The sequence below is a fragment of the Molothrus aeneus genome, chromosome 1, assembly GCF_037042795.1.
Source record: "Molothrus aeneus isolate 106 chromosome 1, BPBGC_Maene_1.0, whole genome shotgun sequence".
Taxonomy (NCBI): Eukaryota; Metazoa; Chordata; class Aves; order Passeriformes; family Icteridae; genus Molothrus; species Molothrus aeneus.
Window position 1 is genome coordinate 58,848,042 of NC_089646.1, and position 58,797 is coordinate 58,906,838.

Below are 58,797 nucleotides of genomic sequence, written 5' to 3' on the forward strand. Positions count from 1 at the left end.
CGCGGGGAAGGAGCCGCCGCTGCCCCTGTGCCGCGGCCCCGCAGCGACCGGCCCGGGGCTCCGCACGCTCCGCCTACCCACCCGTAGCGCCGCCCGAGAGGAGCAATTCCTCCGCTACCGCTCCTCTCCTCCACTCCGGAGACAACTCGAGGGCTGCCCACAGGCACCCTCCCTCCACCTGCCCTCCAGCGGGGCCGGTGCCCCCGGGGCTCCGCAAGGCAGTGCTGCCAGCGGGTCCCTTCCCGCTGCTCCCTGCGCCTCAGCCGCTCGCCCGAGCGCTCTCGGAACGCCCAGAGACAGGGCAGCTCCAAGCCCGCCATCCGAGTCCCTTCGGGATCCGCGCCGAGGGGACGGAGCGGCCACTCTCCCACCGGGACGCCCCCGGCCCCGGCCCCGGCCCCGGCCCCGGCCCCGGCCCACCCCGCCCCTCCCCGCCCCGCCCCGCCGGGAGGGGGCGCCACCGCCCCGCCCCGCGGCCGCACGGGTCGCGCCCGACTCGCGCCGCCTGTTGTTGTCGGGGCTGCCCACGGCCGCCGGGGGGCGGGGCCGGGGCGCGGCGACCAATCAGGCGGCGCCGCCGCCGCGTCGGCGGCATTCGCGGCCGGAGCGGGCCGGGAGGGCGCACGCAGCGCGAGCGCCGTGCCGGTCCCTAGGCGGGCGGGCGGAGCGAGCGCGCGTCGCGAGGCGGATCCCGGCTCTGGGAGTCGCGGCCGGGACATGGCGGCGGCCGCTTGGCGGACGCGGCAGCGTCCCTGGGCCCTGCTGTGCCTGGCTGTGGCCGCGCTGCTCTGCCCCACGGCGGGCGGTGAGTGCGCGGGAGCGGAGGGAGGTAGTGGGCGCGGCGGTGGCGCCCGAGGTGGGGTGTGGGGGTGCGTGAGGAGAGCGGCGGGGGGCGGCGGGTCCCCGCCGGTTCCTTTCAACAACATGGCGGAGGGGCCGGCTGGGGCGGAGCCACCTCCCCCCCACCCCCGGTGTCCGAGCCCGGCGGGGACCGGTCGGCCCTTTGTTGGCCGAGAGCGGCGGCGGCTCCGCGGGAGGGGCGGCGGGGAGGGCTCCCTCGGCCCCTGCCGCTACTTCTTCGCCCTCGCTGAGCAGCGCTTCGGGCGGTGTCTTGCCCTGGGTAACTTTCTATCCCGATATCTGCCCTGGTGGGTGCGTGTGGCCTTGGCCCGTGAAGGCAACTTAGGTACCTGGAGCTGGTGGAGCTCCCCCGTCTATCTGTCCGCCAGCCCCTGAGAGGCCCCGGCTCCCGGGCGAGGTGTAGCGGCAGGAGCGGCAAGCCCCGGGCCGCCGCAGGGCGCTCGCAGCCGTGCCCGGGAGGAGCGGCCGGCGCAAAGACGTGTTGAGTGTCCCACGTCGCGGAGGAGGTGACAAGGGGCTGCCTCCGCTGTGCTGCACGCCGCAGCACCGTGTGCCGCTGTCGCGGTAGTGGGGGGGGGACAGGTGAACTTTTGGTCCAGCACGCCCTTGCCTGTGTGCTCGGCGAGGATCGAGCCGTGTGGAAATTAAATCCTTGGGTGAATATTGACAGCGAAACGGTTGTGTTCCTGTAGTCTCCTGTACATGTGTTTTTTTGCGAGATTTGATATCAGAGCTGTGCTGTTACAGAGCTAATGCATGAAACATTGGAGTGCTTAACAGCATTCATAAATGCAAGATTTGGGTAGTTTTCTTTTTTCGTTGTGGTTTTTTTAAATGTGCAGGTTATTCTGCACATTTAAAAATTATTCTGCGGTTAGCAGTTTAGGACATATGGCCTAATGGATTGTATATTGCTTTGGGTTTTAAAGAGGAAGTGGAGAAGCACCACAACTTTTTCAGTTACAGCTTTGAGACACCCCTCAGTCTGGATCTATACCATGCTGTACATAATTCAATCTAAAATGGTACTCATGCTGGAAAAAAAAGTTACTTAAAGCATCACTTGCTATACTAAGATGTAGTGTTAATCACCCATATTCTTACTGAAGGCAGTGCAAGTTCTCTGATGTGGAAAGAGTGAAATAAGCTTAAGTTACCCATGGGTTGCTCTTGTATTCTTGAAAAGGTGCGGCAGGCTTTAATAATTTAAAGCTTTCTTACATAACACATTCAGTTTAGATGTTGAAGGAAATTTTAGCTCAATTTGAGCTTTGAACTTCTTCCCTTTTAATGCCTCCCATCAATCAACAGTTTTCCCTTAATCTGAGGCATGAAATTAAGGTGTAAAAGCTTTGTGTGAAAACAAGGCAACAGACTTCCATACAAAACCTTATGGGTGGAAGTGATTGCGTACTACCTTTTGTTTAAAAAAAAGAGAAATCCTCTATGTTCAATGGAATTGGGAGAAATCCAGGGTTCCTGATCCATAACTCATCCAGAGGCCCTGGTATGGGTAAGGCAGTTAATTTGCCTGGACATTGCGGTCTAAGTTGATAAAGTAATTCAGGGTATGATTTGGCTACTGGTACTTCTTATTGTGGGTTGACAGAAGTTGGGCATTTTCTGATTGCCTCTGCTGGGGCTGTTCTGCAATGTGCTGATGTTACTGTGTGGATGAGTCGACTTGCGAAACGGTTTATACAGAGGTCAGGCACGTAATGAATCGCAGCAGCTAGCTGAACAGTAGAGCAGCCTTCATTTTTAAGAGAGTCTGAAAATAAGCTTTCTGGTTTTCACTGTGTAGGCCATAGTCTTTAGTCATCTGAAGTTCTGGGAAGTCACCACTTGGAAACTCTTGTATTCAGACAATTGCTTCTATCTGCAAACAAAGATAGCAATCTGATTGATATGGTAGAATAAATTTAAAAGTACAAGTAAAGATCTTTCTGTTTTCATAATGCTTGTGAAATTATTATCTGGGCTTTTAATTTTAGCTTTCTCCAGTTAGTTTGTTGGGTTTTTTTAAGTGTATTCTTCTACCAAAGAAGAAACAAATTGTTACTGTATCATGCTCTAAGGGGGATGAACATATCTCTGGGTAATATTTTGGAGAGAAGGCAAGAAAACTGAAAGTGCCATTTGGCACCTACATTTTTGCGGGGAATAAAATACCACTTTTTTGAAGTTGGGATTTTACACAAGGTTCTATCATTACTTGAGAGTTGTGGGTACTTAATAGTAGTTTATCTGTTTTCTTGAGTGCATCACTTTGTTTGACAAGACCTGCTGTTTGCAGGAAGGAAGTTTTGTTTAAAACATGGATGAAATCTATGTGAAAGTTTTCCTGAAAACTTGGTACCCAGTGCTGTTACTTTACAACAGTGAAACTTAATTAGTGCCTTTGTGAGAAGAATGTGTTAGTGAAGGTCATGAATTATTGTGGTTTTGAAAACTGTACCTATGTCTCAGATATTTTAAGAACCAAACCTTTTTGTATCTTGAGCTAAAAGAGTTCACAGATGAGTCAGGTGTATTGTTTGATGGGATTATCTGAATTACAGACTCAGAAGCTGACTGTCGCACTGTTATGTATTATGCTTTTTTTCCTTTGGCAAGTTTTATTGGACAGGGAAAGAACTACCAGTGAGCATTACAGCCCTCTTGCTCATATCCCCAAAAATCTGGTTTTGTCTCTTGCACATCCTAGCCTTGCTCCTTTATCCCTTGAGCCTCTGCATCTTGTGGAACCAAGAAATGTGATTGCTCCTCTGATGAAGTTCTACTTTCTGGTGAAATTTTTGCTTCAAAATTTGTATTTTCCATTGAGGAACATTTATAATATCCCAAGAGAAGTGTCTTTTCAGCAAAATGTTGCTTTTGCTTGTTGCAACTATTTGTCTTTTTTTAATTTGTAAAGCAAAGATATATATTATTAAAATATTAACTATGAAATTGTTAATTTTTTGCAATAAGATGTGTGTTTGAGGGTTTTTAGAGCACCTCACAAGTTTTAACTTCTGTACTGCTCCATGTTAGCATCCTTTGGAAGATAATGTCTCAACTTAAAATTTCCAACTAAAAATTCTTTGGCTGAAGGTACTGTTCCATGCTAAACTGTCTGGTTGAAGTAGTGCTGCAGGATGTAAACAAGTGTTGCATAGGGATTCATAGTGTTTTATGTAACTAAAAAAGTCTTTCTGCAATTTTCTGGCTTCAGAAAGGCAGCAGATACAAAAAAAAAAGACTGTTTCAGTAGGTAACAGTCTGGTTTTGATACAGATTTGTAAAAGTTAAGTGGTTAGAGTGTACTTAATTCTATGTTCACATTTTGTATATAGTATTAATACCTGAGCTCCTGGGAGCCAGCTGACTTTAAGTCTTGTCAAGCTGCATAATTTCAGGGTTTCATTTATGCAGCCAGCTTGCTTTACCCTCGCTGGGGGCTTTCCAGACTGCAACATTCATGTAAGAGAGACTTGGTAAAGGAAAGGCAAAACTGTCAAACTCAGAGTCTGAGCAACTACACAGGTAATGGTATTCAACACAAGATAATAATCTTGTGGTATGAGATATGAGAAATATGCTGTTGATAACTTGCATGACATGATAATGTCATAATGTCACACCCTCACTTTCAGAACAGTGTTGTCTCGCTGTTTCTTTTAGGGTAGTCAGTCTCAAAAAGCAGACATTACTATGTAGAGTGTTAATGGTGCAGTGACAAAATGCAATGCACAAGGAACTACATTGCTGTGTTGACCCAATTTCTGCTCTTGGTTATGTCCCTGATTGTCTGTATGACTTCCAGTGCATTTGTTTAGCTGTTTGTACTGTCATTTCCCTAACCTTGTATCATTTAAACAAACATGAACTTTCACTGGTTGGTAGTGGAGTTTCATGCTAGTAGTTCCATCCAAAACCTGTTATAATAATTAAAAAAAGAAATAATTCTCTGCTGAGGACAGGCTTGATTGAAAACTTTTTTATGCTTCTTCAGTAGTTGTGAAAGTGCTCTTTGTGGTAGTAGATTTAAACGGTGTTTACCAAATGCATTGAAATGTATTTTACCTGAGAGATGACTGGCTCTGGAAGATCAGCTTATATCCGAGTTCTCAGTTTCTCATCCCTTTCTGTTATCATTCCATACTAGAAATGTATGTATTCATTGAAGTGAGCGTGGAGATCTGACTGGTTTCTATCTAAGTTTTCAAAGTTACAGTAACATTTCTTTAAGAATAACAGAGACTACTTGGACAAAAAGCAAAAAATTCTATCTCCAAGAGGACAACAATATGGGATTCTTTTTTCTTTTATATCAGTTATAAGTGAAAACACTTCTTTATAGGAATTAAGTGATTTAACTATAGTCGATCATTGACTCCTCATGCTGATGTTTAATAACATCTATGATGTGTTCATGTAGTTGTAGTTTATGTTCTTTAACTGGAGAATGAGACATGGGCAAGGATATTCCAACTCCTTATTTTTGCCTCCTGGTATGGATTGTTGTGAAGATGCTGAATTAGTCTACCTTTTACTATAACATGGAAATTCTACTGTTACTTGCTCTGCAGTTACTGTTACTTGAGTTGGAAGGCATGAAGAACTGTTAAGTGGCCAGAGTAGGAAGGGGCCTGAAGCATTTTTAATGAGTTGGTTTTTTGGGTTTTTTTAAGAGTGTGTCCACTAGAGAGCAGCAAAAACCTGTGTTCCTAGGAGCTTTGCTATTCAGCTGATTAGGCGTTGGGTTGTTTTCCCCTCTTTTGGAAGGGGGAGAGTAGCTTCATAAGGGAGTACTGATTTATTTATGCCGAGGAAATAATTCCGATGTGTGTGACAGTGAATTGTGTCTTGTCAGGAGACGATAAGATGGTGGCATCAAACCAGAAAATAAGGTGTAAATTTTATCAAATTGCACTAAGTGGGAATTCTATAGCAAGAGAGAGGTGGGAACAAAGTGAATGAGGAAGATAGGGCACAAAATGCTTTCTTTAGTCATGGTTGGAACAGTGTGTCTCTACAGCTTCACAAGATTAGGAAGATGAATAAGTGTAACAAAGGCAACCCAAATGTAATTTTTCACTTCAAGTAACTTAGCCTCTGCACAGTGTCTCAATGTAAATACATCTGACCAAATATATGTCTCTTGCTGTAGGCCTTCAGATGCATGTGCTGTTGTGATGAGCGACAATTACTGTTTAAGTAGAAAAAAGTCATGGATTAAGCAAGTGAGATAAAGGTGTGCTCACTTTAAAAGTTGAAAGAAATAGTGCGTGTAAACATTTTAGGAAATTTTTAAAGGTTTGGGTAGATTGAAAAACATTTGTTCAGGCAAAAATTACCAAAGGGCCAGCAACATGAAAATGTTAAATTGTCTTGTGTTAAACTCTGAATAATAAGACTTTCCTTACTTCCCTGATGAGGCAGGGAAAGATGTGCAAAAAGTGGTGCTGTTAAGCTTTACTTTCCTGAATGCCAGTTTAATCTACCTTCTAATTATTTGTTTCAATAGTCTTCATAGTAAAAAAAAAAAAAAAATTCTACTCCCATTTGTAGGGTTTTCTTCCTCCCTTTTTCTCACTGGTCTGTGTGCTGGTGAACCTCTCTGAAACAGGGTCATCTTTCTATAGTGGGTACTAAGAATTTGATCAAATCTCTTCAGTAATAGTAGAAGATGATTAGCAGTGATATGGTTTGATTCAAAATCTTGGGGGAAGGGGGTGTTTTAAGAGAATATTTCTCAGGATTCAAACTTTGAGATTACATACATATGTATTTGAGATCAGACTGCCATTTATTTAAATCCATGATAACCAGTGACAGAGAGGGCTGTAAAATCTAAGGCAATCCATGTGATTATATTAAACTCTTGAATTTAGGTGAAATGCCAGATTTCAGATTTGGGGGACCTTTTGATTGACACCTGCTAATCCTCATTCTTTTGGTGTGAGTTTTTGTATGTAGCCTTGAAAGAGTCTATTTTTATGGCTCAGGACATTTTTTGGTTTTTGATCATAAATGTTGAAGATTTTAAATTTGTCGTAAGTTCTCTATTTTAATGTTTCTGTGTGCAGGTACACAAGTTCTAGGCCAGCTTTTGTTCTTCACAGTTGAACAGGTGGACTCAAGATGTATTGATACTTTTTCATTGTTGCTCCAGCACTATTTTCTGCATGGCTTTGGTGCTGTAAATGCAGGAAGGAGTGGAGAAAGAGCTTAGAAGTAGTAGTCTTCCTTCTCCAAGAACTTCTGCAATGTGAAGAATGAAACCTGATCATCATAGGGTGATTAGCCTGTCATTCCTGCTTCCTTCCCCGTGCCCTCTCCTTTACTAGTGCAATTGATAGCTTTAGTAAATCACCACCTTCAGTAATGTAAGAGAGTGTTTTCCTGTGGCTTCATAAATAACAAATCTAAACCACACTCTGCTTCTGTGAAAGGATCATGCAGGGTTTTGTTTTTAATGAGGGTTAAGCTGGTATTTGCCCTTTTGGCACAAAATGGAAACCATCAAGTAATGCATAATATACTAATCCTGGGTAACTAGCAGCATCCGATTTGTCGCTTACTTGAGCTGTACCTGTGGTTACTGTTGAAAAAAATGGCATCATTTGTATTTGGTTTGCGAATGGCAGACTTTCATGCAGTGTTGTTTTAAAAGTCTAGAATTTTTGTAGGAAGAATTGTAGTGGTGCTTCTTTACCTGGAGGAACAGTTAGGATTTTAGCCTTTGTCTTTTAATACATTACTATGTAAAGAGAGATGACTTCAGATCTAAATTTTACTTTCTTCCACTCATCTCCCAATTTTATTGTCCCACAAAAAGGCCTTGTAGCGTTGTTGTATTTTTAGTGTTGTTGTTCTGCATTTATGTAACCAAAAGAGCCTCCTAGCACTCTGAATTTGTATTTCTTTAGTCATTCAAATTGCTTCTCAGCTCAGAACATGTACCAATACTAACATTAATGCTTTTTTCTCAATACAGAATTGGAGTGTTACTGCCAGCTATGTACAAAAGACAACTTTACGTGTATGACAGATGGAGTATGTTTTGCCTCAGTAACACGAACTGCAGACAAAATAATGCGCAACAGTATGTGTATAGCAGAAATTGATCTGATTCCCCGAGACAGGCCATTTGTTTGCTCCCCCTCCACCAGAGATGGAGTCCATACTGTGTCTCATTGCTGTAACACACCTCTCTGCAATAAAGTAGAACTTCCAATTCCAACACCAGGTAAGGGATTTGGGATTTTTGCTCTTTTGTTTTTTGATTTTTTTTTTTAATTTTTTCAAACAAAATTCTGTAAGAGTGGAAGTGTAGGTAAATTTGAAGGCCCAAAGTTCACCTTAGATTCTGTAAAGACAATTTCATGATATTTGAAAAGAGTTGTTATCTTCTGGATACGGATGTTAGGGACAGTTTTGAAGACTTAAATAAAAAGTGTAAATAAGCACATTGCTTTTGTCCTTTTTAGTACTTTGATTCTGAAAAAAGTTACTGTGCAAAAGCTTTAACAAATGCATTAAAATAATTTGAGTATCACTGTGGGATACTATAAGTTTAGTAGAAAAAACGGACATTAATGGGTTTTATCATTTTCTTTTATTTTAACTTTCAGGCCCTACTCCAGAAAAACCAGCTTCTAACCTAGGACCTGTGGAACTGGCTGCTGTCATTGCTGGACCTGTCTGTTTTGTCTGCATTTCACTGATGTTGATTCTATACCTTTGTCATAATCGTACTGTAATTCATCATCGTGTGCCAAGTGAAGAAGACCCTTCTTTGGATCGTCCCTTTATATCAGAAGGAACCACTTTAAAGGATTTAATTTATGATATGACAACTTCAGGTTCTGGGTCAGGTAATGTGACACTTCTAGTAATAATTACTTTGTGCTTAAGAGCCTTGTAAGACATCTAGTTTTTAATATTATCGAATCTACTTGAACTTTTAATTAACTGGAGAAAATACTAGAAAAGCAACTTCCTGTACATTCAGTCAACATCAGTGAAGATTCAATGTATGAAAATAAGTGAAGGAAAAGAAACACTGAATTGTTGCTGCCCTTCCTTATTCTCAAAGTAGGCTGGTTTATATAAATTATATAATTCATATAATTTATATAATTATATAAATTATATCACAATATATATTGCAGTCATCTATCATAAATGTTTTATGTTGTGTAAGGCTGTCACTTACCTTTTTTGTTTTGTACAGCCTATCTACACAACCATTTTCTGTGGTTTTTAGATAATTTTCTGAAGGGTATTTTTTAGCTTTAAATTGAAAACAAAAAATTGTAGCTATTGCTGTATGAAGAATATTCTGAGTTAATATTTTAGCCAGTTCTTTCCTTACAAAAGATATTTTTCAATTGCAAATAGCATTTCTGTGTATAGAATGGATGCAGTATGCAGACCATGTCTAATGAATGTCTGTCCCTTTATTTTGCGTTTTTTTTGTTTTAATTCTGACTTGAAGAGGTGTTGCTCTGGGAAGATGAAGCATTAATCTGTTCACTGCATACAGTTTCAGCTATTGTAACTCTGACCATTAATTGCTTATAGGATTATGCTGGTCTCTGACATGAAAATGTCAGTTTAATAGGTGGTGTTAGGGAATGATATGCCAGGTAAATCATTGCATAAATTAATGGATCTTTGGTCCATGTTAGGGAGAGAGACATCAGTTTGTGTACTGCAACCTTTTACCAACCTTCTACTATATAAAATTTAAGTAACTTAATACTGAAAATATTTCCTACTACTTTCAAACCTACGTGTTGAAACAACGATGCCCTTTCAGAACACTTTCTACAAAGAAAGACTCTGATTCTCAATTGCTGCATCTTTTTTTTTTTCTCAGAACTGGAAAAAATTTAAACAACAAAACCCAAGTATCTAGGTTGTTTTTCTTTTCCAAGGACAGTAACTGGTAAAACTGTTTAGAGTCTGTTGCTTTCTCAAATAAAATTATTGTAACTTCCTGAACATGTTTAAAATCTAGATCAAAAGTTCATTTAGTCATATCTTTTCTAAAGAAGGTGAGTTTGCACTAGGTGTGTAAGTCACTATGTTTCAGCTGAGGAAGCTTTTGTGTGTTCAATAAGATTTGATCCTGGTGAGGGTAAGTTGTTTTCTGGTTAGAACTAGAGTTTTAGTAATTTGTGTTCATATCAATTTTCTCATTTACTTGCAGAAGTAGCTAAGTCAGATAATGAAAGTGGTTAATAGAACTTGCAATATATTGGGCTAGAGCTTGATAAATGCAAATGCTGGACTTAGGTCTCCAGTTTTGTTTGTTCTAGGAAGGATAGACAGTAGTCAGAGATAGAGATAATATAGAGGAGTCAGAGATTTACATATCGTGGAATCCAGAAAGATGTGATATATATATATAATTGTTACACTATTACAAGTGTCTCACTCTTACTTAATGTCTGCAGATCTAGACTTTTCCTAAGGAAGGCTAAAAACAATTTCTAATTAAAATTCAAACTTAGTTGTTAATTGGTCTCTTCATTCATTATCAGGAATAATCCTCTGTTTTTTCTTCTGGCCTTCTTACCTGTGGTGATTCTGAACCTCTCTTTTTGTTTGAGAACTCCTTCAGAATAAGCTCTTGAAAAGCAGAGAATCCAAGTTAGAAGAAACTTATGATTATTCCTCTGGAGGACATGGCTAGAAACTACTGACCCTTCCCTTGCCTATGTTCAAATTACTCTTTAAGTAAAAGGAGCATGCTAGGGAATTGCTAAGCATTCACAGCTGAATTCAGGGCACTCAGGCTGGTCTAGATTCCCAGAGCATCTGACCTACTATGGTATTTGAGCATTGGCTACTGGTGAATGCATCCAAGGAGCAAAACCAGCAAATGTGGTTGAATTTGACTTATCCCTAAGGGAGCCTCTTCACTAATTTGCTTTTATGCTTGAAAGGCTGTAAAACAAGGCTGAATGTTTCCTTAAAAGGAATCTTTTAACTTCAGCTGCAGTGAGTTCCATGTTGTTGAGCTGTTTTTAAGACCAGTATAGCCTTATTTAGTGTTCTCTACTTCACTTTGATTATGACAGTGAAATAGGAGATGCTTCAGGTACTTATTTTCTGTACTGTTTGTTGACATTGTGTGTATTTGCAATGACTTGTGTCACTTTGTCTCAGAATTAGTCAATCAATGACTATACAAATTCATAGTGCCCTAGTACTTGAATTGATAACTTTTGTGTGTCCTGAAGTATGCCTACAGCATTTGAATCTCATTTAAATGTGTATTTTAATCCAGACTTTGGGTATAGCACATTTAAAGTTGAGAAGACTGTACCTTTATGGAATAAACTGGGGGTAGAGAAAAGGGTCTCCAAAGGGAGAAGAGTCAGAACTGCTGGTTAAAACAGTGCTTAGCCCTGTCAGAAACTGAACTGTCTGAAAGGGATGGTGTTGGGACAAGAGGTTGCCAAAACACAATAGAAATGTACAAAACAGGCAAAATAATCCAGACCCAAGAGGAACAGCTAAGAAAGTGTTTTGTTTGGTGACGCAAAAGCCACATTCTACTCTTAAATTCATGCTGAGAGACCAGAAGAGCTCATAGTAAAATAAAAAAGTTCTGCCAATTTTGTTAATTCAGTATTCTCTGATGAGAAGTGTATAAAAGAGAGAAATAATCAGAGCTCTAAAAATGAGCTTCCTAGTTAGACCGAAAGGGAGCAGGATTCATTTGTAGCAATGATGAATAGTAAGCTGCTATTAATTATTCGGTCTTGACTTAATATTAGTGTTGCCATGCTGTTCCATGACAAACAAGACCTGAAATAAGGAGATACTCCATGAAAGGCATTAATGAAACATCTAAAATAGACCCTTCTGGCAAAGCTACAGCTTCTAAGAGAAGGATTTCAAAGCCTCTTGGAGCTGAGAATGATTTTCAGATCATGATGCAGATCTCTAAATATCAACTACATATTGTATAGACAGATGGGGACGCCCATCTGTTACTGTCTTAACTCACAAATGATGAAGTCACTTAGTTACAAGGGAGTAGGAAGAATTGCCTACAACGAGGGGAAGCTTTGGATAGTATTGGTAGGCGACTTCCAGCACGAACTTAAGCTATTTAGAAATCTTAAGGGTCACAGAAATCAATGCAAAGTTGAGTCAGCTGAAGTGACTATAAAGCTTCTTAAAAACTATTTTGCAATTCATACAAACTTGAAGGGAATAAGATTTTTCACAGTTCATGGAATGTTGTTTTTTTTATTACTCATCAGAGGAAGTCTTATGTGTAGAGACTTACGAACAAGAACAAAATTCTAGCTGCTGCTTTTGTTGGCTACCTGTAGTGCTCTAGAACTTACTTCCTGAATTATCCAATTTAGTTACAAACTCCTTATGCATTAGAAAGTCACTAAACTAATCAGAATACACTTAATATATGAAAATTAACTTTCTTTTTTTGTTAGCTTTCAAGAAGGATTGAGAATACTGTATGATATAAGAAAATTTTGATGAAGGTTTCAGGAATAAGTCAGGTGACCATGGTGTCAAGGATGACCTAAATACAAGGTGTCAGACACTGAGCTGCTGTTTAATTTAATATGGGCTCAAATTTTCTTGTTCTCCTGATCGGCAAACTGGCTATCATCTTTCTTCATGCACAGTTAAAAGGAGGTGTATCTGAGAGCATGGAGTACAGTTGTGCCCAATGTGTATGTGAAAGGCTGAGGCTGTAGCTGTCTCCTGTGAGATGCTTTTCAGGCAGTATGGTTCACGGTACAGCAGTTGATCAAGTTCCTGGTGATACAGAGTTGTGTGTCTTCTATAGCAAAATGAGGAAATTGCTCAGTTCCAACAGGAAGTCTGTAATGAGTTGCTATGAATGCAAGATAAATACAGATTCCAATCTTCTAGAAGAAGCAGTAGTAAGGGAGAGATTAGTTTGACGTACAGAAGCAAGTTGGATCTTGTAAATATTGTAAAAATAAATATAGGAGTAAGTGGATAGATCACAGTAAGGTTTTTATCCTACAGTGACATGTTAATTTGCTGAATGGGAGTTTGTAATGTGAATTTGAAAGGCATTCTGTCTAGAAGGTTTAGAGGTTAGTATATGTTTAGCTGATATCCCTGGGCATATATGTTAAATAAGGAGAGATGTCTATATAAGGTGCAGCAAGTCAAGAGCAGTGCATCTGAAAGTGGGAATATACAGACAGTTTTCTGATACAACTCTATGGCCTAGCACCCATTTCAGGTACACAAAATCAGCTTGTACTTGACATATGCTTATAGATTTTGCAGTAGTGCATATATTCTAAGGAAGAAACTTTCTCTGGCCAATCAAGTAAAATTTTACATTATCAGGGTTCAGTTTGGTCCTGTGTTGTTTTCGTCTGGCCTCTTCTGCATTTCAAAGGTCTGTCCATAAGGAATGAAGGTTAGGCTTCTCAGAAGAGCCTCTATAGTTTGGGCATGCAGCACAATTCACCTGAGGACTATTACAGCAAAAGTTTTAACTTTCTCAATAGACATTATTACAACACCGTGATTAATGATTAAATTGCTGGTATAGTGTACATTTTTTTTCCCGTCCTGTCTTCATGTAGATATGTTGTCAGCATAGACTATGCAGAGAATTCCTGTAGGTCTAGAATTTTTGAGGAGCTGTTCTAAACACTGCAGTGTTTTAATTTGCTCTTCTCAGACTGAGACACAAGTGTGGCAATGCTTCCAACCAGATCAGATGTTCTTGTAGTGCTGCTGTTAGCAAAGACTGTCCAAAGGTGGACAAGAATTAATTATCTGAGCTATTAGTTGGGATTTGTTTTCAATAACATAAGGAAATGCAGGTGTTCTGTCAGATATTGGAACAGCAATTATGGAATAACAGATTACTTTGTAAAGTGTTTGGTTAAAGTGAAATAATCCTGTACCAAAAGAGCTTAGCATAAGCAGATAACCTGGCTGATGTTTTCATCCTGCAGTGTGGTGTCAGTGTGGAATCCAGTGACAAGCCCTGAAGTAACAACAGGAAAGACTTAAAATAAACAAAAACCCAGCCTGGTTGAGGGATGCCAGTGCTGCTTGTTGTGCAAAATTACTGAAATGTACTGAGGAGGTACTCTGTGTTGAAAGCATGTAAATGTTCCAAAGCTATAAAACCTTGGTGAATGTAAACATTTTGCTCAATTATAATTATGGTGAGATGCACAAGAATGGCCTGTAAAGCAGGAAGCTTGCATTACAAGGATGTTTTCCTATTTTACAGTGACTCGGGATTAGTAAGATGCTATTGGCACACCAAAATCCAAATGAGTGTGGATTTTCAGCAGTCGGTGTTGCTGATACGTGTGGTTTAACTAACTTAGAAATGGACTATCTAGTGATAAGCCAGGTAAATTAACCAGTAGCAAGAGTGCTCTTAAATTGCTTTTCCAGGAGAGTTATGGGCAGGTCCTTTTTCCAAAAAATAAAGAAAAAACTCACTTTCATCACTAACAAATAACCCAAAAAAAAAAGCCTAAACCTGGTCCTGACTGCCTCATCATTGCTTCTTTTTTGCATTTAAATAAAACTTTATGGCTCAGCAAGTGACAGCATTCCTAACTGAAAGGAAGTTTGTGTTGTGGTTTTGACAACCATAGTAGTTTGTAGCATAATCTCCATGAGTATTTATTGTTAGCTGGCCTTTTAAGGGTGAAGGCAGAATCTTACCTATGTGCTTGCTAGCAGTCCTCAACAAGCAGTTAGAATGAACATACTCTCTAAGATTTTAAGAGAAATACCCTATTAGAAATAAGATCTCATATTCAGTGTGTGGGATAAGTACTAATTCTGTAGAGTCATATTTAAAGCAAATGTAAAATCTTCTTTTTAGGTTTACCTTTACTTGTGCAAAGAACAATTGCAAGAACTATAGTACTTCAAGAAAGCATTGGTAAGGGTCGCTTTGGAGAAGTCTGGCGGGGGAAGTGGAGAGGAGAAGAAGTTGCTGTGAAGATCTTCTCTTCAAGAGAGGAACGGTCATGGTTTCGAGAAGCAGAAATTTATCAGACAGTTATGCTACGCCATGAAAACATTCTTGGATTTATAGCTGCAGACAACAAAGGTTGGTGACACTATGAATTTGTTTTGCTGATTCTGCATCTGGTCAGAATAGGCAGTGCATGAAGGAAAAAAATGTGAGGATCCATTTAACAGTAGCAAAAAATAGTTTTGTTACTGCAGGAGTTCAGGGTTTGGCACATTTTTCATAGGTTTAATGAAGGAAAAAGTACATTGTCTCTTTTTTTGGAAGAATATGCTTTGTTTAAATTTGTTTAAAATGCTTTGGTATCAAAAAGGGGATGCCTTATCATGTGAGCCCACACATCTGCTGAATACTTGTACCTGTCATTACCTCACAGCCTAATAATATAGATGTTTGGGACTGAAAGAGATCATGTCTCATCCTGTTGTCCTCATATAAAGTAGGAGGTAGAAGATTTATTCTTAAGAAGTCCAATTAGAAAATCTATTGCAAAAATGGAATTATTTGTTTCTAATAGTAAAAAACTATACCTGCTTCCTGAAGCTCTCCTGATAAGCCTTTAATCATCCAGTTAGAGGAACCATTTTTTCAACTTTGATTTGCTGTGATTTTTGGACAGATTAAAGTTTCTTGGATTTTCCTGCAATTCCAGTAAAGAGCCAAGAATCTGACAAAACCAAGTTTTGGGTTTCTTTCGTTAAGGGGAGCTAAAATATTAAGATGCTGTTTCATTCAGTTATTTTCATCTGAAATTACATATTGCCAATCTGAAATTACATATTGCCACTACAAATGGCATTTGACTTCTTTGTGGAGAAAGCAGTAACAGAAAATTCTGTCACATTAGGGAGGAGTCAATAATTCACACACATCCTGGATTTTTAAAAGGCTCTCAGTTTTGTGGGAAATTCCTAAATGCTTTTAGTGAGGGTCAAGTATATGTGTAAAGTTCTTTTTAATTACCATTAGATGAATTTCAAGTTTCTATATAAATCTGTAGAATAGGAAGAGAATCCAAGAGATTGTGCAGAGCACTTCTCCAGGAAAGGGTTGTGTAAGTTAACTTGCTCCTAACAGATGTTTGTGCAACTTCTTATCTTTCAAGAGCTTGCAGATCAACACAATACCAGGCAACTTTTTCCTGCAGCTTACTATGCTTACTATGAGAAACTGTCTTATTTTCATGCCTAGAATTGTATTTGGTGTTACCAGCACCTGCAAGAGCTGGAGTTGGCTCTGATTGGCCTAGGGGAGTGAGTATCTGGAGCCTGGGTTTAAAATTAGATCAGCTGCATTAAAGCCATAAATGAAGAGCTATCTCTGCAGAAGCTTTAGCTTCTATTTCTCATTTAAAAGCATAAAGGATATATTGCAATACCTTAGATGTAACTTTTCACAAAATCATCTCTAAGTATACCAGTGTCTCATTTTGCCTGAAACCTCCAGGTAGTTTGTCCCAAAAATACATTTGACTGCTGTGAAGAGGAAGTATGAGAAAGGTTTCCTAAATGGGTGGGTTTTTTGGATAATTTCTTGCTTGCTGTTTTGTGTTGCAGATGCTATAGCATTTGACTTGGTCATCTTTAGTTTCCTTGTAATATAATGTGATATGAATTTTTTTTCTGCTAATATGCTTTATGTACAAAGAAGAAATCCTTAACTGATAGGTCATGGCACTATTTGAGGTTTTGGGTCTTCAGAGTAAGGCTCTTGTACTTTAATGAGAACTAGTTGGTGTCTGGTTTTTAAAGTAGATAAAAATGTGTTTTGAAAAGACCACTATTCTTGACTGTTTTCTAACAGTATTGCTGTCTGAGCAGAAATCTGTGTTGTTGTTTTTAACCCATCAGTGCAGAATTAATTCATAGTATAACCTTCTATATTCTCTCAGTGAGGAAATATGTACACACAATTGCTCCCTGGACTAAGAATTCAGTCCTGAATATTGAAGGAGTTAAAACTTCAATTCTTGTTTAGAATACTTCAGGCCACCTGTATCCCATTAAATGAGAGAACATAGAGGGACCATTATGGGGGTAGTTCTCCCAGTTTAGCAGATGCACTCCAAAAGGAGAAGGTGTATCACAGCATGGCTTAAGAGAACAATGGCTTAAGAACACCAAGTGTTCCAGTTGCTTAAGGAACAGTCCTCCATTGTAGATGCTGGTGCTAACTGATGAATATTCATATGGTGCCAGGTGCAAGATTATGTATTCGTTCACAGCAGCAATCTCTGTGGAGGGTTTGCATTCATTTCTCTGTAGGGCTGACTTTTGAATGTATTCAGGAGTTACTGCAGTCTGTCTGGAATGCACAAAGTCATTAGACTGCAAGAATCTGTGTGTCTGAGGTACTGCAAAGATGACTGCCGAGATACAGGAGTACTAGTAATTTTAAAATTAGCAAAGGACTAGTAAAAGAGCTGTAGAACCAAGGCATGCTTCAGTTCTTGCTGCTGCTGAAGGCATTAATAAGGTCTTTCCTCTTACCTCAACTGCAGTTTTTCACAACTGCTGAGGAACATCTGGCTGTCTATTTAGTGTAAAATTGGTGGAATGGGTTCCTTTGGGTGGGAGGGTGTGTTGGGATTAGAGCTTGTGACTGAGCTGCAGTTTTCACTCCTTTTTCCACTACACTCTTTAGACTGTCCATATGCCTTAATGACACATTCTTATTTCTGCTTCCCCAAACCTGTGTTATGTTCAGAGGCTACAGGAGCTGGTCCAATCTGTCTGCTTCCCATCCTGTAATCCACTGGGAAACAGGTGCTACAGTTAAGGCAGCTTGAGGGCTGAGAAGCAATGAATGATTTTGATTGCAGTTGTGGTCTGCCTGACAACTTCTGTGTTCTGGGTAGCTCTTTGTATAGCAAGTGTTTGCTGACTTCCAAATTCTGCTGGGTTAGGGAAGTTATTTTCAGGGCCATGTGTTGTCTTGTTTTGTGCCATCTAAACTTAGCACAGTTTTTGTGCATGGTTTTTTGTATTGTTCTTTCTAACCCAGTTACTGCAAGGTAAAGTGTATCAGGAACTACTTCACTGTACTATTCTAGTAGCAAAAGAGTAGTGTCAAGAGCCGCAGTTCACAGTACTAAAGATTTCTCTGCATTAGCTGGCTGTAATCTTAACTGTCTGTAGGCAGATTAAAATAAGGTGAAGTCTTGCACTGCACACGTCCAGATAACTTTATGCACTAAAATACCTTGACTTCTCTATTCCTTCCCCTTAACCAAAAGCACACTCCCCAGTATGAGAGCTTGGTTCAGTTAGAACGTCTTTCATGGTAAGTAGATCCCCAAAAGTGATGTTAAACAATATGCTGCAAAGAAATGAGCAGAATTCCTGACTCTGGAGAAGTAATATTTCAGCCATTTATTCTTTTTGAAGCTCTGGCTTTAGCCTGAGGAGAGGGAATCTGCACAGCTCAAGTGCTTTTCATCGAGTCAAATGACTGTGTCAACATGATTGAGTCAAGCTGTTATGTTAACAAGACAACAGTCATGATCTAGTCACTGACAAAAGTGCTATCTCCCTGAATATCTCCTTTCTAAGAGATTTCTAGTGGGAGATCCCATCTGAATCTGATTTCTTCACTGCTTTTTCCTGGTTTTTTTTCCTAATATTACAGTGTGCCAAAAAGGGCGAAATATCTGCTTTGAAACACTTCGCTACATAACACCACAGAAAACATTTTTGTTTCGCTAGTGTTGATGTGGAAAAAAACCAAACATTTTTCACTTAAGTGATTCCAATCAATTGAATTTAATTGAAACTTGATTATATATTTGATATAGCAATTGTATAAATTCCTTTCTTCATGAGTGAGCTCTACTAAGACGGATTTTGCTTGAACATTGGTAATCAGTCTCCTGACAACAAATCTGAAAGCTTCTTTTCTCAGAATTTCAATGTTTATTTGGAGTTTAAAATTAAAATCTTGTACTTCTGAGTGTCCTTGGTGGTATGAAATACTTTCAGGTGTCCTGAAATAGCTGAAATAACCATAATTAATCTCTTAAATATGTTTCCAATAACACGTAAATTTTTTGTAAATTTTGAGTATTCTGAAATTATTTGAGATTCTTGATCATTGCGAGTTCATAAAATAAATTAGATTGCCTAATCATGGAAAGCTGGGCTACTGTATGTAATTACTATTGAGTGTAATTACTTTTTCCTACCTGATAATGCAAATCCTGTGATTGAAAGCTTCATGGCAGATGCTGTTTACTGTGCAGCTAAAAATACTCAGGTATTTTACAGGTCAGGTTAATTATTACTTGGTAATAATCAACTACTGTCAACAGAATAAGAAGACTTAAGTTTATTGTAACATATTCTGCTTAGAGTGCTAAACAAATGCATGGCTTGTCAAATATAGCAAGGCAAGGCAAACATAGTAGGTCCCTTCTGATAGCTGGACACTGGACCTATTGCTGCATTTCAGCTTGCCTGTAATTATTTATATAATTGATTTTGATGTAACACTGTCCCTTGTTAAAATCTGGTTGAAGGGTCACAAATATGGCACATAATAGGAAAGAATCATGGTTCTTCTCAGACTGGATGGTAAGCCCAGTTTATATTTCTTCTTTCAAAGGAAGTTAGGGCTTGAATATTAAAACTTGCAGGTAATACACAAGATAAAGCTGAATAGAAGAGTCTGTAACCAGCAGCATATTCCCCTTTTAGGAGGAAATGTAGTGTTAAGAGGGGAGGAACTTTATGCAAAGGCACCATAGTCTTGAATCAAAGCTGTGATAATTCTTCAGAAACCGACATCTTTTATAGAGCTTTTTTAAGACAATAGGTCTGGTAGACTAATTAAAATTTGTTTTATTTCCTTCCTTACAGCTAGGTGGCTAGTACAGACACCTGGTGAGGTATCCCAGTCCTAAGAAACAGGAGAAGAAATAAAATACAGGACTAAGTAATGAATGTGTATGATGTTAATGCCCAGGAGAGGATTATTTCAGGCAGTGTAGGGTCATAACTGATGAAGCAGTAGAATAAAACCGAGTGAAGAAAATATTCTCATGTGATAAGGTTAGTTTACTTGGAACTTCTGCAGTTCTTTGTATATTTAAGAGCATCTTTTCTGTGCCTGTGAACTCATACCTGTTTTCTAATAGTTCTGTAAGACTGTTTAGTGAAGCCCAATACTCTTGGATTGATTCCTCAGAGACCATAATTCTTTTAGGAAAAAGTCACATTTAATACTATGCTGAGTTCTGTGAGTTTGTGCTTGGACATTGCCAAGTAGCAAGAGATGCAGCAGTTCTAAAAAAAATAACTTCAGATTTTTTTTTTTAATCTTTAATTTCTGTGTTCCTTTTTAAAAAACAGCACTTAGGCATCCCAAAAGACTCTTCCTGCAGCAGTAGTGCGTTTTACCAGTCTTGTACAGGTTGGAGTGTGTGACTATGTGACTGATTTTTTTTTTTTTTTTTATCTGTCTAAACAACTTCGTTGAGACTATTCTGTACATGTAGCAAGCCAGAGTTCTCTTTCCATTATGGGAATTGTTTGAATGTATTTTTCCTACCCTGAAGTATTTGGAGGCTTTTTAATTTTGGTGGATTTTTTGATTTTTATCTTTTATTTTTAGATCTTTTTAATGGCATCACTGACTTCCCTAAAAACATCCAAATAAAAGGGATGTTTGCAAGTTTTCCCACCCCCACCAAAGTGTTAAGTTAAAGATAAGCACAAGTGTTTCTATAAATGTGGTTTCTGTCAATCTTTAGAGCAGGCATTTTGTACTTCTGGCTTTTCTAGACAAGAGTGTTCTTTGGAAAGTAAATTTTTTTCAGTATATTTGCAATAGGAAATAAGTTCTGAACTTCTTTCCCTTTTTCATGTTCTTCATATTCTTGAGCAATCTTTAGGGGCTATCACATAATGAGGCATCTTTTTGATTTGTGCTGAGTGCTCTCACTTGTTCTGAGAGAATAAGGGCTATATAATTCAGGCTAGGAGTCCAACAGATGTCTTTTATGGGATAACTGCTCTTCTAAAGAGATGAAAGATTCTTCTGTAAAACTACCTGGCTATAAAAACATCTTTCAAGCCTGCCACAGGAGAGGTGCTTTTATAACACAACAAAATTGGGAAACCTATTCAGTGGCAGGATTTCTACTTCTTAGGTAAAAAATACTTTTGCTCCCATCTTGATTTGAATTCCTTTGACAGTCTTCTTTCTGTGGCTTAAACTTAAAGGTATTTTGTGTCACTGCTTTATTTATGTGAACAATTAAGTTCTTATATGTCATTTGTATGCCTTGACATAGCTACAAATGTATTGTGGCTTATCTTGTTTGTCATAGTTCAATCAAAACTCAAAGCAAGCTGATTTCCTTGGTGTATTTTGCTTTCTTTACTTTTGTGCCTCCTGGAAACCTCAATTTTGGCCAGCAATTTAGAGGTCATCGGAGGTGGGATTTAACTTTGTGTCTGATTGCTGCTTGTAAGCTTCTACTCTAGGAGGAAAAATCCACTGTGGGAATTGTCTCCCAGGCAGATAGGTTATGGGAAGACTGAAGGAATCAGGGAGCAAAGTTTGAAACACTTTTTTTTTATTAGCCTGGACAATATTGTGCTAGACTGATAGTGATGGGATTAGTTTTGGATCATGCATTCAGCACTGTTCCCTGTGCCCCACTCTAGTAGGAAACCTAGGGAAAGGCAAGGCCTGGCTAATACCCTGAACAGTTCACCCTGAATATACACCTCAGAATTATAGTGACATCAGTTTTCTATGGTTTGTGTTTTAATTTAAATACAAGAATATTTAAGCTTTTCAGAAACTCTCCCATGGTGTTACCAATCTTTGCAGAGGCATTAAAATGTTACGAGTCTAATTTACAGAGGTTACTTGCAGACCATAATTTGTACTTCATAAGTGTTGTATAGAAGTGGAACATGTTGTTTATTTGTCATATATGTGTGTGTATGTGTGGTATTCATGCCAGTTTTATTTTGCAGACAATGGTACATGGACTCAGCTGTGGTTAGTGTCAGACTATCACGAGCATGGATCACTCTTTGATTACCTGAACAGGTATACAGTAACAGTGGAAGGAATGATAAAATTAGCTTTGTCCACTGCCAGTGGTCTTGCTCATCTGCACATGGAAATTGTTGGCACACAAGGTAATCTTACAATTATTCTGCTTATCATGTGGATAATACTGGTTGGTTTTTTGTTTTTTGGGTTTTTTTTAATGACATATAAGTAACTTGTTCTACTCTGTGATGATTTCCAAATTCACAGAACTTCTTAATTTGAAATGCTTTTTCCTTCTTTTCTCTGGTGTTGTGATGTAACAATCATTCGTACAAAATACCTGTTAAAAGGCACCAAGAAATGGTGCATGTAGCATCTTCTTAACTTTGAGTTGAGACAATGTTTGAGTAGGATGTGCATGCAATAAATACTAGCAGGAAGAGGGAAAGGAGCAAGTGGGGTGTAATGCAGTAAACATGAAAGGCACTTTCCTGAACAGCCAGACAATCTACAGTGAATGATTTCAGGAGGTACTCTGGTGCACATAAAATGTCAGAACTGGAAGGAATTCTGTTCCTTCAAACAGAAGCTTGCACCAGGCTTAGAATAAAAGGAGGTTGGTTTGGAGTTTTTTTTACAAATTCTCTTTTTTTTCCTTTACAGGCAAACCAGCAATTGCCCACAGAGATTTAAAATCAAAAAACATACTGGTGAAAAAGAATGGAACATGCTGCATTGCAGACCTAGGTTTAGCGGTTAGGCACGATTCAGCTACAGACACAATTGACATTGCCCCAAATCACAGAGTGGGAACAAAAAGGTAAAATCTTTATGTGATGTATCAGGTGACTTCTATGATAAAATCCTTTGGTTTTTCTTGTCCCATATAAATTTGTGTTGATAGAAATATAAACAGCAGGAAAAGGTAATGGCAGATAGAGTTCTTAGGCACTTCCTTGTCAGCCGGTATTTTAGTTAGATGGTAGGCGCTTAAAAGGCATGTTCAATGTTGGCTTGTGTAAAATGCTGAAAACTTGCTAAGTATTGTAGGGCACAAATATTAATTCAAACAATTAAGAGATCTCATGACTGATGATTTTAGAGACTTCAGTGCTCTCTTTCTCCTTCTTGCCATGTATTGCATGGAAATCAGGAGTGTAAAACAGGATATTGATAGTGACAGTAAAAAGCTGTGGTTGTCAGTGTGATGCCTGTGTGGAAGAACATACAAGGTGCAGAGTCTTGGACATGGGGCTGTCTTGGAATCACATTTTTTAAAGAAATGCAAGAAGTTAAAACAGTCATCTTTGTCATTTAATGCATAAATAGAATCTTAAGTGGATGAGTCAATATAGTCTCTCTTAAAAGCTTTTTCTGAATTTGGAAATACAGGTTTTTCTTGCCCTAGAAGAATTCAGAGCTGTTTAACTGAGTCAGCACAAGTGCAATAAAACTTGCTGTCAGTAATTTATCATTGGTGAACCTTCAGGCAATAATAACTGGAAGCTATAAATAAATTTCCCTTAGTAATCCATGTATCTATACAGCATACAGAGGTAGCAGCACTAACAGTGAACCACAGCAAGCATTTTGGATGTGGACAGCTTTTCATTCTTCTAATGCCTAAAGGTTCAGTGCTGTGTCAAACTGGAGTTTGACACAGCACTGAATGTGTGACAGCTAAGCAAGCCCACATGGCCTAGCAGTGTTTGAAAAAATTGTGTTGATGTTGTCCAATCTCCAGTTTATATCACAACCACTTTTTTTTCTATATCCCTTTAGTAAGCAATACTGTGGGGGGGTTGATTGAGTTTTTACAGTGAACTTGGATGCCCCTTGAGCTGTGTCTTTGTGGAAGGGAAAAAACCCTTAAACATTATTTCAAGGCTCAGTTAACTAAAGCTTTTAGAATATGTACTGAAAATTTATTTTACTGATGTGTACATTGCTGAAGTTACTTTGTTCTAAAGCTCTGCTGTACTAGTCCTTTGCCAATTTTAAAAATACCACACAAATGGTCAGGCAAGATTTATTTTCTGAACTACTTCTAAATTATAAGGAACTGAGTATTATTCCTTCTCGAAGTGTCCAGTAGCAGGCTTATTTCAGAATTCATCATTACAAATTTAGCTGCATGCAGGGCGCATGCCACGTGTGATTTTTGAATTTTCTACTACACCTACATGCAAAGGAAAATGACGTACAAATCAGTTACTTTCTTTAGTCTTGGCACTGGAGAAAGCATCCTTTCAGCTGTGTTTGCAGATCCCACTTACCAGATCTTTTCTTGCATAGGCATTATTAAATTGCTTGTTCATCTGTCTTATGCTTCTTCACAAGGGTAAAGCTGTAGGAACTTTTGCTTGCTGGAGTGGGCAGCAGGAGGGCTAAATCTGTTTCCCCTTTTAAAGACATTAGTCATTTCTACCTCTCTGAAAATTTCTCATTCTTGTAAAAGGCTTAGACTCTTCTTCTTCCTCTTGTGCGTTCTTAGGTAAGTAACTGCACCTCTGATTTAATTTTTCATAGTACAGTTCAAGTCTTACCTGTTCAGTGACAGTTTTAACTCCCACTGATTGCCACTGCTGGTACCTCTTCTGCACATGGAAGCTTTGTGTACAAGTTCAGGGAGATTTGGTAAAGTCTGTTTTTCTAATGATTGTTGTAAAAATGTATGTCTAGGGAGCAAGCAGACTTAACTCTTGTGTGAGTGATCAGGGTGTTGAGTCAAACTGATGATCCCTCTTTCTGACTGAATTCTCTGACTTTATTTCTTTTCTGTTCAGAGGCTTAGCTTTACCAGAGGGGTGAACTGTGTGCTTTCACAGCTCAGCCTGCAACATAAAGCAGGGAATGTGAGCTTTAAACTGAGAAGGAAATAGAATCTCTCTCTCACTCCCTGAGGCAAGTAGAAAACCCTTATTCTCCTCCTATTTTTTTAGAAGTGTGGCCCAGCTGTTACTTTTGATAGTTCAGATACATTGTGTTTTAAAAGAATTTTGGCAGCAGATTCTTACCATGGGTGCTTCTTAGAAGTTTACCTAAACAAAATACGGGCAGAATTCTACCTTGTAGAGTGTAGGCTTGATGAAAGGAGATGCCACACATTTTGTGTATGGGTCTAGTTGATGACACAAAGCTCCCTATATGTTGTACAAGAAATTTAGACAACTAGTACTGGGCTTTTGGACTAAAAGAGATGGGAGAAAGAGGTCAGCAGGCACCCAAAGTTTGGCAAGACCATGCTCAGCACACTTCATACCCTTCTTTGTAGACTTATCCTTTTGTTCTTGGACGATACTGAGCTGCAGACCTTGCTCAGAAGGTCAGAGTTACTCTATGAAACAGAGTTGCTCTCTCCAGAACCTAAGATACTGCATCTGCCAGGCAGTGCATTTCCAACACATAATCTGACAAGGAAATGCCTACTTCTCTCCCCTTTGTGTAACAGCCATGAAATGGCTGAGCTGCTGACCTCACTACACGACCTCCTTGCCTTTCGCCTCTCTTGTTCCAGCAGTAATCTCTCAACAGTCATTCACCATTCTGTGTCATGGAAGCCAAAGCCAATCTAAATGCATTGATGGAGGACCAAGGTAATAGGTCAATTTGCCAATGGAACTCACGTGGGGAGGGGGATTTTTTGCCACATTCAGGCCTCTTGTGGTCTTTCCTGTTAAAAGCCTTGTTCTTTGGATGGTTCATGGAAGTCGAGAGAATCTCCTTTACTGCTTGTTTAGTGTTTCCGGCTGACATCTTGCACAATGGTTGGAGTTTCTAGTTACTATTTTTTCAGGTCCGTCACTCTTTTCATCCTCTTGGCATCTTAAGATAGATCAAATATTCTTTCTGCTAGGCTCCAAGATAATCACTTAGTGTCAAGCACATGAAGCACCATAAGAGTATCCTGTAATGCAGAATCCTTGGTGAGCATTAAGGTGTTCACCACAATCTTCTATTCTTGATTAAAACATCTTTGATATGGGTGGACCAGAACAATTTGAGCCTCGTCCATATCAAAGATTGCAGCAATACTTAATACTCCACTTCCACTCAATAAGTACTGTCAAAGTAAACCTTACACTCAACTCAGACAGTTGTCTTCTGCTTGTGCTGTGTTTATTACTTGTGAGGAATTTGCGTGCCTTAGGAGAACTCTCATCTCAGCAAACTTTGTTGAAGTTCTGGGTAATTCAGAACAAATGCAACTATTTGTTGCATTTTTTTACATATCTTGATAGCCCTTGCTTCCTTATATCTATGTAATTTCTGTAAGAATTTCTGTAGTACTGAGGGAGTCCTGAAATTTCTTTTAAGCAGTGTGTCTTGCATTCTGCCTACCATCCCTGATACTGGAAAAGAAAATCCTACAATGCTGTTGATTAAATGAAACCATGTCTAGGCTTCTGTGGCTGTTCCAGAGGTAGAGCTATTGCCTAGCACCGTATTCCACACTCCAGTATTCTGCACTTGTTGCTTTTTTTACCAATCAACACTGCTCTTCAAAGCCCAGGTGCCACTGTTGGCCTGCTTCATTGGTATGTCAGCTTGAGACTGCTGGGACAGTGATGTGGAGAAACACATTGAACTCTGCTAAACATCACATACTGGATTTAGCTGCCAGAACCAAATCAGAATGAGAGAGCAGTGCTACCACTGATGTTGACTTGATGCAGCAAATAACATTCACTCTTTCCAGCAGCCAGCAGGGATGCTGCTGTCAGTAGCTCTTGCAGTAAGGTCTGCACTGATGTTTTGCTTGGTGTTCCCATGTCAGACTTACTCACTAAACAAGGTAACAATCACTTGGATGCCATGATGGGTTTTCAGGCCTTGTTTCTTAAGAGAAACTTTGTTACTAATGTTTCTCCTTGCAGGAAATGTGGGTAAACCAAATTGATGAGCACAGTTGTTAATTTGTAGCCCACATAACTTGCTAATTTTTAAAAAAGCAAGGTTTAGGGTGGGATTTGCAAAATATATGATGAAAAATTGGGCACTGCAATGATAGTGGGCCTTTGTCAAGAAATTTTTAATGGTGCTGGTTTCTTAACCAGCACTTCTTGTCTACTCCTGCTTTAGGCTTGTTAGGGGATATTTTAAGTGGCTGCTATAGTTTTTCAGATTACAGGAAGCGGGGCTTCCTCTAGCCTGACCCTTGGAGGGTAGGCTAGAGGAAGCTGGTGTGTTCCAAAGGGCTAGGGCTCTGTTCATCTGAGGCCCATGGATGTGGCTGCCGCTTTCTTCCTTGGGATCCAACCAGTCATACACAGACACATATTGTACTGATAGGGCTGATTATACAGATTGCTGCGCACCATGTGCTGTCTTCAACACCCACATGAAACACTGTCAGAACTTGTATAAAACATAACTATAGACAGCCAAGTCTCCTGCCTTCTCTTCAGCTGATCAGGATTGAACTTCATTAGTGAAAGTACATACTCCCATCTGCAGCCTCACAACTCCATGCATGTTTATGAGCCCCTCAACCATCCATCCAAGGCTTGCTGTGTCTAATACTCTGAGCTCCATGGATATCATACTCACCTGCTGGGTTAATGCACAGCAGCAAACAGCGGATGTATTTATATATGCATGCCTACCTGCATGGATTCCCTCAAATATCAGCATGGGCTCTTGTCCTGGCAAATATCCCTGCCTGGGCTGCCTGGATGCTGACTAGACCAGCTTGAAGGTTGCTAATTAATTACAGTCCTGCACACCAGCCTTGCAGGGTTGGAGAAATGCAAATCTTCTTGCTCAGCCCAGCAGCTAGTGCCCAGACCTTGCAGTCTGTGACTCCCGCTCCAGTTGCTGGTGCTGAGAGACCCTTATGTTATTGTTCTATTATTTCTCTAGAGTTTCATAATGATATTATCTGATTTCTAAAGTCTATACCTCCTCGGTGTGTTCTTATGGCTGCAGATCTTCACTGACTTCTTCTGCTGCATGCTGTTCTCTCTCAGGTCAGGGGTCCTCCAAGGCTGTCCCTGACTGGCTAACCTGCCCCCTTTTATCCCAGTCATCTTCATTGGTTACAGCTGCAGCCCAATTAAGGACATCGCAGCTGCAGCCCATCAAGGGCAACCAGGACCTCTGGGGCAAAGCCTCTATACAGATATTCTAATACAATGCATTTCCTCTACTATACCCTTACTCTGTTTTTCTCATCCCCTTTCTCTGCTGTAGCTGGTGCCTGTAAGCTGTGACCATGAAGCCTGTGGTCCATGGTTTTATTTCAGTAGCTGAAGCAGACCCACTCATTTGTTCCAGTTACTGGTACCAGGGTTTCCTTCACCTTCTATCAGACTACAGTTGCTGGCCCAGAATTCATTCACAGAATGACCACTAGCTCCAGATAGGTGCTCTTACCACCTGCAGACATGCACCTAGGACCTGTAGTTCCCGTTCCAGCTACTGATGTTGGGCCCTTCCTTCTCTGTAGTTTCAGCTTCATCCCTTGTGCTGCTGCAGTTGCTCAACCTGAACAGACCCATGCCTGCCTCCAGCTGCTGACACACAGTTCTTAGAGAGCATGTGCACATGGGCTTGAGAGTGAGATTGCAGAGAATAGTTAGGATTTAATTAAATAGGATATACTGATGAGCATATGCAGACTGGAGACTTCTGTTCTTTGTCACTGTCTCAGTTGTGCCTTCTCTATCAGGTTTATAGCTCTAGTTTGTTTCACATTTTACTTATTCACCCTATTTCTCTGCTTGTTTCTCTCAGTTTACTTATCCCTTTACATTGAATTGTCTCTGATTGGATAATCTTAATGAAGGAGAATTTTCTTTTATCTCCTTTTCCGCAAAAATACATTATTTTGTATTTGAGCTGATCAGTAGTGCTGAATTTTTTATATTCTTAAGTGTTTATGAAATATTTTTTTTTCCACACAGGTACATGGCTCCTGAAGTCCTAGATGATTCCATAAATATGAAACATTTTGAGTCATTCAAACGAGCAGACATCTATGCAATGGGATTAGTGTTTTGGGAAATAGCTCGGCGGTGTTCAATTGGTGGTACGTGGCAATCTTTATAAAATGAGACATATTAGGGAATTATGAGGAACTTAAACTTATTCAGGTTCTGAAAACAGTTTGCTCAAAAAACTGCAAAGTAATAGCCAGTTGATCTCAGACTTTCTAGTTGTTAATCCTGTAAATGATAACTGGTCTATTCAATGACAGAACATACTTGTTGAAGAAAATAGGAAATATTCTTCTTTTTTTCCAAATATTTACATAGAGGGGAGAAAAGGGTAAAATATAGTACTCTTGTGAGCAAGAGGCAAGCACCACAAGACCTAGCTATAATGTGTTCAGATAAGTCTATATCTTATTTAAAATGAAGCATGCTGTTATCAATTATGTGCTCTGAAGAAGCATGTTTTTAGTATAGCATGTGAAAGATTTGATGTAGCTTCTATCTCTTCCAATTTTATAAATTTTAGATCCTTGAAGGGTAATGTAAATACTTCTAAGGTGTGGTTAAGGATTTTTATTTATTTGTCAGTTGTTGTGATGTAACTTTTAAAAATGAAAACCAAGAACTGGTAGGGTACTGATAAGGAACACAGTAAAAAGTGAAGAATACGTAATCCAGTGTTAGCTAAAATAAAGCTATTTTCAACCTGTTACAGGAATCCATGAAGATTACCAGTTGCCATACTATGACCTTGTTCCTTCAGATCCTTCTGTTGAAGAAATGAGGAAAGTTGTGTGTGAACAGAAGTTAAGGCCCAATATTCCAAACAGATGGCAGAGCTGTGAGGTATTAACTAACCTTGCTAAAGCTGCTTTAATGGACACTAGAGCTTTTAGTGATTTCAGTGGCTTAAAAATCATGCTTATTGTTGAAGGGAGAAGAGCTGCTTTTAGAGAACTTAATTAATTTCATTCTAATCATTATGGTCTTACTAAAAGCATTGTTCCTTGGTTATACAGAAGTATTTAAATGTAATTTCATAAAAATTAATAGCTAACTCTGCATGGAGGATTCTAGGATCCCTTCCTGTGAAGCATAGATGATGCTAATATAAATTACAGCTAGTCTGAATTACATTATGCAGGAAGCATCATTGTAAATAAATTGTACTGTGTCTGGCTGGGATTGAGTCAGCGTCCTTCATAGCAGGCTGCATAATGCTGTGTTTTGGATTTGTGGCCAAAACAGTCTGATAGCACACTAATGGTTTAGCTGTTGCTGAGCAGTGCTTACATAGCTTCAAGGCATTTTCCGTTTCTCAGGTAGGTTGGGGGTGGACAAGAGCATGAGAGGGAGCAGAGCCAGGACAGCTGACCCAAACTGGTCAGAGGGAATATTCCATAGCATTGCTCTTTCACAACCAGTGACTCACAGCTTGGGACAACAGAGGTACTGATAAGGATGAGGTGCTTTGGATAGAGGAGGGAACCTGGGTTGTGGCATGTGTGGAATTAATGCATGGCTAAGAGTTGGGCAAGAGCACACAGGAAGGAGAAAAGGTGGTGAATGCACCAGCAAACTGTGAGACAGGTAGTTATCAGGATTAAAATGACTAAGGTAATACTGCTTTCATGGTACTTTGGAGCTGTTACTTTATTTAATCTGCCGTTTTTGTTATTTGCCTTAGTACAAAGAACATGTAGAAGGACTCAGATTTCAAAGACTGGCTCTCTGAAGGATAAAAATACTTCAAAAATTTTTAGAATCCTTGCAGAGCTTCAATCTGAGGAAGACAGCTCATGAACTTAATTGCTATGCATTGAAGTAACTCCTTAACTGCAAGTACAATTTAAAATAGTGTATTTTTGTCTGATGTGAAAATTCAGAAAACAGTTACAGACAAGCTAATAATTGTTCATTAAAATATTATTTTCATGGGCCAAAATCTACTGAAAAATATCAAGTTTGCTCTACAGTGTTTAGAGAGTTTTACTTTTCTGTAAATAAAGTAAGTTTTTTGGTTTTTTTTTTAAACAGTACACTCTCCTATGCACCTGTACTACTAGTAATGGATTTCAGAAATGCCTGAAGAGTCTAAGACAGAGCAGCAGTTACATGGGCTACACTGGAACAGCAGTGCATCTAATGACTTGTGTTTCCTTTGCAGGCATTACGAGTGATGGCAAAAATTATGCGGGAATGCTGGTATGCCAACGGAGCTGCTCGGCTGACAGCTTTGCGCATTAAGAAAACATTATCACAACTTAGTCAACAGGAGGGGATCAAGATGTAATCCTGGATTTGCTACCGAAGAACACTGTAAAAATCCCTATCTGCACCAGAGTGGCGTGCTAAGAAGGTTAATTGTTCTACCTCACTGGGGGAACAGAAGGATATTGCTGCCTTTTAATACTTCATAGGAACGTCACTTCTTAGGATTTTTGTGGATGTGCTAAACAATTGTGTTGGGTCTTTCTGTGCACTATGAACCTCTTTCCCAGGTTATTTACAAAACATCATGTAGTCTAGTTTCATTTATCTATAATTTTTTCATTTGGGAAGTTGATAGCTGGTCTTCTCTAGTTAACTGTGCTAAAAGTAGGAGGTCACTTCTAAAATGAAACTGGTTCACTATATTGTTCTACAGTGCATTGATGGCTCTTAAAGCAACTTTATTCCTGCCTGGTACATTGACTACTCTGAACCACTGTCTTGATTCCTTGATTCAGATTGTGAGTGTACTATTGGAGTATACCTTGCTATCTATTAAGGTAGTGCATCTTTTGGACTCTTATCTTGACTTACAAATTGACCTCATTCAGTTGTGGGAACATAACTTATGCAACTATACTTTATACGTGATTACTGGGTTTTTTCCACTTTTTCAGAACATTACATTGCCTTCAAAATAGATTGTATTACACCAGTAAGTGCCACTTTTGAGTCTTTTAATGCAAAATAGTAGGGATGTACAAAGCCTATGGTACTTTTGGTTTCAAAAATACAAGTTAAAAGTTGTTCCTTTGCCTAGCTAAGTGCTAAATCTCACTCATTGCAACAGTGAGTACATAATTGATAAAATATCTTCAATTTTACCAAAATCTAACTCTTGAAACCACTGTAGGAGTTTTAAATAGTGTAAGCTAGTAAATTCACTGTCATATTTTGTAATTTTCAAGTTATGACTCATAATTATGTAGGAGATTTTTTTTTTTAATCAAGTGGTACTTCTAAAATGCTTGAAGTACCTATCTACTTCAGAAAAGTAGCAAGAAAAGTAAAATGTTAAGGGAGATTTTGCTTCATTAAATAAGTATGAAAAGCATATTTTCTGTGCAGTTCTGCTGAGTCTTAAGGCTCAAAGAACAGTATTTGCAATTACACAATGATTAAATGCACGTGTCATTAGAGAAAAGTTATTTGGGCTTTTGTACTAGACAGTTCAAAGCTGCTTGTAAGTTTTATGTGCATGTATGTTGTGTGTGCCTCATACACAATGTGGTGAGCTAGAGAAGGTGGTGAGCTGCAGGTCTTTGGAAACAAATATCAGGGGATTCCAGCAATCCTCTTCATTGTTAGAAGAACAAAGCTTATGGTGACTTGTGTTGTCATAAGAACACAGAAGAATATGCATGGCTTTAGTCTATATTTCCCTGAGTTTTTAAGAGTATCATAGTATTTTCACAAACTTGTTTAGAAATTAAATTGCTTCCTGCCCAAATGTACAACAAAAACCTGCTGTTACCAGGATATTTTTTTAATTGCAATTTTAGCAAGAGTCTGGTTGGCCTTTGGTTTCATTAATGTCCAAAACAGTAGTATTTCAGTATGTAAATGAGTCTGGTAATTAATATGCTGCCTAACCTGCCACTCTTCAGAACACATCAGTGCCCATCTCATTACGCAACACACATGGTAACCTTTAACTCGGCTTCCTGTTCATCCCTTGGCATAGAGCCCTCTGAGAGTTTCTTACCAAGAGGGTGGCAGTGGCAGGGTGGTTGCTGGCAGCAGCACAGTCGAGTTCTGTGCCATGGTGATGTGTGGCAGCTCAAGCAGGAAGAGGAATGAGGCCCAGGAAGAAGATGCTACATAGGTGACACGAGCCTTACCCAAGAAAAGCCTTAACTGTTAGTTTTTGTTTATTTCTATATTCTTACTGCTTGCTTGGAGATGAGTTTAAACTATGTCAGAATTACAGACCTTCAGAGGTCAAACTGCAAATAATGAAATGCTTTTGTCAACAACAAAATGAGTGAGTTTATTCTTACTGGAAGACAGTATCCAGGAGAAAAGGGAAAAATAAGAGAGGTTCTTAGAAACCAATTAGGCTTAAACATACATGCAGCTGTCACACTTATGTTTGGCATTATCTGACAAGTGAGGCTTATGTGCTTCAGGCCTCTGTCAATCAAAGCTGGATTAAAAATTACTTCATATAGGTATTTTAAATAAAATATGCCTTTGTGTGCATGGACAGTTGTGCACCACAGAGTTTTTTAATTAAATGTAAAAAAAAAATTGAATATAACATAACTCCCAAGCCTCTCTTCTTGGCAGCCTCTCTGGCAAATTCTATGTATTTGTACTGAAACTTTAAAAAAACAGATCATCATGAAAATAGATCATGGGTCATCATCAGGGTCTCCATCTAATTTCAAAGGCTGCGTAGGTAGCAACTTTTTTTGTTTTGTAATTTTGTTACATTTCAAGTTTTCATAGGTGTCCTGGGGTCCTTACCGCAGTTACAAATGGTACAGCTCCTACTTCAGAAATATCAGGCCCTGGTGTGCCTCAGATCTCTATAGTAATTTTGGTAGTAACAGGAGTGTTTACAGTATAATTAATCAAATAATTTTTAGTGACTCTTTTTAGCACCCACAAAACCTTATCAGCAAAACATTTAATTTCCTAAAATATACAGAACCATTCTGTTGCATTTTAAAGAGGATGTACAGCAACTGGACAGCCTCATGGTATGCAGATGATTCTGTCAACAATATAACTGTGTGTTACATTGTATCAACCACCTGCAAATCTTTACTCTCCTGAATTGCTCTTACTTTGTTCAAGATTTAGCTTTGTAATAGAAGCTTGCAAAAACAAAGCACAGAAGGATGCTTGATACTGTGTTATGACTTAAGGAACAGTGTTTTAGAACAACTTTATAATTCCTATTGGGCTGCAGAACGGGAAAATTCTGAATAGAGCTATATGTATCCTCAGTTCTGACACCACAAATTCAAGCTTTGTTCTTCTTTTCCGTTGTATGAACTGAACACCTTTTACAAAGGCTGTGTCTGTATATATTATGTAACTTTAAATGTTACCTGTGTAAGATCATATCTTATATATATGGACACAGGTACACATAAGTATTTTTTAAACTAAGATTGTAATATCACCAGATCTGCTCTTGGAAATCCAGGGGGACCAAAATATTTTAGCATTCAAAATATTAATTTTGTATCATTTCAAGTATATACCAAAACAGTTTCTGATCAATATTGATGCAAATGTTTATTGTAAATATTATATACATTACACATTCACTTAAGTTTTGTGGATTTAATCAACTTTACATTTTAGTAGCATTGAAGCCTCAGTTTGGTTTACAGACTTGTGACCAGATGGATATGGACATGGAGAACAAGGAGCATTGGAAATAGTCTGATGCTGAAAAGCCTGAGATGTCATTTTTGAAATGCTGGAATTCTTCAGGGACCCTCCAACCTTAAAAGCTGGAATTCTGGGATGTTTCTCAAGCAGACTCTCCAAGTATGACACACTGTCACCCTCCTATGGTTCTGCTTGTAATCCTAAGAAAGACTTTGTATATAAGTAAAGACGTTGGTATCGACTGTATGGGGACATGAAGGTGTCAAATGAAGTAAGAGGCTATTTTATTTTTTCAGTAATGGCTCTGAGTATGATTGCCATGAAATTCACCTTTTAGTTAGTTCCTTGTTTATATTGTGCCATTGAAATGATTGCAAGATGTTAATCATTTTGTGTTTAAAAAACAAGCAAACAAAAAAATCCCTTCACCATATCCGTTGCTTTAAACTCAAATTACCTCTTAAAAGACCAAGGTACATTTACCTCATGTGTATATAATGTTTAATATTTTTCAGAATGTTCTCCAGGTTTGCAGTTACATGTTTCTAGAAATATGTTTATTGCTAAATTTACAACTTCAGTGGTACTAAGTGTATTATCTGGTGCCCCAAAACACTTTATTTTCTTTATTTTATTGTATTAGCAAGTTTGCTGCTTTGTCACTGTAGCACCTGCCCTTACATAGCTGTGTTGATACTGCCTTGTAAATTTTACTTTTTGGATGATTTGAAGATCCTGTACAGATGAGTGTCACTTTTTTAAACCTTACCAAATTGTGCATTTCCCTTACATTTCTGAAAAAATGTATTGTATTTGTAGAGTATACATTTCAATGGATTGTAAATAGGACAGTAGAAGAGTGGATGCTTATGTTAAGTGCTAACACTACAGTAGAGAGATTATAGCAGTGAAAATAAATAACTTTTTTCAAAATGCATGAGTTGTCTTTCAGAACAAGAAGTTGCAGGTAGATACAGGTTTGTGTGTGATGTTCTTGCCTGCTAATATGTGTGTTTATTGTGAGTTCCTTTCCTCAGAAGGAATTTCTTCTAGTACAAAAATGCTAAAAGGATTTGCTACTGCTGAGGCAATCCACCTCATCTGTGCAATATGTACATAATGCTAAAGTGCCTGCTCTTCCTTGCCTCCTACAGTAATGTTGGTGCAGGAACATTGCTTCTGTCTCTCATCTCCTGGACAAAATTAGTAATGACAAATTGTTCCCTCTCTATATTTGCATAAAAATAACTTTTAGTCTATTTTAGTCTGTTTAGGCAGCTCAGCACCTCAGTGCATCCCATAACTAAAAGTAAAATCTGCTTGTGTTGGAGTGGAGTGTTTCTGTGCAAAACTCAGTTTCAGGCTGGTGCTACATTTCTGAAGGAAAGTGGCTATTTAGACACAACAAAAATAGAACATCTTGTCCTCATCTGAGTTTATGTTCATCCTTCAGTTTTGGCTCAGACAGAATTACCAAAAATTACTACTTTCAGCAAACTTTCTCCACATTGGGAAGCCATAAGGTGTCCAGATAAAGCCTATGGGTACACCAAAATACTGCATTCCTTTCAAATGCTTTTACAAGAGCTATGATTATTTTGGTAAGAACACATCCCTCTCCCATGAGTGGCTAAAGGAAAGCCTTTGCTACCCCTGCAAGCAACCAAAACTCAGTAAAATCCTGAATCCCTCTACTGCATTTGGTAGTAGAGGAAATGGGCGGCCTGGAATTAACATAGCAATGTTGCTGTCTACCAAACTTAGTTTTCATGACGTAGTTTTCTCTATTTCAAGCTTTGAGGGCCTGAGCCTAACAACTGAAAATTCATAAACCACAAACAATTACCACAAGTAACTTAAATGTGAGGATGTTTTAGAATCATTTTAGAGGAGACACTGAATTCAGATCTGTGTGCTGGTTTGGATTGCAAGTCAGCATCGAGAGTGGCAGACTTTCAGCTGGCTGTTTTGCACAGTATAATTAATTTTTAATTTTTAAAGTGTGGGACTTTTGAAAGAAATTGTTTTTAATACCCACTGCATCCAAAACCTACTTTCTATAGGTGCAGCATAACTAAGAGTATATAAACAAACCACTTCTATGCAGTACCAAGTATGTTCTAGAAATTTCCTTCTGTGAGTTTTTGTGACATTGGTAACTGATGCACAGTCATGTACCCAGTAATTGTAGTATAGCATAAGGGTGGTCCTGGCAGAAAATATATTCCTTTTAAATAGGAAATCAGAAATTCCAAATCTCTCACTCGGTGCTCTTACTAGCTTTTTTTATCTATCCAGCTAAGCCATAATATTTTAACTTGAACAAACAGTGTTCATTTTTTTGCTGAAGAAGGGTAACTGGAATCTCACACTGCAAACCCCCTTACCAACATGATGGGCTGCTGGGGTTTTCAGTCTTGTAGTTCTGTCTTGGAGTGGCTGGAGTTGTTCCATGTCTTCTAGGTTTGAAAAAAAAGAAACGTTGGCATAGCATTTCCTTTGTCAACTTGCCTGGACTGCAAATAAAATCCAGTAGTGCTCAAGAAACCCACCCCCTTAAGTCTTCCTCAGAGTTTCTTGAAAATAAGATTTAAATCCCCAGTCTCTGAGCTGAATTGGTACCTGAAATCATTAACTCTCTTGAGAGGAAGAAAAAAAAAAAGCCAGAGCAAACCATACTGATAGGTTCCTAGGCATGATTGCAGTGTTTTATTTGTATTAGAAGATTTCTCACTAGAGATGAAGAGTCAGCATCCTCACAATGTGTTTCTAATTAGCTCAATTAGGAAAATGAGAAGAGCTCTCCCACCTGCCAGTAGCAGAAAATCTGTGTAAACAGTTGAAGAATCAGGCACATGATACTCAATTTTATAGAATATCAAATATATTTATGTAGATTTTTAAATGAGGGGTGAAGAAGATAGGAATATGCCTTTAAATCCAAGCAGGATGCAGGACTTGTGGGATGCGCAGTGAAGGAAAAAAGGACAGGTTTAGGTGACCTGGAGAGGAGTGAGCATGGGAAAATAGAGGAATAAAGAGATAAAAAGCATGGGTCATATATAAATAGCAGACCAATCAGTGTGCCAGTCTGTCTGTGTCCAGCACAGACTCTTCCTTTATTTTTAAATCCCTTCCTGCCTAAGGAACTCAGTTCTGGGGCTGCAGGGCTGTCTGAGCACAGCAGCTGGAGCCAGAGCACAGCACGGAGGTCCTGTGGATCTGTGGAGAAGCAATGGGAAAGACCAGAGTGAGCAAACACGAGTGTCAGCAGCAGGAGTGTGACCATAGGTCACGGATGCCCACGTGTCCATAGTGCCAGCCGTGTGTGTCCAGGCACCAGTGGCTGGAGTGGGACTGAGCCCCAGGACCGGAGCCAGTGAGACTGGGATTGGGGCAGCTGCTTGCAGGGTGTACGTCTGTGCCTCTGAAGATGTGGGGGTCCTTAGTGTTGGCTGTTCTGATCTATCCTTATGTTCTGGTGGCTCTGCATTACCTGCTAATGTGGACAAGCAGTTACTTGTTTTCCATGAGGATTTGTGCCCCAGTGCACTGGGCCAGTCCTGAGATTGCTTGCCTGGCTCTTATAGCTTGGGCAACAGAAGTTTGTACATCCAGAACTGGGCATCACTGTTTTGATTCTTGGCATTGGTCGTCAACCCACAGGGACTAAAAAACATCAACTTTATTGCAGTATTAAATTAAATATCTAAAAACCCAGAAAGCAAAGGCAATAAGCAACTGTCTTAAGAAAAGGTGTAGAGCAAGAGTTAGTGATAAATTCCAAGTTGACTCTGTGTTGTAATAACTTATCTATTGCTCTGGACTATTGCTAATTTGCATTAATGAAATTTTCCTATTTCCTTCTATACTTTGGGTGTGGGAAACGTGTGTGTAGTCCCACTGTTCAGATTCTTAATTAGTACAGGAATGGGGTAAAGAATGGCAAGAATTCTGTGATACTACAGTTGCTGTCTAATTCTTATGTGTTTCCAAAGAGTGGAATCGAGCTGTGTTTCTTTCATTTTTGCCGTCCTGTGGCTTGGACTCTCTGACCTACATCTTCCATGAAGAGAGTTTTGTTGCTATTACCAGAAGGGCCAGTGAGACTCAGTTCTGAACGTCTCTGGACAATTCTTCATGGCAGCGAGCTACCTTTTTCTTACCTTTGTTCAGGAAACTGTTTTGCCTATGCCTTTTTTTGCAAAGATAACTCTTTCCCACGCTAGAAGATAGAAGACTTTAAATTTTTGTACTGTGAGACCTGAGCCCTTGCAGAGATCCTCATTTCCATCTATCCAAGTCCAAAAGGTCCATGGACTGTTGGTCTCTTCAGTGCAGTAATATTGTCATATTGCTAATCGCCATCTCTTGCAAAGGCTCCTTGTGCAGAGGCTCTCATGATTGCAGGCATGCAGCCTCCTAAGCCTCATATCTTTGCTGGTAGAGCATGCTGATAAGCATGGCCCTTTCTCAAAACCCTTGGAAGATTATTGAACTTCTCCCTCGCTGGAAACACTCAAAACCCACCTGGACACATTCCTGTGTAACCTGCTCTAAGTGACCCTGCCTTGGTGGGGGGCTTGGGCTAGGAGATCTTCAGAGGTCCCTTTAAACCCTAACAATTCTGTGATTCTGTGAATTTCAAGAAGAAGAAGGGAATATTGCAAAGAAAAACATATTACAATTTTTTTAACTTCTTGGGCTGTGTTATCAGTATATGCAGTATGCTCACAGCCTCTCTCCTAAAGTCCATCACTTCTGGGTCTTCAAATAAGAGCGTGCTTGAGAAGGAGAGGTGGATGCTTTGCTGCCTTTACTGTCACTGCAGTCACAGGAGGCTTGAAGTACAATACTGAGGAAACTCATATGGTAAAATTTACCTGAGAGCTTGCATACAGATAATCTCAGTGTAAATGTACAAACAGGTAAGCCATTTTAAAGAACATTTCCAGGAAAGTAACTTGTCTGTGTTGATCATTCTGCTAGTCTTTGAGTTCTAGCTCAAAAGCAATGGTTAGGTTCTTAAAGATGTCTTCCTTCAAAATGATGTGTTGCTGCAGCCATTTTTGCAGTTTCATGTAGCCAGATGTGTTTTGTTGTTTCCTCTTCCAATGATGTTGCATTCAGCAGCTGAAAATACTTTAAAATTGTTTTTAAAAGAAATTATTTATGCTAAGGCAGTATATTTGATACCCTTCAAATTAAGAACAGATGTTTTCTTTAGACCATTTGAAACCTGGATGAAGTTAAAGAAACTTATTTGTGGTTCAACTGATAAATGTTTAGATATCACTGTTTTTCACATCATGCCACTCATTTGTAGAAGCTGAATGACAGCTTGGGGATTTTTTTCATCCAGTGGATCTTCTCTGTTGGGAATAATTATCTTGGTATTTCTGTGTTGCACTTTCTGTGTATTTAGTGTTGTAGTATGGAGAAAGACAATTCCAGCACTCATCTTGCTGACTTGCTTACTTCACCCCTTTGTTTTAGCTAATGCAAAACTCTTCCTGCTGTCATGTGTTCTGAGTCACTGGCACTCAGTTCTCCCTCTATTTCCACAGTTCCATTTCCTACTCCATGTCAGAAAGCTACTTGGAAAGCTTGGAGGCAGTTGCTTTGGTTTAGTTGATTTGAAAAGGGTCTTTTTCTCTGAAATTTCTCAAAGTTTTCTTGCTTTTTGTACAGCCTGGCTCTTTACTTGAGACTTTACTGAGAATTTTTACCCAGCAGTGGCTCTCCCCTTCCTTGAAGTCCTACCATGATTGTGGATGAAGGGAGAAGAATTCTCACTGACCTCTCTTGACATTAGCTCCCTAACTTGTGCACCCCTGCACACAGAATACTTCACACGAGGTTGTTTTGCTTTTGCTTTGTCCCCTTACTCCTCCAGGTTTACAGGGTAAAACATCTCTGTTGTGTGCTTGAAGTTTGCAGAATAAAACATCTCTATTGGTACGGACTGTGACTCCAGTATCCTTAATGTTTAAAGCCTCTGCAAGAATTTTAACCATTAAGCAGTTCTAAAGTGTACAGTAAAATACAGCAAACTGTAATGCTCTATTTCTTCTGTATAATTTTTTGTTTAAAATAAGTTGTGATTGAAAGATTCATGGGGTGACTTACAGAAGTAGACCTCTGTTTATGATACCATCCTGGAAAATATCTGAACTCAAGCTAGATAAAATTCCTAGATAAAATTTCATTTCCAATGAAATTGCTTCAGTGGAAAAGGAAGGAGAGAGAAGACTAGAGACCATTCGGTGTTATCTGGGATGAAAGGATCATTACCATGTTATCCCTATTTTAACTGTAAAAAGATAGCTGTTCTTAAAGCTGTTCTTGGAATTCTTAAAATCTGTGCTTTAAAGAATTCTTTGTTTTCAACAGCCCTCAGGGAAACCAAAAAAACAGAGATAAAAATAGAATCAAATCAAAAGACCAGTGATGTCACTTTGAAGCTCGTCAACTTCAATATATACCAACATGTTTCCTTCAGTGTCCATCTGTTAAACATGATTACTAAGGCAGCTACATCCTGGGATAAATATAAAACTTATGAGAAACTCAAATATTTATAGACCTGGGTTGGTTTGAATTTCTCATTTAGAGGTTCATACAGCCTGGGTTATGACAATTCTTACACATTGTGACTGAGCTCCTGAAGATTCATATTTGATCAGGAAGCAAAGAGAATTAGAAGAAATTTGAAAATATTTTTTCTGCACTCCTGAAGGTTTTAGTTGCAGCCACATGCCTTATCTAAGTGATACTGGAAAAATTAGCTGGTCTGCTCAAGGCAAAGACATACATCTGAAAAAGCAGTGGTGTTTAAGGAGCTTCCAAGACTAGCTCTGTGTGACTGATTCCTGAGGCAAAACTGCTCTGGCAGGGGTCTGGTCACTGGGGGGGCCGTGTGTTTTCATGTGGTTGTTTTTCCTTTAAGTCTTGAGCACAATTGGAGGTGATGTATATAGGCCAAAGTTCAGGAAGGTGTCATCTCTCCAGTGAGTTGTTTACTGTCTAAGCTGGAGTGCAGGAACTTTATAAATTATTACAGATGTTTTACTTATGAGTGACTGATGAGGTTGTGAATCAATCCCTCAAATATGGACCTGTGTGCTTTTTCTGGCTCCCTGTCAGCCTCTTTCAAACTATCTCCCTAGATGAATCCTGACATTTGGAAAGTAGGAACTACAACTCCTTGCAAAGTATGTGACTGTGGGCCTGAAAAAGGTGGTCAGGCTGAAGGGACATTGCTTATCTCAGTTTTCTCAAAGTTTTCTCAGTCATTGTAGGATTGAGAGAAGAAAACAAAGCTGATTCTTAAGCAAAGATTTTCATGTCAGGCTGTTCTCAAAGAAATGCATTGGAAAATTTCCTAAAAAGCAAGGAAGGTTTGTCTGAAGTCAGAGGTGATCACAGAGAAGATAAGAGATGAGATAGTTTTCCATCACTTGGTGTTGCTTAGGCACAATTTAGTGTGGATTGATGGCTTTTTACCTGGTCTAGTACCTCCACTCAAGTAGACAAATATCCATGTATTCACAGGTGACACAGTGAAACACACACTCTGAGAAAAAGACTCATCTCTCTTCCTTAAGGAAGGCTTGGGAGTCACCTGACAAGCTAAAAATAATTATAGAGAGAAAATCATAATAGCAAGGAATGTAAGACAGGTATTTTTAAAGGTCTAATAAAGAAACGGCCATGCAAACACACATACATGGTCTGATGAAATAAAAATTTAAAAGACATGGATATGACAAATCAAGGATGAAAATTCAAGGCTAAGAAAGTGAGAAAAAAAGAAACAAAGCTGTATCACTACAGTTCTCATGCCATCTGTGCATACAAGGAGGTGCTAGACAGAATTTTGATGACACATCCTATTTTGAAAGCAATGTTGAAGATAACACAAGTAGTGCATTGTCTGTACTGTAATTTTTGATCTTTCATACAGAAAATCAACCCAGAATCAGTTTGTTTTTGTATGGGCTTTGAACTACAGCAACAAAACCACGTGAAAGCATGGCTTGTTGTAATCTGGACAGTTGGAACACAGAGATACAGAGCAAGTACAGCTCTCCAGTACAGAAGAGTGACACAATAGCTACTGAAGGAGAACATACTCCACATCTAGGAGGAATGCCACGGCTCTTTCTATATATCAGACATCTATAGTGAAAGGACATAGAAGAAGCTGGAAGAGACTGATGTAGTAGATTATGTTTCTGGTGTGAATATGGGGGAACAGTTACTCCAGATTATTCCATTCTGTCTGAAAGGCATCTTGCTGATGGCTTTTGGGAGCCAGAAAAAGCAGTGAGCTTCAGCATCCTGGTCCGTGACGGGGGTTCTTCCCTTGCTTTCACAGCACACCACAGATAACTTTATCTTGTAGCAAGTAATGCTAGGCAGCTTTAACCTTTCTGTCTGCAGACACAGTCCATGTTTTAGCCTCCCACTGCACGCTCTGATTAGCCCTGCAGTTACTCAGGAAAGGACCACATTAATCCATGTGGGACAAATGCACAGGGAAAGCGTAGCCAAGTAGTGTATCAGGGAATGTAAGGACCCTCGCTGCAGGTTGGACAAAGATTTGCTGCAGTCAGGAAAATTCCAGCATTGCTAATGATTCCAGACTCCCCACTGCAACATTTATGTGTTCCTGGCTGGAAAAAGTGGTTTCCATTCAGGTACATTTTTGTGCATGCACGGTCTTATCATGGCTGCAATGCAGTAAAGCTATACTTGGATCTCTTGGGAAGGGGAAGCTTGTTCTACCAGGAGGTCTCTCACTACTGTTTTCCCTGAGTTTATGGCACAGTCCTCTCCTGTCCTGTTCCAGGAGTCCAGTGGACAAATGACGTCCAGGACTGCATTCTCCATAAGTCAGGTTGTTGCATTTTGTTATGGCCACCACCATAATGGGAAGAACAGTGAAAAGCCCCTATTTTCAGGTACAGGTGTTTTAATTTCTATTATTCTTGTTAATGTAATTAATATACAAACTAATAAATATGAAACTACTTTCCATATGTTTGTTGTGTAATTACAAACCTGTCTGGATGCAGCAAGTGTTTTGGCATGGCTGCCATATGATTTGTTGTCTTCATGCTCTCGAGGTTTTTCGGTATTTCAATTCTGGTTTTATTACAACTGACTGTGCTATTTATATCTAAATGGGATATTTCCTTGCCAAAAACTCCCCTTATCTACAAAGACACAGTACCATTCTGTGCAGGTGATAACAAGCATTCATTCCTTGTAAAATATTTTTATTAGTCTCAGTCTAGTTCTTTATCACACTTTACAAGTTTGAAGTTCAGCATCTCCCACACTTGGTTTTGTATGTGTCTTATTTACTGATAAATTAAAAAGCTTATAGAGAAGAAGAACAGATCAAGAAATCAGGTCGTGGCTGAACTTTTTTCTTTTTTTTTTTTTTATTTTGTAATGCCTTTATTCTCCTGGCTGCAATACCTGAAATTTTCTGTCAATGTACATAGTAAAAGATTGGCACAATTTTAATTTTCTTCTTTGACAGCCATGTTCAGGCAACATTTATTTGTTGACTCTGTCCTCATATTTTTCTATTTTCTTAGTTTCAAAGTCATGAGCTTGACAGTAACATAGGTAGATTCTTCCAGGTACCTGGAAGAAACAAGACAGGCTGCTATGTAATGATGTCTGTCTCCATTTTATGTGGCTGCTTCATGGTAAGCTGCAACCAGAGGCAATTAATTTCTTTGCAATAAATCCTCAAGCTTCTAAAACTTCAATACCTCTATGGAGCTGGAGGAAATTTAAGTTAGGTGAAGTAAAAGCAGGTATGTAAGTGGACCATTTGCTTTCTTTTATTTCTGTATGTGATACAATACAATCCACTACTGATGCTTTTCTTATTTGTCATAAGCCCTATTGTAGCACTGCTAATTCTGTCATTTTTGGCTCTCAAAGCCTGTCACAAAATGGATCAAACTTAAAAGCATCAATTATATGTACACATTAATGCTGAACATCTAAAATAAGGTATTTCTTTTCTAAATATTGCATTTAATGCTCACTGCAAAATCTCATTGATTTTTGCAAAATAAGATTTTCTTAATACTGAGAGGGGAGGAGAGGGCAATTTTAAGAGCTACCAGTCAAGAATTTTTAAAGGCTGCTCTTTATTTCAATGATTTCTTTGTTTTAACTGGAGGAAAAAAAATCTCCCCTCATATTTAGGAACTGTAGGATTGTTCTTGCACCTCAGGAAGCGGCTCAGCACTGCTATTTTTACTGCAAAATGCTAGTAGATGTAGGTAGGTTGAGAGTTAATCATGTCTTACAGCAAAAAGTAAAAGCATCAAATCAAAACACTTTGTCAAAACTTACATTATACTTCTGAAGCATTCACACCTGAATTTATAAATTTTACAAATCTTGTTACGTGAGATCATTCTGCCTTTAAATGTTTTGGTTCTTTTGCTCTGCTGAAAGGAAGGTTGGATTTGGTAGTTCCTCAGCTGGTTTTAGGGATCTGCCTATGTATAGTACCAAAACAGCCATGCCAGTACACACTTATATGTATTACTAGTTAGAGTCAGCATGGCTTGGGTTGGAAGGAACCCTAAGGATCACCTTGTTCCAACCCCTGCCGTGGGCACGGACACTTTGCACTGGACCAGAGCCCCACCCAGCCTGGCCTTGAACACTTCCAGGGATGGAGCATCCTGGACAAGCTTCTCTGGACAACCTGTGCCAGTGCCTCACCACCCTCACAGGTTGTATTTTCTTCCCAATACCTGAACTAAACCTGTTCTCTTTCACCTTAAAGCCATTTCCCCCTTGTCCTGTCACTACATGCCCTTCTAAAAAGTCCCTCTCTAGGGAGGAACTCTCCTGCAGGCTCCCTTCAGGTAATGGAAGGTGCTGTAAGGTCTCCTGTCTTTCATATTGCCTGCATCTACACCACAGATGATGTAAAATTGCAATTCAGTATTAGAAGCCATCTCAGTTTCTCAAGTAATTTTCAATTTTCAAGTATTTAGCGATGTATTGTTGTCAACAGACAGAGGGGATTACTGAACATAATTGTGTGATTGATTTATTGTAATTAATTCATGGAAGTAGAAGGTGGCCCTAGTCTGAGTGATACTGTGCTTTCCACAGAATGAAAGAGTTTTTCTGTTGGACTTTCAGGTTCTTTGCATGCTTTTCTCAATAACAAACACCACATTTCATTTTTTCATTCTTATGAGTCAGTTTAGGGAACCACTCAACTCTCTGAGCTTCCTGTTCAGACCTATGAAAATAGTATTTCCTGCAACTTTAATTAATCATTCTGTTGCAATTGAATTAAATCTTTTGGATAAGATCAGCACTGTTGGAAGAGAGAGAATGAGAAAAAACAGTTGCCAGCTCTACTTTCCATACTGAAGATCAAAGACACCAGATAGCAATAAATCTTTTAACTGAGAGTGGAACTATACCTCTTATGAGTCTTATTCTTCCCAGTAACTAAACATTTTTGCTTTAGGCGTCAGAGAGATGTTGTTTCTTAAGAACAAGAACTGAACAGCAGTGAATTTGTTTACAAAACCCATTGCAATTCTGCAGCCAGATGATCTACTGTCCAGAATGCTCACTTTAAAATCCTGACAATATCTCCTGCCTTTAATCTTGTTAAAAATGCAAAAAAAATGTAGACAATAATAACCAAAGCTGTTAATACATATCTACTTAAAATGTGCCCAGGCCTGAAAAGAAATCTATGTCATCATTAAACACTTTTTTTTTTTCCTTTTATTTTTCTTTTTTAAGAAGAGGCCACAATGCAGAAGCTGAAAAGCTCAGTGGCAAGTGAAGGATGTTGCTGTGACATTCTTTTCTACAAGAGATCCAAAAACTCATAATTTAAAGAAGTTGATATTTTTAGTGCCAGACTACTTCAACATGAGTGTATCCTGGTATCATTAATTCCAAGTTAAAAGGGCTGATTTTTCAGATATTTATCTGAATGAGATATTTATCTAAATGAGAAAATCTTAGTCATGTCCTTTTAAGGTTCTCTCTAGGGGGGAAAGGGAGTTCAGTTCTACTTCATGTTCTGGTTTATAATTCACTTGATATTTTTGATAGTGAAAATAACTTTTGAAGTATCTGAATTATATGGCTTTGAAACATTTTTTTCTTACATGTCTGTAACTTTTCAGATAGTTATCTCTGGTTTTGTTTGCTGTTGCTTAAGGAGAGGCTAGAAAAGAACATGTGATATGATACAAAGGCTTTTAATTTTCTTTTTTCAAATTAAAACAACAAACATTCAGGTTACCTTGTACGTTATGGAACTGGAGAAGAGTACCCATTACAAATCTGTCTAATATTATTTACATTGTTTATTCACTTACTTAAATCCTAATTAAACCAAATTTTATTTAATAAGTTGTGCTGGTTTGGCTGGGATAGAGTTCATTTTCTTCACAGTGGCTGGTGTGTGGCTGTTTTGGATTTGTGCTGGGCACAGGGTTGATAATTTAGAGATGTTTTTGTTATTGCTGAGCAGGACTGGCACAGAGCCAAGGCCTTTTCTGCTTTCCATACTGCCATGCTGGCAATGAATGTGGGGATGCTTGGGAGGAGACACAGCCAGGACAGATGAAGTGACCCCAACTGACCAGAGGGATATTCCAGACCCCACAACATCATGGTCAGTAAATAAAGTGGAGGGAGGAATGAGGGAGGGGGGACATTTGGAGTGATGGTGTTTGTATTCCCAACTTGTGACATGTGATGGGGCCCTGCTCTCCTGGGAATGGCTGAACACCTGCCTGCCCATGGGAAGCAGTGAATCAATTCCTTGTTTGGCTTTGTTTGAGCACATGGCTTTTGGTTTTCCTATTAAAATGTCATACTTTCAACCCATGAGTTTTCCAGCTTTTACTCTTCCAAGTCTGTCCACAGTTCTGGTAGGGCAGTGAGAAAGTGGCTGTGTAAGGCGTGGCTGCTGGCTGGGGCTAAACCAAGACAGTTGCTGAAACAGAAAAGTGCTCTTTACAATAACACCAAGAAGGAACTGATTTCATAGAATACAACTCTTACTGATCAATGAGTTCATAGTCATTGGCACAAAAAAAACCATTTGACAAGGAACAAGGAATGTGTTTGATTTTTTTTTCTTAAAACAATACAAGAGTTAGTTAGTAGCTCTACTGATAGGTTTACCAATCCACCCCTGCTATATCAAATTATTTTCAAATGCAAGCCTAGTAACACAAGTTAATGAGAAGAATTTCCTTTTTTTAGGTTTCTTTGTAGACATGACATCAAGAAATTTCAGTAGAAATTCAGCCTTACTACTACGAAACTGAGTCACTGTTTAACTACATGTAGTTGGTAATTTATAACTGTTTAAGTTTTTTACTTTTTGTTTCAAGTGGTCTTGTCTATCCACATATTAAATTATTTGGACCAGAGGGTAAACTGGCAACAGCACATAGGCACAAAAAATAAAAATATCTTCCTTAATTGTGCCACTGCATTGCTGACCTCAGTAAGGAATGTTCATTGTTTGAAAAATAATCCTTTTAATCACAAATTCTGAATTAAAAACAACCTGTTCCTCTCAAAGTTAATAAATCTGCTGTGAGGAATATGTAGCATTTCTTGGACATCTCACGTTGTGTACAAAACACTCAATGGTATTTCATTTCAGGAATAACAGAGCAATCTCAGCAGGAGTCCTACTACCTTAACTCTAATACCTCACAATTGATAAGATGTGGCAAATGATTCATTCCCTTGTACATGGAAAAGGCTACATGGGATAAAAAGACTGTGATGAAATCCTCAATGTCTGTTCTGTTGCATTGTACTTCCCAAAAGAATGTAAGTTTTTTAATTACCAGTGCTGATGGCTAGGTGATTATAAAAACCATGATGCAGAAAGAAGGCAGAAACCCAGCAAGGATAACTTCTCAGTAAATAATAAATATTACTAGAAAAGACGCTTAATCTAAACTGCCTTTAGTCATGATGCTTTTTCAAAACCTTCCTGATTTTCGCCTCTTGACATTTAAGATAATATAATAAAATCATTGAACAATCATTTTAAGAATAATTTAAATTGTTACAAAAGTATTTAAATTTATTTTATTTTATTTAAACAATTTAATAGTTGTTTAAAATAATTAATGTAAGTTGTAAATGGAATATTATTTAATTTTGCAATGTCCTACATTAAAACACATAAACCACTGCATAAGTGTGGAAAGCTAATTAAATTATGTTTTTTGAGACTGAGATAATTTTATTCAACTATGTATTTTCTGCACTGTGCTTTCTCAGACCTGTGTTATATGTTCTTCTGAAGAAAACAGTTCTATAACTATACTAAAAGCACAGATTTTTGCCAAGATTTACTGCTGTCAGTCATACATTCAAGCAGCTGCAGTAGCAACAGAGAAAGGAAGGGATATATAACTAATTTTCTTTAAATTAATTATACATTCTTATTTGTCACTTCTTTCATAGTATCTCTAATTCCTCTGCATCTGGTTGCTAGAACAGACTGTTTTCATTAGCTCTTCTTGAAAAAAACCTTGTGGAGCAGAGTGGTGATGTCAGGAGGTTGCTGCAGTGGTTGTGGATACAGCACTGCAGCATATGGGGAGCCTGCCCAAGGCAAGAGCAAACAGAATTTTTCCTGCAAATAAATGGTAAAAACCATCCTCAATTTCTGTGTCCTTGGAAGCATTTGAGGCCATAACACCTATGATATGTAATTCCAGTTTGTTTCTACTACATCTTAAAATACAAGAAGTTGTCACACAGAAAATTGGATAGGCAATAAGGAGTTTGAACTTTGTGCTAGTAAGGGATGAAAACTAGGAGGTTTTGAATGGGGGAGATGGGTCCTGACATTTAGAAAATGCCTTCAATGAAGACCATTTCCTAGAGGTGAAACAGTTTTGTTTGTGCTGTCTTTTGAGGTGATCAGGTCTTATTCAGAGATTGAAAATGAAATTTCTGGGTTTTAATGCCCAGAAAGGCTGAAAAATCTCAGCAGCTCAATTTGTTAGGTTTCTCTTCCAGCAGACACAAGTGGTCACTGGAAAAGGACCAGCCAGAAGAAAGGTGCTTCCAGCTGCTCCAGATTTGTCCATGAGCACTTCAGACTCCAAAAAAAGCCCCTTACAGCAGTCTCTGCCCTGTTTGTGAAGGCCCAATACAAAGCTTGTAGGACTGTGTGGAGATTCAGGGGTGAAAAAAGGCCTGAAAAAGGTTCTGGAAATCATCAAAGCTTTCACATTCCTCCCAAGGGAGAGAATCCATACCCATGTGCTTGGTAAACATTTACAAAGACTATTTCTGAAAGATTTGCCAGATTGTTTCTGGTGGATATTCTTCAACTTCCCTAGGCAATACATTCCAAAACTTCACTAGCCTTATCTTTAGGAAAGTCTTTTTTGTCCAACTCAAATTTTCTTTGCCTCTGTTCTGGTGAAGGAAAATAACATATGTATGCTACAACCCATCTACAACAAAATACTTGTTGACTCTTGCTTGCTGTCATGGTGCTACTCAAAAATAATGTCAGATGACTGATTCAGGGTGGGGTTTTTTTTCCCCAAACAATCAAAATAAAATGATTGGTATAAAAATTCTTATTTCTTTCCTTTGCTCCTCTTCAAAAGAATCACTGCTCACCATCCCAATCTTCCAGTACATTCCCAATCCTTCACAAGCTACCAAAATAATACCAAGTCCCAACTTTGCTTCAGCTGGGCTTTTTAATTCCTGTGATGAGCAAGCCACCCTGAACTAATCTGACAATAGCACTCTACTTGTGTCACTTTTTCTCACTGAGCGATACAGTCAGATAGCCATCAACTTCTAGAAGTTTGGAATTAATTACTTTCAACAGTTAGGAATTAATTACTTCCAGGAATTTGGGAGTTGGAGCTACATAATTCTTATGGTCCTTTTCAGCTGAAGCCAATCTGTGATAATGTCAAGGTTTAATTAACACAGATGAAATAATCTGCTACTTCTTGTGAGAGCATTTCTGCTTTGCTGTAGCACTTCAGCCTTTCTATGTCTCTGATTTGGTATTAAACAGATAATACTGATCAACTGAATGTGATAATGCTAACTTCAAATATATATGAATTAAACTTTCATTTTGAAGTACATTTACCTTAATTTTAGGGCTTGCATTTACACATTCCTGGACAAAGAACTGATCAGATGTTGGAAACAATCCTAGACTTGGCAGAAAATGGTACATGGCAAAACTTCTGGACAACTCAATTTTGGCTGATGACTTTAATGCACATGAGCGCATTGGCATGTGAGCATTTGCTCTTATTCTATGAGCAGTAACAAGAACATTTAGTAATGGTGAGTCAAAAAGAAAAAGGAAAATTAGAATTTTTCTAAATCTGTAAGTAGAACTAGGGATGCCTTGCCACTTGTCAGTGCTCTAGTGACTAGGTAGCAATACTAGAATTGCAGTACTAATACAAAAATCGTGTGTCACAATAATAAACAGGATAAAAATAGCAAACATTAACTTAACCTGCCAGAAAACCCATGTGTCTGAGTCCTCTGTTCCCTTACCTGCACTGCACCTGGAAGCATGCCCTTGGTGCCTTCTGGAAAGAATAAGTTTGCTTTGTTTGCTGCTTTTACATCTTTTTAGGACCAAGATGGAGTCTTTAGGCCTTTTGTAGAAATAGGACCTTCAAAATCTCACACTGTTCTTTAACACACAGTGTTCTGCTCATAGGTAAGATATTCAGAAACTGCACATGCTTCACAGGGATACTTGACTGATAATATGCTCCTTAGAGAAAAATTCAGGGAATGCAGGAAGAAGGTTAAGGAATGCAAAATCCCTGCAAGTGTACTAGGTCTAGACATGTGGTCTGCTTTCAGCTTTCGGGTTTCTTCTGTTCACTGGGGGTCTTAACTTGTTTTACTTCCATTGTTGCATATGTCCTTCAAGTTATACTCTGAGCAGCTTTTAATAGGTATGATAATTTTTTCCCCCATTTTGGTTTCCCAGCATAACTATAAAGTCCCCCATGTCCTTTACAAAGAAGAAGATGTCAGCCTGGTTGCCAAAAGGCTGGTGAAGCAGAGACAACTACTTGATTGTGTGTCCTGGTTTTCTTGGGCCTACAGGTAACACACTGAGAGATCAGAGTGGATTGTATTATTTGGTCCAATGTTGGCTGCTGTGAGGAACAGTTAATCCCCACAAATACAAGAAGCACAGAAGCAGGATGGGGAATCCCTGTAGCCCAGTAACAGAAATGAAGCCCTTGTCCCAAAGCTTCCCTGGGAAAGCCATCAGCCTTGCTGTCCAGCTGTGAGTTCCTGTGGATGACTCTGCTGCTGGAAAGGTTCTCTGCATCTGGCCTCTGGCTGGACTTGCCACAGCACATTTAGGGGAGGAACCAAAGGTGGGGAAAGGGAGGAAGGGAAGGAACAAGCATAGGAAAAGAGAGGGGAAAGGGGATAAAAGGGGCTGCTTGTGTGAGAACAGGTGGCTGCCATTACACTTAAGATCATTATACTTTGGTCATTACATTAAGGCTGCACTCTCTGCTGCACTCCCACATTCTGTTCTGTTCCATCATGAAACTCCATTTCTAGCTACTATAAATACACTTTCATTTAACAACAGCTCTTTCTTTAGGAATTGCAGAAGAATTTTAAGTACCACTTAGGATTGTGTTTCACTATTTTTCCCGTATCTTCAAATCTAGGAGGTACAGAACAGCAAAAAACACACCAGAGAGCTTTCAGACCCTGTAAGTGGTTTTAAAGATAAAATTTTGGTTCTGTTTTTGAAAATGCTCTGGCACTTCTAAATATACAAGATGTAAGTACCGCTTGATAGAGAACACTTCCCTCCTCCCCAGGTTTCATTTCATTAATGTATCTTCCATATGTGCTGCCTACTGAATTAAAACATAACAAATAGTGCATGTAAGGTATACAGGTACCCATAAAGGACATTACTTATTTAATTGGTGATATCAATAAATTATTACTTGATTTTCCTTTTTGGCACTAGTAAGAACACTTTTAAACTAAGCTACTCTTTAATTTTATTCTTTTAAGATGCTATGTGATGGACTTCATTATTTTTTTGAGAGGCTGCTTATTCTGAGGCTTTCCATGAGAAGAATGTGGCCACACAGAAGGATGAGAGCTCACAGCTTTTGGGATGTTGATAGCCACATCTGCCAGCTCCACTGGAGGAGCTGAGCTTTGGAGGATGGCAATCCACACTGCTAAGAATGTAGGAAGAAGTGTCTGGTGAAGGAACTCAGTCAACTGAAGCATGAAGTGTATGCAGTGTTTCCAAGCAGTCAGTTTCAATTTTATGTTTCCTTATACAGCTCTTGCTCTCACTGCCTTGTCCCTAAGCTCGACTCCCTCTCTCCATTCTTCTCAGAGACACATTGCTTCTCCTTTCCTAGTAAAGACATCAGAGTTCTCTAAATAACTTCCTTCACTCTTAATATGTAAATTACCCATCTCTATATATATTTTTGTTACAAACAGCTACATAAGATAGGATAAATAAGGCACCTTTCAACATTTTTATTAAAGCATTTTGAGAAGTATTCAGGATTAATGCATACTACCAAAGTTCTACCCTAATTCACTCATGTCACTCAAGTGTAGGTACAAATGGGAATAGGCACTGATCTGTAATTCATGCAATTATAATGTCATCTTGACAGAACTTGATAGCTAATTTATGGAATAGCAAGAATAAAACTATTTCATTGTAGCTAAACTGATTAGTTTTAGCAAGGTTAACTAAGACTGATTTAAATAGTATGACACAAACTGGTTGCAAAAAATGGAATTTTCTGCCTTCCCCTTCCTTTTTTATTTAACCTGCCAGTCTACATTGATTTTTTTTTTCCTGTTTGAAAGTAGAAGCAACTGCACAATTGTCAATTAGCAGCATAAATTATTTCATACTGCCCACACCCCTTTCTGCAAAGCTTACGGACTGTTCACAGGGAAATAAATGTATAGCAGCGAATGAATTATATACAGTCCTTCAAAGGTTACTAATTGAGAGAGAATTATATCTGTTAAAACATGGAATAAAATGAATAAAGCTCTTTGGATTCTTTAAAATATCTCACTGTAGGTGCAGGTTATGATGTAATTTTGAACTCAATTCCATAGTACAGAAAAACATAAAAATAACCTTTGGAAAACATTCCAGAAGAAATTTGGTCCTTAAACACCATATGAAGAAGTAACTAATCCTATACACAACTAGATGATTCAATGGGATAATCCACAGAAGAATTTCCATATGGCATTCTCAGTGTTCTTCAACACATCCTTTTCTATCTCCAGCCCATGCTTATGAAATGCTGGCAGATGCATTGCTGCTACAGAAGCCTGAGTTGAAAAGCAAAATGAATACCCATTTTATCTGTATCCAAAGACACAGATGACACATGGATGTGTCATCACCAGCTAAATGCTGTTATTCGTCCCCTTCGATGGTGAGCCAAGGCCAGCAAGAAGATAGAATTCCAATTGGCATAAGAACAGCCCATCTCTGCTATGGTACAGGTGTGCCAGGCTTGAGTTTAGATTCAAATTTAGATAATTAGGATGGTTGAAGGATTTGACTGGACTGAACATGATTCCATTTGAAACACTCTTTTCCCACATTTCCAAACTCTGGGATCTGCCAGATCTGCCATAATCTCCCTCATTTCCAACTTCTCAAACTGAAAATCAGTTTGTTTGTTTTTTGTTTTTTCCTCAACGTTATTCTAGAAATAATTTTGAAATTATCTGTCCAATTAGAGGGTCTTTTACATGAAGGTACTACAGACACTTTCTAGCAACCCTGGCCCTCATGCAGCAGTCTGGAAGGCAGCAAATTAATACAGATCCATTAATACATATTTCCATTACAAAGAGTACACAGCACAGAGACTGCAGAGCATACAAAGCAGCATAGAGAGATAAAAGCATCTGACCAAATAGTATCTTAGTGATTTCTGTGGGCATTATTATTAGCATCACCTTCTTTAGCATGGAAGGACATAGTAATTACACTTCACTGATGAAGTTCTTGTCTGTCAAAGAGAATGAATGGTCTTGATGCTCCCACCAGTGCACAAACTAGTTTTAAATTATCCATTTCATAAGTTCTGTTACCAAGAAGTGTATTTTACTTCACTCAGCATTCTCATTTGAAGAGAAGCAGATACGGCTCTAACGGTGTAACTGCTTTCAGGTTAAATTTTAGACTGATAGGTAACTTTAGTTTCAGGTGGTTTGCTCTGCTGAGAAAAGTTATGCAACGTGAAGTGGAGCCAGATTTCTTATAGTACCTTTATGAACATCAAAACTGTCTCTAAGCAAACATGAGATCCATTTCAAATTCCTTTCTGAAACAATAGAATAGTTTCTCAACTTGCACTCACTGATGATGACACAATCTTATTTACTTCTTTATTACCTTCACAGCAATTTTAATTAATTATATATTCTTCAATTATTTAATCACTTTCAGTTGACTATTCTTCCAGACTTGATGTATGCAACATTAATTATTTGCCCTTGGCAAGATTTTATGAACTCTAATATGCACCACATGTTCAACTTGCTCAAAATTAATTGTAGACATTGTATTTGGCATTAATGTACATCTTTAACTGGCTTTCATTTCACATCTTTGTTGCTTTATATACAGCATTCTTTATCAGCATAAATTCACACTGCTTCTGATGTGTGTAATAGCAGCCATCAAACCCACCTTTTGTCTGAACATTTTTCCTCTTAATATAAATCTAGTTTTCTGGGTTAAAAAATCAAAACAAAAAAAAAGTAATTTGAAAATAATCTTCTTATTAATTATTTGGAAAGTCAGGTGGAAAATGCTGGCTGAGATCTAACAGAGAAAATATAAAATCGCTAAGCTTTGCCTAAACAAGAAGGTTTGCCTGTTTAAGAAAAAAATCTCTTTGAAAGAGGCTTTGTTGGGGAAATCCGTGCTTAGGCCGAAGAAACAGCCAACAGCCTGACTTACTAGCTAGCAGCTTGTTCGGGACAGCCCCAGGACTGCTCCCACGGTTCCTCTCGGTTGGCCTGGAGACACATCTGAGGCAGCTGCAAAGCCCTGCCTTGGTTCCAGCCTGGAGGTGAAACCCAACGAGCCCCAGCACAGGAAAACGATTCAACTCTCACTAGGAAGCTGGCACTGGCTTATCATGCAGGTATCTAGCTGTTGATACACAGATTAGGCAAATTAATGCTAATTAGGGTAAATGCACAAGTGTTGTAAGCACCTTTCCAATTGCAAAGTGTAGATATGCTGAGAATTGCCGCAAAGCAACGCGGCACATCTCAAATGAGACACGACGTGTGTTCAAACACAGCACATTCTCTTCGGTCCACAAAGGGCTCTGCCCAAACACACGGAGATTTGCCGCACCGACAATTTGGATTTAAGAAAAATGTGGCATCATTTTACTTTCTGAGGGGATCCTGATCATGTCAGAGCTTTTTCAGTAGAATGTGGTTTTGGACCAGTAACTCAGACAGTGACCAGCAGAATCTTCACTTATTGCTGAGGAAGACTTCAACATAAACTATGAAGCAACATTCAGCAATTTTTTGATAAGAAGGCAGGACCAAATGCTAATCAGCACAAAATATAATGAACAAATTATTCAAGGTAATACTAAAAGTGTAGCTGAATGAGCAGACATTATTGTATTCTAGGCAACAGGAAAAACAGAATACAGAATAAACTATTCCTTTTCCCTTAGCAGTTGACAGGAGCAGCAAAAACCAAGATAACACTCGAAAAACTATTTCTGTCTTACCACCAGACTTTAAAATTATGCTGTCAGCATACTTGTAGCTAACTGCTTTACACTGAGGCATTTAATTATTTCAAGCCCAGAATTCCACTTCTCATTCTTAAATACTGGGTAGGACTCAATTCCAAACGGATGCTGCTTTGAAAAGGCCAATGCACATGGTTTAAGTGGAAAACAGTAGCCTGCAGATTCAGCATCCACACTCTCAAGGACAGAAGTCTTTGCTTTCTAGAACAATTCGTTTAAACTTCATACCACCCTTACAGAAGCTTATATTATTTCAAAATTCAGTTTGCTGCTCTAAAGTGAAGGAAATACTTTCAGTGGTCTCAAATATTCCATCTGGAACTGAAGAGGTGACTTGGAGTGACAATGAACGACCTTTGAATTGTCAGACCTACCCGAATCTTCTCCCTGCCTGTTTGCCTGAGGGACAAATTACTGCTGCTAATGCCTTGGCACATAAGTGGTACTCAGGGGAAGCGAGATGCACAGCAGTTCGCCCTCATCCACAATCAAGCCAGATTAAACCATTTAGCATTAGTGGGAAGAACGCATCTAAACTGTTCAAGCCCCCGGTATTTTCAGAGAATCTAAACCAGCCCACTAATTCAGCCATCGTACTGATTTTCCTTTGGGATCTGCTGCCGCCTCGTGGGCTCGCCGTGAATTTTAAGTCTCAAGATAGAAAATCAGCAGAAGTTAACCTTGGATTGCTGGGGAAAAGCCCAGATATTTAATTGACATGTAACTTCACTTACATACCAGCATCATTTCTGTCCTGGTGTGAAAAGATTTTTGTGTAATCAGGTTACAGTTGAGACTTCACTTTCTTGGATTCAGAATTATAGCAATAAAAGATTTCAAATTAAAATACAGCTAACTGTACTGTTATTTTTTACGGCTTTGACTGACAAAGAAGTAATACACTTCAATCACTCTATACTGGTGTAGAGAGAGAGAGAAAACTTTTCCAACTTATTGGAGTATTCTCCTGTATTGCATTAGTTTGTTTTTTGGATCATTTATAAGTTGATATTAGAACTAAAGGGTTTCTACAGGTTGTCCAGGCTATATAGATCATGGAGTCATTAATAGCTTGGTAGCTTGTCTTCGGAGAATGAGGTCACTGGGATATTAGATTGGAAAAAGGAAAAAGCAGTTTATATGCATTAATAGCTTGGTAGCTTGTCTTCAGAGAAGGAGGTCACTGGGATATTAGATTGGGAAAAGGAAAAGCAGTTTGTAGGACACTGAATTCCATGGATTCTTAAAAATTTTCCTGTTTTACTATTGCTAGAAAATCTGATCATGGGATGCTAAGGTGCTCATCCAAAAAGCCTGGAGTTGTCAGAAGCTGATCCATTCATCTTGGAATAACCAAGGTAAAGCCGTTGCATGAGCAGTAACTTAAATTCATTTTAACTTCATTGGATAGCTTACATTTCAATTCCCTTTAATTCTTATTTTAAAAAAATAAAAGGTGGGGGGCATAGCTTAATCTCTACATGGAAAATAAACTGCAGTGGTGGCCCTACTGTACAGGGGCTTCTTCAGTTACAGACTCTTTAATTGTACGCCCTGTGGACTGAATCTGACACCGATGATGGATCAGCATCATGGTGTAGCCACCACAGCCTCCTCACCTCTGTCCTCCCAGCCTGAGGCCATCCCCCTTCATAGCGTGTGCTTGGGGCCAGTGAGACCACTTCTCCCTGACAGTCACTGGATACACGAAGTAATTTCAAGCAGAAAACGTTGCCATAAAGTTGCTTTACAACCATAGAAAGCACAGAATGGTTTAGGTTGGCAAGGACCTTACAGACCGTGTTGTTCCAAACCCCCTGCCACAGGCAGGGACACCTTTCACTAGCTCAGGTTGCTCCGAGTCCTATCCAACCTGGTCTTGAGCACTGCCAGGGATGGGGCATCCACAGCTCCTCTGGGCAACCTGTGCCAGTAATGCACTACCCTCTGAGTAAAGAATTTGTGCCGAATATCTAATCTAAATATCTCCTCTTTCAGTTATAAATTATTCTGCTTTGTCCTGTCACTACTTGCCTGAATAAGAAGTCACTCTCCCTTCTCTTCATAAGCCTCCCTCAAGTACTTTAAGGCTGCAACCAATGCTTTAAAAGTGGTGTCTAGAATTATGCTAATAATTCAAGTACTATATAAAAATAGAAATAAACTAATTCAATCGAGTCTGTGCCACCTTCTCCTCTCCTTAGTCCTCTTTTCAGACCGAGCCCGAGTCCTTCCTGCGGGCACGGCCCTGCCGCTCCATGGGCCGCGGGGAATGAAGGCTGTGGGATGCCTCCGACTCTGGCAGCACAGAACGGCCGCCTGCGGTCAGCCCGGTGGCGGGCCGAGGAGGAGGAGGAGGAGGAGGAGGAGGAGGAGGAGGAGGAAGGCCCAGCGCCCCCTCCGCTCTCGGCTCCCGCTAGAATGTCCGCGGCGGCCGGGC

General features: G+C 39.1%; 1 protein-coding gene across 1 annotated transcript; it reads left to right on the forward strand.

Annotated features, from left to right (window-relative positions):
• The first annotated feature begins 698 nt into the window (after positions 1–698).
• Positions 699–35,387, forward strand: TGFBR1 (transforming growth factor beta receptor 1). The gene is made up of 9 exons (XM_066557736.1): positions 699–805; positions 7,847–8,098; positions 8,484–8,726; positions 14,741–14,971; positions 21,877–22,044; positions 22,562–22,718; positions 28,804–28,928; positions 29,549–29,679; positions 31,001–35,387. Exons 1-9 carry the CDS (start codon positions 718–720, stop codon positions 31,124–31,126), a joined length of 1,521 nt encoding a protein of 506 aa, XP_066413833.1. The 5' UTR covers positions 699–717; the 3' UTR covers positions 31,127–35,387.
• Positions 35,388–58,797: the final 23,410 nt, after the last annotated feature.

Excerpts from the sequence above, each read along its gene's own strand:
- TGFBR1 (XM_066557736.1), top strand. The coding sequence starts at position 718 with ATGGCGGCGGCCGCTTGGCGGACGCGGCAGCGTCCCTGGGCCCTGCTG. Across the intron at positions 8,099-8,483 it reads ACTTCCAATTCCAACACCAG|GCCCTACTCCAGAAAAACCA; the intron begins GTAAGGGATTTG and ends TTTAACTTTCAG. Across the intron at positions 29,680-31,000 it reads ACAGATGGCAGAGCTGTGAG|GCATTACGAGTGATGGCAAA; the intron begins GTATTAACTAAC and ends TTTCCTTTGCAG.